Source organism: Eubalaena glacialis, chromosome X, assembly GCF_028564815.1.
Source record: "Eubalaena glacialis isolate mEubGla1 chromosome X, mEubGla1.1.hap2.+ XY, whole genome shotgun sequence".
Taxonomy (NCBI): domain Eukaryota; kingdom Metazoa; phylum Chordata; class Mammalia; order Artiodactyla; family Balaenidae; genus Eubalaena; species Eubalaena glacialis.
This window is the reverse complement of record NC_083736.1, coordinates 108,952,108-109,024,196: the sequence shown is the minus strand read 5'-3', so window position 1 is coordinate 109,024,196 and position 72,089 is coordinate 108,952,108. Positions and strand designations below refer to the sequence as shown.

At 43.3% G+C, this 72,089-nt stretch overlaps 1 protein-coding gene across 1 annotated transcript; it reads left to right on the top strand.

Annotated features, from left to right (window-relative positions):
• The first annotated feature begins 17,458 nt into the window (after positions 1-17,458).
• On the top strand, positions 17,459-46,469 carry KIAA1210 (KIAA1210 ortholog). The gene is made up of 12 exons (XM_061178210.1): positions 17,459-17,486; positions 23,585-23,753; positions 30,298-30,424; positions 30,740-30,841; positions 34,192-34,347; positions 37,138-37,201; positions 37,393-37,497; positions 39,267-40,229; positions 40,455-42,005; positions 43,129-43,292; positions 44,740-44,839; positions 46,303-46,469. The coding sequence occupies exons 1-12, from the start codon at positions 17,459-17,461 to the stop codon at positions 46,467-46,469; spliced, it is 3,696 nt and encodes a 1,231-aa protein (XP_061034193.1).
• The last annotated feature ends 25,620 nt before the right edge of the window (positions 46,470-72,089 follow it).

The following is a 72,089-nucleotide window of genomic DNA, read 5'->3' as shown; positions in this document are numbered from 1 at the left end:
GACGGTTTCAGGGCTATCTCCCCTCCCACCTGCAATCTGTTCTCCTGAACCCGAGGCCGACCTGCATCCGGGGAGCTATGATGAACCTGAAGCCTGGCTCCGTTTGACCTTCCAGCTGGGGCAGGCAAATATGAACTAGCAGAAAGCACCAGAAATGTGCACGTAGCTGCAGCCCCTCAGCCCGCCAGCTCAGACCCAACCTCCACTCCTTACTGTTATTAAGAGTGTTTAATGTGGTCATTAGAGATCCCTGTGGCACTTTGCATCCTTCTCTCCTTCCCTTCTTCCGTTTTTTTTTTTTTTTGCTTCTTCTAGTTTTAGAAGAAAAGCTATTAACTCCAGCTCCCCTGGCAAGGGGCCCAGACTGGCTATTGCATTTTGCTAACCTGCATTCACCCTGTGGCATCTGTCTGAGGCACTGTCCATTCATGAGAGTGATAAGGGAGCCATGGGGTGGCAGGTGCCTACCCAGGAGGCGCCGCCCTAGGCCCCCAGCCTCACCCTCTGCTGGGGAGGTGGGGAGAAAGCCGGCTCTCTGGAAAGTTCTTGAATAAACTACTTGCCGTATTTACCGGTTTACCAAAACTTTGTCTCCTTTGACTATAACATCATTAAAATATTTAACTCTTTGTGAAAATTCATTTAGGAGGGAATGATTATAAAAGCTTTCAGAGATTTCTCTGAAGATGCAGTTGACAAATTCCATTTGGTCTTTAGCAGCTTTCTAAGGAGTGTTCCATTTGTTGTAAGGAGCTTTAGCTTCCTTGGGAATGTACGAAAAATGTGGAAAAGTATATTATTTCATCAGTAACCAAAATTTCAGCATTTTGTATGGGAATGTTTACACTAGTTTCTTTTGAATCCCTTGAAAGCCCATATTCTGTTGGGCCAACTTTAGCATTTTGGGGATTCTTTCACCCGTTTCTCAAATAGCACAATATTTTGTTATTTCTGGAAATTGGTAGCCAAAATGCAGTATGTGATGTGATTGCTCCTGTGGTTTCCTCATTGATTTTCTACGCTGACATTCCTTTATCTTTTTAAACCAATTCATTTCTTATCCTTCCTTGGCAATTTCATAGTTATGGTTAATGGAGAGCAAATTGGAGGAACTAATCGTACAGTACATTGCAGTGATCCCTTCTTGGCATCTTCACGCTCATCCTGCTGCGTTAAATGGTCTTACTCTTTCATGAAATCTTCAATAGCTTTTAAGCCCACTCATTTACTGCAAATTACTGTATAGACTGCGATTCACTAGAAAAAAATGAGTGTCAGTGAAATGGCTTGTCTTCAAGAGGCTAAGGTAAGGTAATGATAAGATTTGCCATTTGATTCTTCAAATACATACGCTAACCTTAACCCAGAGGTTCTTAGCAGAGGTGTGGGGAGCAATTTGACTCCCCCAGGGGATGGTTGGCAATATCTGAAGACTTGTCCAGTCATCAAGACTAGGGGGAAGGTGTGCTACTCGCATCTAGTGGGTAGAGGCCAGGGATGCAGCTCAGCGTCCCGCAATGCACAGGACCGCCCTCACAACAAAGAATTCTCCAGCCCCAAATGTCAATAGTGTCAGGATTGAGAAACCCTGCCTTCAGTGAATAACATTTTACCAAAGTAGAAGTCTGGGGAGGCCCGCCCTTAAGTGTTTAGAGCAGCACTCTCCAGTAGAAGTTTCTGTGGTGATGGAAATGTCCTCTATCTGTGCTGTCCAATGCAATAGCCACTAGCCACGTGTGGCTATTGAGCAAATGCGGTGCAGCCAATGTGACCGAGGAACTGAGATTTTAATTTTATTTCACTTTAATGAGTTTAAAGTTAAATAACCCCACGTGGCTAGTGGCTTCCATATTGGACTCAACTTTAGAGGCGCTGTAGTCTAGTGGAGCGTGGTTCAGGGATCAGACAGTCCTGGGCTTGGGTCCCCTGTCTACCACTTCCTAGCTTTGTGGCCTTGTGTATGTTCCTCTAAGCCTTCTGAGCCCCAGTTTCCTCAGCTGTAAAATGGGGGTAATAATGGGACCTAGTCCTCGAAGGATTATGGTATCCACTGAGAAACAATGCATGAGAAATGAAGCATGTAGTGCAGTGCCCAGCACAGTAAGAGTTTGAGAGATGTTAGTAATTATTGCCAGAGATTTATGATTAATATAGTAATTGTCATCATGTAAATAGGGCTTCTGCAGGGCTTACAAATGGGTCCTCCCCTGGCGTATTATTTAAAGGTCACTTCAGAAGCAGAGCCCTAACACTCAGCTCTCACAGCATTACCATAGATGTGTCCCCATGCCTTTTTGGGGCCTTGGTTTTCTTATCTGTAAAATGGGAATAATAAAAATAACAATGTCGCTTCCCTGTTTATGTCACAGAATTGTCTGGACGGTCAAATGGATGTGGAAGTTCTTTGAAGAGCACAAGGCCGTCTATAAGTATAAGGTTATGTTATAAGTTTGCTCACAAGTGTGCTTTTGTTTACATTCGGTGCAAAAGTTCTGCCTTGGTAGAACCGTCTTAAGTTCGGAATGGGAGCGCCTGAATCGGGGAGGTTGTATTGGAGAGCAGCAGAAGTCAGGAGCTCTTCACAATGTCAGGCCCTCCTCAGTCTGACACCCAGCCAGTAATGTGGCGGGAGAGCCCAGGTACCACTTTAAGGATACGTGGAAGTTTGGCGTTTGGGGTTGGGAAACCAGAGCAGTGTATGGACCAGCCTGGCCCCCAGGCTGCTAATGAAGGAGCAAGGCATCTGGCCCAAAAGGAGAGAAGAGGGCACCTCACAGCAGCTTACGGTGTGCTATTGAAGGCCACGCTGCCCCAGGGCTCAGCCACCCGGCATAGTGTCTGGCCTGAGAGATACACACGTACAATTGCTGAACGTATTTGGCACCATACAGAGAAATGAGCATGGGGCTTTGGAGTCAGACATGGGCTTGAATCCTCACAATGCTACTTACTAGCTGTGTGGCCATGGGTGACTGCCAGAGCCTTCCTGGGCCTCAGTTGTCTCATCTGTAAAATGGAGAGAATGACTCCTACCTCACAGGGTTGTCACAAGGATTCAATCAGGTAACTGACAGGCACATAGGTTGCCCTTAGTAAATGTGAGTTCCCTTGCCGCCTAATGTTGATAAAAAAAGAGCAAAACTTTGAACCAACTAATGAGTCATAATCCCGTCTTTGTTCTTCTGAGAGGGAAAAGGAAAATGAGAGTTTTCTGCTGGTGGCCTGGGAGAACTGTTTAGATCTTTCTTGAGAAGAGGAAGGAGGGAAAGGATTCTCCTTGCTGTGCTACTACCTTGTCTGGAAGAGCAGTCTGAACTGTTTAGGGACGGACTAGGATGAAGGCTAAAGCACAGGGCTCTGAGTTAGTCACGATACAGTGTAAATGAGGAGCCTGAACAGCCTCGCCTGGGCTCAGGAGTTCCCCTGAGAGAAGTCACCATACTCTGTGTGCCCAGAGAGAGGCTTTCTGGGGACAGTGGGTTTTCCAGGCATTTGGAATTTAAACTCAAGCCATATCTGTGGCCGCTTGACCCAGTGACAGCTAACGAGCAAAGGACACAAGCTGGATGCAGTTGGCTTTGTCTTCACACAGCCCCAGGCCCCAGACCCCAGTGCACAGAGCCATTTGACAACACTGCTGGTCTCCAGAGGGCTGGCTGCTGGAGAGAGTGTGGATAACACAGGGAGTCTCATCCCCTGCTTTTGGGAAACCAATGAAGACATAGGGGGACATAGGTCATTAACACCAGGGGAAGGACAGCCTTCCCATGGAGAAGGGAGGGTAACAATGATAGTAGCTACCACGTATTGAGAGCTTACTATGTGCTACGCCTCATGCCAAGAGCTTTATGTGAGTTAGTTCACCAAACTGTCTGTGAGAGCGGGCCCTTCTCTTTTTTGAGCACTATTCTGATTTCTTCTCAGCACATAGTAGGTGCTCAACAAACAGTTATTAAGTGAATGAGTCCTCACAGTTAGCCTATGCTGAAGGTACTCTTAGCCCCACTAGACAGATGAGGAAATTTCATTTCTGAACAGTTCAATGATTTGCCCAAGATCACAGGCTAGTCATTGACAAGAGCCAGGATTCACACCTAGATTTGCCCCACTCCGTAGCCTAATCCTTTTGCAACTACATCATGCTTCCTCCTCAGAAGGTCAAGGTGCCATATTTCTCTTTCTGTGACAAAGGAACTACTGGATCAGAAACTACTGGATCAGAGACTCAAGAACCCTGCACAAAAAGACATGATACTGTGACATCCATACCTCATTCATCCCACCTACTCCCTCCATCCCCCCAGTTCTGTCCCCAGACAGGTTCATTTTGTGGATAAAGAAACTGAGGTATGAAAAAATTATATGACTTGTCCAAGGTCACAGAGCTTGTCGGGATCTTTATTAGTTTGATGTTCTAACCCTCAAAGAACTCAGAGCCTGATAGGGAGGGGAAGGGTGTTATCTACTGGGGCCAAGGCTAAATGGGAAAAAATAAACAAAGGGCCCCATATTGTTAAAGCAACTTGCTTGAATTTTTTAAAAAGTTGAAACATAAAACAGTGTACACATCTTATTTGAACATTTGGAACTATATTCCTTGTTATGAATACAACACATTATAACAATACAATTCAGTTATCTACTATAGCATATACAGTAGATGTTCAAAATGAGGAATGGAAACAAGAAAAAAGAAAAAGAAGAGATACAGACATGGGAAAGTCTAGATAAGAAAAAGAAGAGATACAGACATGGGAAAGTCTAGATATGGATAGGAAAAAAGCAACAAATGGTAGGCACTGTGTTTCAGAAAAGATTCTGCTAAAGACTGATAAAGTCATGTTACATTTTCACATCAACAAGGTCATTATGCCTATCCCGGGGGCCTCATGACCCAGGGACCAGCCCATCCTGTAAGCTGTGGGTCATGGTTACTTCCCCTTCCTTATTGCATCCAGATCTCCCCTTTCCATAAGCCCAACTGTTCTGGAAGAATGGAGAGGAAAGTAAGTCAGAGGGAGACTCTTCTGAGCCCCATGGAGGTTAGGGAACAGAAAGGGTCTGGGGAACCCAGGCATATCTGCCTGTTCACATTTTGAGCAGAGCCCAGTAGGTAAGGCAGGAAAAGTCTACTCTCCTGGGTTTGCGTAAAATGTATGAACAGAGGTTTCCGGACTAGTTCACTATTCATTTGTGATACTTGGAGGGGGTCTTTAGAAGCCCTTTAAGGGAATGAGATGGAAAAAAAATCCCCACTAAACCTTCATCTTCAGTCTTTGAAGGACATAATTTTACTTTTACTTGTGAAGAGTGTTTGTTCCTTCTGTGCCTGTGGTTTCCGAAGCCAAATGTCAATGATCTGAAGACCTTATTTCATGTAGAAATGGCCTATGTTTGCTTATTCAGAATTGAAGGAAACTCTGAGATGAGATATTAATTCTCTGATAGGGATGAACTCCTGATTTGAAAAAAAAAAAACTTTTTAAAATTTCTTTCAAAGGTGAAGAAAAAATGAATGGTGAATTTTAAATCAAATCTCCTGTGACCCTGTGCATTTTTTTTAAATGGGAAAAATAGCTTAGGTTTCTAAACAAGGTAAAAATAGGAGCGTTTTCTGAAAATATCAACAGGCTTCTGAAGGCTGGTCCCCTGATGGCCAACTCAAGCAAGGCTTATAGGGGGCCTCTTCAAAATCTGGCTTCTCTAGGGATGAACTGGGAACTTTGATTGATTGTCTCAATGAATCATAGGATCCTGGAATGCCTGGGCTAACAGGACCCCTAGATCCAAGTCCAGCCCAATCCCTTACTTCTTAGGTGAGGAAACTGCAGCCCAGAGAGAGGACTCAGTGTGCCCGAGGCCTCACAGCTAATTCATAGCAGGGCTGGGGTGTCAACTCTCCATCAGCTGCTCTAGGACTCATTGGAGGTTCAAGTCTTAGAGACGTTCATTAGAAAAACAAAATGCCTTCCTTTGCGGCCACAGTTCTCTCTAGATGTCATTTGAGTTGCTTTTTCTTCACCACCACATCCATTTCTTATGGTTCCCATTTCAGCTTTTCTGTTCCAGCCAGGCCCAGTAGCCAACATGATTTATAGCAGGGTCTCCTTAAAGTGGGGTGTTTGAACTCTGTACCTCAGTATCACCCGGGAACTTACGGAACATGCAGATCTCTGGGCCCCGCCCCAATGGAAGAATCAGAATCCCTGGGGGTGAGGTCCCCGGAATCAGTGATTGTCACGCAGGCTGGTGACTTACAGCCTTCCTCCTCAAACCCATTTCTCGCACCATTGTCCATATCTGTACTAGTAGTTTTAAAAACCCTGCTATTTCTTTTCTTTTTTAAAATTGAAATATAGTTGATTTACAAAGTTGTGTTAGTTTCAGGTGTACAGCAGAGTGATTCAGATATATATAGATATATTCTTTTTCAGATTCTTTTTTTAAAATTTTTATTTATTTATTTTTGGCCACGCCTCGCAGCTTGTGGGATCTTAGCTCCCTGACCAGGGATCGAACCCATGCCCCCTGCATTGGAAGCACGGAGTCTTAACCACTGGACCGCCAGGGAGGTCCCTCAGATTCTTTTCGATTGTAGGTTTTTACAAGATACTGAATATAGTTCCCTGTGCTATACAACAGGTCCTTGTTGTTTATCTATTTTATACATAATAGTGTGTTTCTGTTAATCCCTATCTCCTAATTTATCCCTCCCCCCCCACCCCCACTATTTCTTGAGCACTTACTTTGTACCAGGTGCTGTGCTATTTTTCATGCATTATCTCATGTATTCCTCAGATGCTGGCTGCGTGCTTCCCTCTCACTCTCAAGTGGACCACAGAGCAGTGTCCAGCCTGGGAAGGGGCCGGCCACCTCGCACCGCCACGTAAGCACCGCCCCCCGGGCACTGCTCCCAGGGTGGATTTTTTTGTCCCCAGGCCATTCTGACTAGGGATTCTTACACCTTAAAGTTGAAGAAAGCCTGGTAGCTTTCTTCCTTCCTGGGTCTCACTGCCACTTTTCTTTTCCTATGAGGTGGTTACCCGGGTGGGAAGAGCCTTGCACACATCACTGACTTCTTCCCTGCCGGGAGTGACGGCAGCCGAATGAGGGAATGAGTGTGAGGATGCCCTGAGTGCTGTGCATGGGGATCCCCTCTGCTTCTGCGGCCTGCAGTGAACACAGGAGGGAACCAGGAATCTCCTTTCTGCCCTTGGCAATCTGGGCCTTTCTCTCCTCCCCTACCAGCTGCCATCTAGCCTGGCCCAGCTGTGGGCCCTCTTTTAGGGGGTCCCTCTTTCTCCACCCTCTTGGTGTCCTGTCTAGCCCCAGGCCCTGGGACACTCCATCTTCCAGTCCGCTGCTATCTGGTGTCCCTTGTCCTGGAATCTCCTTCCTGTGGCTTGTCAGTATTTCTCCAGAAGCTTCTGGCTTCTCTTGCAGGCACTGGACCAAAGAGGCATGAGAGTCAGGTGTGAGAGCAGACTTGACCTCGGGCAAAAGGGGTGTAGGTGAGCCAGATACCACCCAAGCCTCAGTGCCCCAAGCACGTCGTTCCGGGCCAGAGTCCTCAGGCTCTTCCTGGTCACTCAGCGTTTGTGGCTGTCACCTGCCCTTTCTGCCCTCATCCCCAGCTCACCTATGCTGGCACTCAGTGCTTCCGGCCGCAAGCTGTCAAACTTTTCTGCCTAGCAAATGGCCCTTCTGAAGGTGGGCTTCTCCTCCCAGGCCTTTCATTATGACTCCAGCCTACACCGAGAGGTCCCTTCCAGTCCCTTTCGCTTTAAATGGAGCCACCAACACAAGTGCCCCCCAGAACCTCCTGTGGCTGTGCTGCCTCCCATCCCCCAATCCTCCCATCTGAGGCTCCCCTTCACTCTCACCCTCCCTCTTCCTTGACCTCATTTACAGCTAGATCTCAGCGTTCTAGCCCTGCTTTGCTACACCCTGCCCAGCTCGGCTTGGTGATATGTTTTGGACACACTTCTCCAGCTTAACCTTGGCTCTCTGCCTCATTTCTGCCTCCCGGTCCCCTGTACCACACGCATGCGTGCAACACACACTCTGGCTTCCTGTGCCACGACTCTTGGGCCCTGCAGACCCCTCCTATATGGAGTCAGTACCCAAGAGTTTAGCCTTTGAGGCCTCATCTTAAAATGAATACTTGTCCTAAAATATCATAAGAGAACACATGACAAGTTTCTCTCACCTCCTCATTTTACAAATGCAGGAACCGGACTTCCCCAGTGGTCCAGTGGTTAAGACTTCGCACTAGCAGTACAGGGGGCGTGGGTTCGATCCCTGGTCGGGGAACTAAGATCCCACAAGCCACACAGTGTGGCCAAAAAGCAACAGCAACAACAACAACAACAAAAGAACACAAATGCAGGAACTGAGGCCCAGCGAGGAGCTATGTCTGGGGCAAGGCCACAAGGATAATCTGTAGGAAGGGCACAATCAGGACCCAGGCCTTCCGATTCCCAATCAAGCACTGCTCTCAATTTTTCATGTGTATTTTTTTCTTTGTCATCAGGGAGTGGGTTGTTTTAGCATAGCATTTAATGGGCTCTGGAGTCAAACTACCTCAGTTTAAATCCTGCCCTCACCATGTACTTGCGTGTGACCCCGGGCAGTTACTTAGCCTTTCGGTTTCCTCATCTACCAAGTGGGGGAGGAGTGAGAATAAATAGTACCTACCGCACAGGATTGCTCTGAGGATTAAATGAGACGGTGTATGCAAAACACTTCAGTGTCTGCACGTATTAAATGCCCAGTAAATGTTAACTGTTTTATTTTGTCATTGTCTCCATGGCCCCTAAAACAGGACTGAGTATATAGTAGGTCTGCATGAAGATTTTGGGGTGCAAAGAGAGAGGCCCTGGGAAATAACATTCTGACTTTGCTGTCTGGTTCTAATGGTGGGTTCTAACTCTAATGGTCCTAATTCTAATGGTGGGTATTTTAGGCCATGGAGAAAGGGGGAGATCTGGGGACCAGAGAACCTTTGGAAAACTCTCCCTGCAGCCCCAGATAAACAGCTGCTTCTTTGCCCTGTGGCAGGGCTGTCTGTGGGGTTAAGGGCTAAGGAAATCTGAGGATTTAAAGACCCCTAAATATGACCTTGACTGAGATTGGCCAGGGCTCTCAGATTCTTGGAGGCATGTTTATTTCCATGGGCCTGGGCCCCTTGGCGACAGTGGCACACCCTTCCTTCTGCCCGTTCCCTCCCTGGGGTGATGCAGTTCAGTCTGAGACCTCTCTCTATTTCAGCCCGGAACCGGGAGACCAAAGGCTATTCATCATAACCATGAGGTGACTGCCTCTCCAGCCCACTCCCTGTGGGCTAAAGGACCTTAGATAAAACCCCAAAGGTACAAGTTGGCTTCACGAAAGTCACAGATAGTTCAGCTTGGGCTGGGGGCACATTTTTTTTTTTTTTGCATCATAAGGAATTATTATTATTATTATTTTTTACACACACACTGTATTTTATTTTTACAAGAGATAAATAGACTGACACCAAGCATTGTAAATGGATGACCACAACAAAAGCAACAATGATTGCAATTACCAAACATGAAACACACTCAAACTATGTCATAATATTGACATTCAGTCCAGTAATCCTCCACTGTAACAGCTCCTTTTCTTTGCAGTGAAAATTGATGTGTATATTTTTTGCCTCTGAGTCCTTGTGGGATTTTTTTTTTAATTCAAACAGAAAGGGGGGCACATTCTTGTGGCTGAGTTCTCTTCCTCCTTTATCTCCCCTGTGTCTCCCGCCAGAATCTAACCAGCCACGTAGAAGTCACAGCCTGCCTCAGCACCACCAACCTCTTTTCTTCTTCTTTTGCCTTTTTTCCCTCCTTGGAGATTTTTCCCCCACCCCCAACTGATGGCTTGTTGACTGCTGGGAGCAGTGATAACAGCAGCCACAACAAATACAGGATAAAATAAAAAGCCTCAGACATACTCTGCTTGGGATGGACTTGAGAGCTGGCGGAGAGTTTGGGTCTAGAGCTCTTGGCATCCAACATGCACTTAAAGCTGTGACATCTATCCTCAGGGCCCCTCAACTCAATTCTGGCTCTTCCTTGAGTCTCTCAGGGTCCCCATGCTTCTCGCGCCCCTTGCTGGTACCCCACTTCAGCCTGGCCACCCAAGGGGCCCATGCTACAGACCTATCCCCTCTTTATATTGTGTGATCTCTCATCACAATATATGTGTCCAGTGAGCCATTTTTAGCAGGACTCTCTATTGTTAAAATGACCAACAAATCTTTGGCAAAGATATTAGGGGCTGATAATGACCTGGCGAGTTATCCTGCTTTCAAGTCCTGGAATGGGCTAATACATGAGATTCTTTGGGGTAGGAGTGAGTGGTCATTTGATACTTACCAGATTTTGCCAAGTAAGGAGGGAGCAGAGTGTAGGGGTCAAATCATGGGCTCTGAAATCCTCCAGAACTGGATTTGAGTCCTAGCTCTATTACTTGTATGGCCTTGTCCAGATTACCTAATTTCAGTGAGACTCGGTTTCCTCATCTGGGAAATGGGGCTGAAAATAATAAAAACGAAATAACAAAGCCTACCTCATAGGGCTCTCGTGAGATTCAATGAGATAATGCATGGAAAACCATTTTCACAGTGCCAGGCTGGCACAGGGTTAGGACTCAGCAATTTCATTCATTGTAGGAATTGTGTAATATGAATTGCCCCTGACTGTGAAAGAGCAGAGCTTCAATTAGAGGCTATGTGGATTGACAAGACAGAATAGAACTCCCCATCAACAAGGCTCTGAGGCCGCTAAGGAGACGGCAGAAAGAACCTTTGAGGTCAAGTTCTCTGCATTACTAACCCCCGCCCCCAGCAGAAGATCTAAGGGGTTAGGGGTGGCATGAGTTGGGTCTTTCTGCGCTTCTCCTGGTTTACTCTAGGGGTGAGGTACAATGAGGAGGAAGGGAAGGCAGAAATGGAGGCAAAACCAGAGCCCTTTTATTTTTATTTTTTTTAACATCTTTATTGGAGTATAATTGCTTTACAATGGTGTGTTAGTTTCTGCTTTATAACAAAGTGAATCAGCTATACATATGCATATATCCCCATATCTCTTCCCTCTTGCGTCTCCCTCCCACCCTCCCTATCCCACCCCTCTTGGTGGTCACAAAGCACCGAGCTGATCTCCCTGTGCTATGCGGCTGCTTCCCACCAGCTATCTATTTTACATTTGGTACTATATATAAGTCGATGCCACTCTCTCACTTTGTCCCAGCTTACCCTTCCCCCTCCCTGTGTCCTCAAGTCCATTCTCTACGTCTGCGTCTTTATTCCTGTCCTGCCCCTAGGTTCTTCAGAACCATTTCTTTTTTTTTTTAGATTCCATATATATGTGTTAGCATACGGTATTTTTCTCTTTCTGACTTACTTCACTCTGTATGACAGACTTTAGGTCCATCCGCCTTACTACCAATAACTCAATTTTGTTTCTTTTTATGGCTGAGTAATATTCCATTGCATATATGTGCCGCATCTTCTTTATCCATTCATCTGTCGATGGACACGTAGGTTGCTTCCATGTCCTGGCTATTGTAAATAGAGCTGCAATGAACATTGTGGTACATGACACTTTTAGAATTATGGTTTTCTCAGGATATATGCCCAGTAGTGGGATTGCTGTGTCGTACAGTAGCTCTATTTTTAGTTTTTAAGGAACCTCCACAGTGTTCTCAAGGGGAGGGAATTTACAGGGCATACAAACCAGGGAGGCAACAACCTTGGGGGCCATCTGCCTACCACAGACTCTATGAAAAACATTTCATCCTATCAGATTTTTTAAAAAATTAGGCCAGCTGCTTCTCATTAGCATTCCCCACTCTGGGAAGGCAGAAAATCTGTCAAGCAAAGTCTTCTGAATCCTTGAATCTGAACCAGGCTGTGGTTAAAAAATTTCAACAACCTTGGAAGACAGGCCTTTTTCCTGTTTTTCTCTCTTTTTTTTCCCCCTAGAGCCCTTGTTCAGCCCTTCAGTCAGTTTGAGAAGGAAAAGGCAGTTCTGGGGCTTAAGCCCCTGAGGTTGGCCTAGAGAGAGCAAGCAAGCATTTAAATAATGACTGATAATGCAACTTTATATCTCTGCTGGGCCAGACTTCCTGATGACCATTATTACAGGACTTTATGCTCTTTGGAAGTGGTTCTGGAGGCCCCTCATCCTTTACTGGATAAAAACGTACATTATTTCCTCTTTCCTTACACGGCTTGCCAGCTTTTTCATGGGACTTCATGCAGAAGGGTCTTTTGCTGCAAGTGTGTCTTAGGTTGTCCCTGTATGTTTAAAAAAGGGGGTCATTTCCCCACTGATGCCTATTCGTCACTGCATCCCTCCCCCAACTCCTGCATTCATCCATCCATAAAAACACACAGGGAGCACCTTCCACGTGCCTGGTGTCGTGCTAGGTGCTGGGGATCTCCAGATACGTGAAATGGGGTCCCTGTCTTCAAGGGGATATCAGCTATGACAGGGGCACGTACAAGGGGCGAGAGCGTGAGGCAAGGGTGGTAACCTTTGAGCTGGATTTTGAAGAATGTGTAGGATTTCAAGGATGTGGAGCTGAGGGAGGCGAGGTTCCGGACTAAGGGAACAGCCTGTGCAGAGCACAGAGAATGCAAAAGAACATGGTGTATTTAGGGAATGACTGGTGATTCTGGGAGACCAAACCATGAGGGTGCGCGTGTGGTTGGACTGCTGGTGAAGGGAGGGGGGCAGGGAGCACCCGATCGCTGAGAACTTTGTGAAGAACTTGGCTTTTGTCCTGCAGGCAGCGGGAAGTCTGTGAACTAGTCTAAGCTCATGGTCAGATTGGTATTTTAGAGAGAGCGTTGTGACTTTTTTTTTGAGATACCACTGAGGTGACATTTTGCTAAATATCATAAATAAAAATAGAGACCAGCCTGGAGGCAGCGCCAAGGCCGCTATTAAAGAGCCCTGGTATAATTAAGGAACCAGTTCACTTTAAACTTATATTAGCCATAATGAGACACATGAAAGAAATACAGTCTTTGGTCCTCTGTGAGGAGATACTGGGGAAGCAGAGCTCTGGTTAATAAGTCAGCCTGGGGTAGATGGAAAGAAGCTTTGCCAGTGGTGGTGTCTGTTCCTGAAGCCTCCTCTAGGAGGATCTGGGCCTCGCCCAGCTGAGTGGGGCTCCACACACAGGAGTCTCGTGGCCGGGACACCCGGGAGTAGGCTCTCTGTGACAAGGACGAGAGGGGCTCACCTTGCTGGGAGGGAAGGCAGGTCCTGCTCAGCTGGCAAATAAGGAGCTTCCCCCCCACGACAGGTCTTCCTTTGCGTCCTGTAGCATGCCTCGACTTCTAAGAAATTTCTGACCGCAAAGATGGTTCTTACGTTACTTCTCCTTCTTTCATTGAATCTATGCATTCATTGAACAAACATTTAGCAAGTGCCTGACAGATGTACCAGGTACCATTCCAGGTGCTGGGGGATCCAGTGATGAACAAAATGGACAAGGCCCCTGCCCTAATGGAATTTACATTCTAGTAGAGGAGACAGATAAGAGGCTGTAACTAAATTAATATAGAATATAATTTCAGACATCGATGAGTACTACAAAGATGTTAGTAAAGGATAATGTGATGGAGAGAGACTAGACGCCTTAACTAGGCTGATCATGGAAGTCCTCTCTGGGAGGGACCCTTTGAGCTGACTTGAATGCTATCAAAGAGGCAGCCATGCAGCTAGCTGGGGAAACAGCCCTCCGGGCAGGGGGAGCAGCAAATGCAAAGACCCTGAGATTGAAAGGGGCTGGCTGTGTTGGGGATTAGCCAGAAGGCCAGTGAGGCTGGAGCACAGGGAGAAAGTAGGAGGGTAGCAGGATGGGTGGTCCGTCGGGGGGCACGGGCATGGGGCCAGAGCACATAAAACCCAGGAGGAGTGAGTGTGAGGGGACCCAATCGGCCGATATGCACCGTTAGGTGGAGATGTTGGATAGACAGTTGGTTATAGGAATATGGAGTTCAGGGATGAGATCCAGTCTAGACGTAGAAATTTTGGAGTTCAGTGTCTAGATAGTATTCATAAGGTGTGAATGAGATCATCTAGAATATGGTAGTCCCTAGCCCCATGTGACTACTGAGCAGTTGAAACGTGGCTAAATCTGAATTGAAATGTGCTATACGTGAAAAATACAAACCAGATTTCAAAGACTTAGTATGAATAAAAGAACATACAGTATCTCATTGATATTATTTTTATAATGATTACATGTTGAAAGGATAATACTTTGGTTCTACTGAGTTAACTAAAATATATTATTAAAAGTAACTTCACCTGTTTCTTTTTGCTTTTTTGAACGTGGCTACTAGAAAATTTAAAATTACCTATGTGGCTTGCAATTGTGGTCCACGTTAACATTTCTATTTAATGGCGCTGGTCTATGAAATGACTGTAGATAAAGAAAAGGGCCAAGGGTAGAGCCCTCGGATGCTACAACATTTCAAAAACAGGGAGAGGAGAAAGATACAGCAAGGGAGGTTGAGAAGGAACAGCCAGTGAGGTAGGAGGAAAATGAAGGGAGTGTGATGTTCAGAAAGGCAAGTGATAAAATTATTCAGAAAAGAGGGAGTGTCACACGCTGCCAGGAGGTCAAGTAACAGACGGGTGGATGGAACGAGAGCAGTTTTAGTGGAGCGGTTTGGAAGCAGTTGGATTTGGAAGGCCAGCTGGAGAGAGTGCAGAAGAATAAAAGTGAAGACATAAAGGTAGTAAGTATAGATAACCTTTCAGAGTTTGGCTTTAAAGAGAGGCAGAGAAATGGGTGGTAACAGGAAGAGGATTTCGAATCACGGGGAGGTTTATATGTTTTGTTGTGGTTGTTGGTTGGTTGGTTTGGAAGAGGAGATAGCCCAGCCAATGGTTCTACTGTCCTCAGGGCCTGCAGTCCTGCATACAAGGTGAGTATGCCAGAAAGAATTTGAGACAGTTTAAATTCAAAAGTTAGTTAGATCCAATGATTCTATTAGCGCTCCAGGGATGCAGATGCCGCAATGATGCCCTCTTTCTTTGTTCTCCCTTTGTCTTTCATATTTTTCTCTTTGGTTATCATTCCCCTTTCTTCTTCTGCCCCTGACAGTGGTGGGTCAGGGGCAATGTTAGCCTGCTGTGACCTGGCATTTTGGAAAATGGGCTCCTTTTCCACGGGCTTCTCTAAAGCTCAGAGGTAGTTTATTTCCCCAGTGTCTAAGAAGCCTTTCTTAGTGGCAGGGGCTGGGGTGCTGCCATGTTTATTAAGATGGCCCAGGGACTCACCAGTGATGTGAATTGTTCCTGGCCCAAGGAATTCTCCTGTCCTCCCGCTGAATTTCTGAGGGCCTTCTGAATTCCCCTACCCCTTTGCTCTGTCCAGATCTCCAGATGGAACTTGTGTATGTGTGTGTATATGTGTGTGTGGTAATTAGTGAGCATTGTGTGGGCCTGGGGTTGTCATCTTCAGGTAGAATTATGATATTGGCTCATAGAGTTTGAGTGACTTGAATAAAGTGTCACTACCTTTCAGCCAAAGCCCACCTGCAACACACCTGCTGTTAAACAAGCTAGGTTTATTACTCATTGCAGCGAGAAAGAACACACACTGTGGGGAACCATAGGACTTCTCAGTGAGAGGGTCTCAAGCCATCTTGACACCAGGACCCTGCTGGCTCTCCCTGTGGTTTGGAAGCTTTTGCTTTCCAAGGCCTCAGTCACTCTCAGTGGGTGACCTCTCAAATTCACCTTAACCTCAGAGCCTGTGGTCACCCCTCTCTAGCTCCAGAGAAGTATCAGGGGCTTAACGGCTAGAGGGCAGCACGTGATGGGCCTGGAGCCCATCCATGAAACAGCAATGGCAGCTTGACTGTTTCTGGGAGCAGGACAGATCTAGTGTAGGGAGGGGGGCTCCAGAATCTACTTAATCCAACTTGATGGTACTTGAGTCAGTCACGTCCAGACCCCAAGGCGAGCTATGATGAGCGCAGTCTCTGCTGGCCTCTCCGCAGCGCTCTTGCTCCTTTCTCTGGGCTTGCTCATCAGATCCCCCTCCCCTCCACCCACAGACTCCCATCAGAAATGTCAGCATTGATTTATAAAGGTTTGATTATCAACTGACATGCTTCCCTGGCTAGAAGGCTAGACTGAAAGTGCACAGTAGGCTCTCAGTTGATTATCTGCACTAATGGAAAGGAGCCCAGGGACAGATAATTCTCCCGTGATATAGAATCAGAGTCATGGGAGGATTATCCTTTTGATGGTCACTTTGGTTGTTTCCCACTTTGGGCTGCTTAAAACAATGCTGTGATAAACATTCTTGCATATATATTTTTGTGTACAAGTGTGAGTATAGCTACACGGTGAAGTTCTAGTGGTGATGCTACTGGATCAAAAGGTATGTGTATTTTAACTTTTGATACTGTGAAATTGTTCTTCAGAGAGCAATTTACGCTTCATAATGTATGAGCGTGTCCATTTTTCTCATCCTTGTCAGCATGGAATATCATCAAAATTAAAACTTTTGGACAATCTGATAGGTAAACATGTTAACTTGATACTTTGATTTACATTTCTTTAATTATGAGTAGGACTGAGCTTTTCTTTATGTATTTCTTTTTCTATAAACTTCCTGTGGTATCCTTTGCCCCATTTTATATCCAGTTGCTGGTCATTTATTGATTTACATGCACTCTTGACAAATTAAGAAAATTGGCACCTTTATCTATATTTGTTGTAAGTATTGCTTCCTCGTTTGTTATTCTTTTGTAGACTCTTTACTCGTTTTGGCCAAAAGTTTAAAATTTTTATGTAGTCAAATATCTCAATTTTTTTCTTTATGGCTTATCAATACAATTTTGTCTGCCTGGGCATACCCATGAATAGTAACAGGCCTCCAAATGTAATGGGCCCCAACACAAAGCAATAGATCAGGTTTTGTACATTTGTCTTTTATATTTTGGTAACAGCTTTATTGAGCTACAATTCACATATTATACAATTCACCCATTTAAAGTGTACAATTCAATGCTTTTTAATATATTCACAGAGTTGTGCAACCATCACCACAATTAATTTTAGAACATTGTCATCAGCAAGGAGACCCTGTCCTCTATCACTCAAAAACTCACCCTTGTCCCTCTAGCCCTAAGCAAGGCACTTTCTGTGTCTATGTGTCTGCCTATCCTGGACATTTCATATATGTGGAATCATTGTCTTTTTTAAGGAAGAATAATTCTCTCTAATGGCAATTCCCTTTGCATATCTTTTCTTGCATAGTTTAAGAATCTAACTGGAGGATAAGGAGTAGGGTAAAATGATTGTATTATATCCTAGATGGTAAATGATTTTTTGTTTTTTGCTCTAAATTTTATTTTAGTGATTGAACTATAGCTGAATCACTAAGTGAAATTTCTGGCAGTATGGAAGTTCTGGAGGCCAGTGATGAGGGTAAGTAACCCAATAAAATCTTGATAACTAGAACTAGATATGTTTAATGTGTTTAACCCCTAGAAAAAAGAATCAAGTCACAAGAAAACAAGTTCATATCAAATTTCTAATGACACTAGACTCAGTCCATATTTAGTTTTCCATCTTCTAATCTCTTCTCTTTCATCTCAAACTCTGATAGTCAAAATAGTTTTGTCTAGGCCCTGCAATCTTCTTTGGGGATGGTTAGCAGGTTCCATTTACTGAGGCAGGAGAAGTATTTCTGCTTAATCAGAGAAAAAAAAGAATCAGAGCAGGCCAGGACCTGAGAGACTCAACTGAGGTTTTGCTGTAGATAATAATCCAGACTTAACCAACAGATAAATTTGTAATTTGAGGAGTAAAGGGGGATAGTAACAAAGAAGCCACCATAGCCTTCTGTTAAATGGGAATCAATTTACAAAAATTTCTTTTGCAAAACCTATCCATTGCATAAATTATGGTGCCACCTGTGAATGATAGGAGACCATGAGTGGGGTAATAGAGAGACAAAGGTCACTAAACAATGATAAGCTTTATTGACACTTAAAAAAGGTGGGGGGAAGGGGAGGAACCATAAGACATAAGATGAGCCATTGAATTTAAAGGCAGTACTGAATTTAACAGTTCACTGGGTTGTTCTTCAATGTTTGCTGAGTTTTCTTAGTGTGGTGCAGAAGACTTGGTCTGGAAGGACAGAGAGAGGGGAACCTTCTTGTGGCTTCCCGGAGGCCTGACTTCACTAATGATGTGAGTTGGGGAATCTGAACATGGTGCACGGATCTTTGAGGGCAGGGCTTGGCTCTTCATCTCTGTGTCACCATTGTTCAGTATTGGGTCTCAGAAAAAGTGATTAGACACTCAAAAGTTTGTAATGAATGAATGAATAAATAAATGAATGATAGGCCTCCTCACCAAGGCAACCCCAACTGCCAAATGAACTGATCTGTCTTTTTGGATATGAGCTAGACAGGTGCCTAGAAAAAAAGGTGTCAATGCGCTGCATCTTGATAAAGAGTGGAGGTAAGGAAATGCCCTTTCTCTGTTCCCAAGATGTTTTTCTTACAGAGACCAAGCATTTGGGTACATGTTTAGTATTAGTCATTGCCAGCCAGAGAATAAGGTGCTGCTGGGAGGTTGAAGGGAAGAAAGGCTGGTTAGAGGAGTCTTCTTTCCAAGCAGCAACACAAGAGAACAAGGTCACCATTATGCGCGATGCATTTTGAAAGCTCAAGTTCAACCCAGAAGGGCTGCCTGTGTGCATGGTAAATAAGCAAATATACAACCCAAAGCAATGATCTCTTCATTGGATTTAAGTGTGTTCTTGTCTGGGGGAAGGGGAGAGGACTGCTTCCATGGGCTGTTTTCTGGTATGTGATGCACTGCAGGCCCTTGGTGGATGAGGATGTTGAAAGCTACTGCCTGTTTGGGAATATGTAGTCCTTGGGCTTGGACAGGGAAGTCAATGGCTTTGTTACAGGAGAAGTCCAAACAGCTGTCAGCTCACTGAGCACCACTGCTGTGCCTTGTGGTGGCATAAGTTACCCAGTGTATAGGTGACCTCCATAGACATTGCTGGATACAAATGTGGGTTTTGACCCAAACCTGCTGTCTAGGACTATCTACCCTTTACACTTTCAGCAACTTTGGAAACCAGCCTACACAGGGCTCAGCTGCTGGCAATTTTTTTTTCAAAATAAATTTATTTATTTATTTATCTATCTATTTATTTTTGGCTGCGTTGGGTCTTCATTGCTGCGCACGGTCTTTCTCTAGTTGCGGTGAGCGGGGGGGCTACTCTTCGTTGCGGTGCGAGGGCTTCTCATTGCGGTGGCTTCTCTTGTTGCGGAGCACGGGCTCTAGGCGCACGGGCTTCAGTAGTTGTGGCACGAGGGCTTCTGTAGTTGTGGCTCGCGGGCTCCAGAGCGCAGGCTCAGTAGTTGTGGTGCACGGGTTTAGTTGCTCCATGGCATGTGGGATCTTCCCGGACTAGGGCTCGAACCCATGTCCCCTGCATTGGCAGGCGGACTCTCAACCACTGCGCCACCAGGGAAGCCCCAGCTGCTGGCAATTTAAAGGCACCCCTTTGCAAAAGAAAGTTTGAAAGGCCAATTTACACCAGTCAATATATGGCAAGTGTCTCGGATTCCATTAGGGTTTCAAAAGTAACATAGCACGTGGACAGTTCGCAGCTTTGTATCTCACTCCCAGGGTCTCCATACACGGGGTCTGATGCTGTTGGGGATGGAGAGCTCTCCTAAGCCAGAGCAGGCTGAAGACTTGGACTCTTGCAGCTGAACTGGATGTCTGGCAATGGGTTGCTTAGTAAGGCTATGTCCAGTTTTCAAGTCACTGCCCCAGATCCATGGGCAGCCCGCCCACCTCTTGGTGTCTCGCCAACTCCCTACCAACAAAGCTATACCACCACTATACCCAGAGCTACCCCCGAGGGAGGAAAGGAAACATTCTTTGCCTCCTAGTGGCCAGGGTTGAAAGAAACATGCATTGCTTAAGGTATTTTAAATCCTCGTGGGAAAATAAGTTGTTTCTGCCGAGCAAAAATGGAAGACTAGGGAAACATTGGAATATATGCATACTTAATTTTTAACACCTTTTACAGTTCTATAGTCACTAGTCGTTTGGTTAGTTTAGGAACATAAAAATGTGTTAACGCATAACTTGGTTTGCTCATACAATGACTATGTTTGGTACATTCAGTTTTACAGCCTGAAAAGTTTATTAGAAGTGTTTTTATTCAGTTATTAAGTGTTTGTAGATTGTGTCACAGATTGAGCTACCACCTACTGATTCTGTCCCCTCTGTCTTTGCTGGTTTGTGAGAAGCAGGTTTGCAACTCCAAATCGTCTAGCTTTGCCCTCCTCCCTTCCATTTTGGGATTTCAAAGCAAGAAGGGCGATAATCATTATGTTTCCAAACACTCTGCGCAGAAAGTTGTTCTCATTTCAGAAGGCCAGAAGAGGATCCACCTGTCAAGAATCAATAAGTCTCATTCCTTCTGTTTGAACAATGGCAGTGCCTGCAAAGCCTCCTTCCCGTTTGTGAGGGGACACTGCCCAGTTCATCCTCACTGGGCAGGAGTTATTTAGTGGTGTGTTGGAGCTACCTTACACTGGCTTGGGAGGCTGTGCACATCTCTCCCTAAATGTCATGTTAGTAGCTTGAAATTGACCATGATGGGAGGATTTACACCACAGAAGTAGGCAAATATTACAAGTAAGGGCATTTCCCCCAGAGGTCCAGTTGGTAAATACATCCCAGCAAAAAACTGATTATAGTAATTAGTATAGTATAGTAATCAGGATTTTACATAAAAATCTCACTATTTCATGGATTTTAGAAACCCTTTGGGGGTGGGAAGATTAAGAAAGAAAGCCGGAGAGCAAAATAGAGATTACTTTAGAGCCAGCCTACTCCATCCTGTATACTTTTCAGCACTTTCACGTTGAATCCTCACAGTGGTTCTATGAGGTCAAATATCATTTTAAATAATTTATTAGCATAGAAATTAGTTTAATTTTTTTCCTTAAAAAATGGAAGAAGGAAGCTTGGGAAAACATGTTTCCTATTGTACCTTTGCTCTTTATTCTGTCTATCTCAAGGTAGAATTGCCAAGTTTATCCTAACCATGACCCTATCTATATAGGTACATCCTAGTAGATGAGAAATTCCTCAAATCATTCAAAACTGAAGTTACTTAAGCAACGATTACCAAGCACACAGCCCTACCATCTTCTTGTATTGCCCCAACCCGTGCTGGCTTCTGCTTCTAATCATGTATATTTTAGAGTTCACTATTGAGTTATAGATATGGGGTTCTTCCCCTTATCGCTAGATAGATAGAGTAGATGGATAGAATTGATAGATCAATTCTACAGATAGAATTGAATCTGGTCTTAATAGACAATTATTGATTCCCTAATTTTAGCTCACATTTATTAGCATTTACTACATGCCAGATCCTATGCCAAGCTCTTTGCCACATTATTTATAATTTATGTCAACCCCAATAAGGGCCAGTGTATAAATTATAGGATGCTTAAGGATGGCTCTGCTCAGTGATCTCAATTTAAGGGAAGTGACAAGCTGTGTTGGTATTCTGCACCCCTCAGTGGACTCAGGTGTCTCTCGAGTGTCACTGCGTGCTTTGCACTGTGCTAGTTGCTAAAGAGGGCCCGCCTACAGCCTAGATGTGAGGGACAGTAGCTAAGACGTAGAACTGTATCTTATTCCTTTCTCACTGATACCCAAAACATAGTAAGTGCTTGACCTTAATAAACGTTCATTGAATAGGTGAATGAATGAATGAATGCGCAGACTAGAGAACATTCAGATGCAAAACTTGTGGTGCCGACAGTCAAGTTTTAGGTGTACAGAGAGGAGCGTGAATTGTAGTGATGGTGGGAAACTGGACTTAAGGCAGTCCTTGAAGTTTAGAAACCTTTCGAATAGGCAGGCCTAGGATTAATCAGTACACAAACTGGCCATAGCATTCAGCGCTAGAAGGAGCCCTACTTCAGCATTTCCCAAAGTGTGTTTTGCCAGACGTTCTGCATACATGCATGGGAGAGACAACACCGTTACCCCGTTTCTTGGCGCTTCACCATACACACAGGCATGCTGAAGTTTCAGAAGAGTCTTGTTGCAAAGCACACCCTTAAACTCTGTTTAATCAGCATTTCCCAGATTGACGAGACTGCAGACCCCCTTTTCATGCAACAGACCTATGAGTATCCCTCTGAACATACTCTGGGAGATGCTGATTAGCGTGATCCCCTCATTTTCCAGCTGAGCCCCAGAGAGGTTGAGTGACTTACCCGAGGTCACAGAGCTAATCGATAGCAGAGCCAAGCCCAGGATTCCAGAGTTTTCTGACTCTTGGGTGGTGCTTTGCATCACACCACTAAGTCTTTCTAATGGCAGCCTTGTCGGCAATTCCCTTGGCTGGGCCCTTCACTGCCACTGCAGCATTGCTGTGCTGACAAGAGGCCTTCCAGAGACCAGGCTGTTGGAAATTGGAATGAGACACCCGAGTTGGTAAATTATTGCATGTGAAGCAGTAAGAGTTGGTTCCTTCCCTCTGAAGCATGCAGTGCAAACTCCCCTGCCTTTTCCCCTCTTCTGCTGAGCCCCGATAAAGATATATGTGCTTATTAGGAAGCTCAAGAAATCCCAAACAGAGCCTGAGGAGCATTTAAAGCTCACATTCCTCACTGCTGCCCTGATTTTTTTATTATGATAGAGCAAACTTTCAATTATCTGCATGTGCAGAGGGCATCAGCACTGTAGATAATCTGAACCAATCAGTAATAATTGAAGAACATACACAATGCACATAATACACACACACACACACACACACACACACACACACATACACACTCACACACATCCTCCCTTGCAAAACTCTTTGGTAGGTGATTTTGTCATGTCTTTTGCACAGGGAGCTTCTTTGCCCAGCAGCCCTTTCTTCCCCATTCCCAGCCCTCTCCCTTGCTCATAAATCCCTTCCTTGAGGACGTCTTCCCTGACTGCACCAACCCCACTGCACTCACTCCTTGGGTCTGCATCCTTTCAGCGCACAGGTTGGGCAATACCAGCTCCCGCAGGGATTTCCAAGGGTCCTGAAGAGTTTGTCACATGTGGAAGCTTCGCTCCCCAACTGGATCACCATGACTCCAGTGACCGGGGTACCAAGTGCTTATGTTGGCTCAAGAATTGCTGCATATGAATGAACTTCTTAGGACCAGGAAAGAGGTGTGTGTTAATAGTTGAAATTGAGTGGCAAGTGAACGCACGGTGAGTTGAGCCAGAATAGAGGCTGCCCAGAGGCCACAAGCTGGGATCTGAGCTTCTGCTTTCACCAGAAACTCAGATACTTTGTTAGTGAGTTACTAAGAAGAGAACAAACCAGGTGAAAGGTGCTGTGGCCACTGGGGCCGAGGGCCGAGACCTGGAGGGCCTCTGGGATCTTAGTGCTCATTCCTGCAACGAGGGCCGTTTCCTCTCCTGTCTTCCCTTCCACCATCACACTCTGCCTCACTTTCAATTCTAACTTCCAGGAAAGGAGAAATCCAAATTTAAAGGCTTCAAGAGATTTTTTGGCAAGAAGAAGAAAAAAGAGCCTGAAGATGCCCAGGGAAAGAGGAGGCTCAAACCAAGCTTGTCCAGTGACAGTATTAACATCTCTTCTGTGAAGCCAGTTTGGGAAGGTCAACAAACCAAGCCTGGGTAAGCTCAGGTGGGGCGGGGGGTGGGGGCGGGGCAAGGGGCAGGTAGCTAGATCCAGGTCCCCCTTTGGCAGCCAAATCTCCAATGGGCCTTTGGTCCCAGGGACTCTTGGCCTCCCTGCCTGTGGGAGCTGGGTCTGGAGGCCTTTCCCTGTGCGCGTATGTATGTGTGTATATATATATATATATATATATATATATATATATATATATATATATATGTTTGCTGTCTGGGCTGCACAGCTCAGTGGGTTGGATGGAGCGTGACAAATGCATACCCCCTCCCCCAAGAGTGCTGCGTGAGAGGGAGCGGGTAGATCAGGGCAACCTGCGCTGTCACAGCTACAGTGACATGTAGGGGCCTACCATTAGTTAGGAGCTGGAGGACTCTCTTTCATAAGGTCAGGATGGCCTCCGTCGTTTAGGAAGCTTGATCTGGTTTGCTTGCCCAGCCCTCAGACTCCAGATCTCGTAATGCGTGATTAAAGTCTTAGATAGTGAAGCCATCTAGCTGGGTTGGGGCCTAAGGGTGAAATCACTGTGTTAATGTAAAAACAAAAAAGCAAGCAAGCAAAGAACCCAAATTCATTTCTCCCTCCATCCCAGGAGACTGGGGGAAATGCTGTAACTGGTCACAGAAGGTATGGGGAAGACTGTTTCTCAGCCACCATTGCCACTCCTATTCAAATTTTCATCTTTGAAGCCTCAACTTCCACATCTTTTTGTGGAAAATCTGGACACCCAGTACCTGCAGCTGTTCCTGGATCAGTTGGATTCCTGTCTATGGAGTTCCACTTGGGTCTGTTCCCCTGGCCTTAAACTCCAGACTTACCTGGACTCCCTACAGAGCTCACGTGTACTGCTACCCATTCCCTCAAGGCTTTACTTGGAGGTAATGGGACAGTTAGCAAACATGTTATACTGCCCACTAACAGCACGTAGGTCTCCTTAAAAAGGACCTTAATGAGTGCATTGAACGTGAGGTATTTCAGATAGCTTTACTAGCAAGGGAGATGGTTTTGCAAAGGGGCTTGCCTCGTACCTCACAAATCATACCATTATAGACCATTGCATTAGAGATCTAAGGAAAACCATGACTAGCCCTACAAAAAAACCAGAGGGTGAGGTGGGAGAGGGAAGTTTGGGTTTATTCTGCTTTGTCTCTACAAATTGGCAAGGGCTGTCTCTACTGAAGTTCTACCTTGCCCCTTTTTACTTGCGCCTCTGCCTTCAAAATGGTCCACTTAGTCTGATGTATTCTCCAGACTAAGAAGGTGTGTGCATGCGCACCTCTGGGGCGGGGTGGGGGATGGGAGGAAGGGAGAGTGAGGGGAAGGGAGGAAGGGAGGAAGGGAGAGTGAGAGGGAGTGAGTATAAGTGCATGAACTAGTTCATACATGAGGAAGCGTGTTTTTCTAAGGACCTGAGATTGGTCTTTTTTTTTTTTTTTTTTTTTTTGCAAGGAGCGTAAATTAATTAAGAATATACCTTAGGAGGCCTGAAGTTCACCCCTGACCCGAACCTCTTGCTTAATTGCTAGGGGAGAAACCCTGGAGAATATCACTTGGGAGTTAGGGAGATCAGCTTTTTTCATCCATTGAAGTGATCAATCATAACAAAACTTGTGGCCAGCCCTCTCCTGTGCTGTACAATAGGTCCAGTATCTATTTCCAAGAGTGTTTTAAGCTGTATCTGATAGAACGGACAAATCCCATTCCTCTATTTGATTTTTTCGTGGGTGCTGGTGTACTACACTTTATTGCCTTTAATTAAGGCCAAGATTTTATTTGGATTTTGGATGTGTTTTCTTTTCTTTGCCTCCAGGGAGTGGGCAGGAGGTTTGGTTTCCGACAAACCTGACCACAGCTGGTGCTAATGTAATCCTTTGATCAGGGAGGGCTTGACACTAGAGAGCCAGTTCAATGGTTATACTCTGGCTGATGCACGGCATGGAAAGGCCAGAGTTTCTAAGCCCACTTATGGCCGAAGATTTCCTTGCAGTTTTTCTGCACAAAGCAGGGGAGGTGGGGTAGTCACAGATCCTACACTGGTCTCGAGCCTGATTTGAGCCAGCAGGTCTTGGAGAAGCAGTGAATGGAAGTGTGTATGTGTGCATAATGAGCGAACGTGTAGAGGTGCTCTCCCAGTGCTGCATCAGAAACAACTCCATTGTGTTTCTCTAGAGTCACGTTAATTTTCTGCTATTTTCATAAAGCAGAGAATCTTACCTTCACCACCAGGGTCACCTGGGTAGGAGAGTTTTAGGGAAAATGTGGGTAGGACTTTACTTCAAAGTGGCAGACATCTGCCTCCTCTCCTCCCCTGCTGGCCCACAAGCCACCTTAGCGTGGGTGCCATTTTAATCCCCAGAGCACCACATTGTCCTCGGAGTGTGTCACAATCAAATATCCCACGTGCTCATCCCTCAGCCAGGCAGGCTCACAATGACAAGGTGGGTGCTAGCCCTACACTGCCTGAGCTGCTACTCTAGTTACCATTTACAGATTCTTTTTTAAAATGCCAACCTACATGTATAATTTGGTAATAAAGATAATAAATGGAAAAAAAGTATTTGAAGTATTAAAAATTACTTTAATTTAAAAACATTTTCATCCCTTCCTAAAAAACCCCTGTACCCATTAGCAGTCCATCTCCATTCCTGCCTAACCCCAGTCCAATCATAGGTGGCCACTTATCTACTTTCTGCCTCTATAAATTTGCTTATTCTGGATATTTCATATATATGGAATCATACAATGTATGGTCTTTTGTGACTGGCTTGATTCCCTTAGCATGTCTTCAAGAGTCATCCATGTTGTAACATGTATCAGTACTTTATTCCTTTAAAAATTGAATTGTATTCCACTGCATGGATATATTACACTTTATGCACTCATCAATTGACAGATATTGGGTTATTTCCACCTTTTGGCTATTATGAAGCATGCTGCTATGGAGATTTGTGTATAAGTTTTTGGATAGATACATTTTTATTTCTCTTGGGTATATACCTAGGAGTGAGGTTGCTGGGTCACATGGTAATTTAATGTTTAATTTTTCAAGGAACCACCAGACTGTTTTCCAAAGTGTCTGAATTCTTTTACATTCCCACCAGCAGTGTATGGGGTTTCCAATTTCTCTACAACCTTGCCAATACTTGTTATCTTAGTTTTGTTTCTAGCCATTCTAGTGGGTATGAAGTGGCATTTCATTATAGTTTGAATTTGTATTTCCCTGCTGACTAATGATGTTGAGCATCTTTTCATGGGTTTGTTAGCTATTTGTATGCCTTCTTTGGAGGAATGTTTATTGAGATCTTTTGTCCATTTTTAATTAGGTTATCTATATTTTTATTTTTTATTTTTTGAATGAAAGATTCTTTAAATTCTATTGTGCTTTACAATTTTCAAAAGTTTCACACACATGATTTCATATAATCCCGTAGTAACCCTTTTCCCCCCTTACCCCTATATTGCCCTTCCACCTTCCCTCTTCCCACTGGTAACCACTAGTTTGTTTTCTATATCTGTGAGTCTCCTTCTTTTTTGTTTTATTCTTAGTTTGTTGTAGTTTTTAGATTCCACATATAAGTGCTATCATACAGTACTTGTCTTTTTCTGTCTGACTTATTTCACTTAGCATAATCTCCTCCAAGTCCATTATGTTGCTGCAAATGGCAAAATTTCATTCTTTTTTATTTTTATTATTGAATTGTAAGAGTTTCTTATATATTCTAGATACAAGTCCCTTATCAGGTATACAGTTTTTCTCCCATTATGTGGGTTGTCTTTTGAAGTACAAAAGGTTGTAATTTTGATGAAATCTATTTATCTGTTTTTTTTCCTTTTGTTGCTTAAGTTTTTGGTGTCATGTCTAAGAATCCATTGCCAAATCCAGGTCATGAAGATATACCCCTATGATTTCTTCTAAGAGTTCTGGCTCTTATATTTCGGTCTTTGACCCATTTGGAGTTAATTTTTATATATGGTATGAAATAAGGGTCTAACTTCATTCTCTTGCATGTGGCTATCCAGTTGTCCCAGCACCATTTATTAAAAAAACTATGCTTTCCCAATTGAATGGTCTTGGCACCCTTCTTGCAAATCAGTTAACCATAGATTAATGGGTTCATTTCTGGACTCTCCATTCTATTTCATTGATCTATATGTCTATCATGCCAGTACTACACTGTCTTGATTACTGTAGCTTTGTAGTAAGTTTAAAATTGGCAAGTGTGAGTCCTCCAACTTTATGCATCGTTTTCAAGATTGTTTTGGCTATTTGTGGTCCCTAGCACTTCGCTTTGAATTTTAAGATCAGCTTGTCCATTACTGCAAAAAAAAATTTAAGGCAGCTGAAATTTCTAAAGAGATTGCATTAAATCTGTAGATCAATTTGTGGAGTATTGCCCTCTTGACAAGATTGTCTTCCAATTTGTGAACATAGGTTGTCTTTCCATTTATTTAGGTCTTCTTTAATTTCTTTCATCAGTGTTTTATAGTTTTCAGAGTATAAGTTTTACACAGCTTTTGTTAAATTTATTCCTATTTTATTCTTTTTTATAAAAAATTTTAAATTGAAGTATAGTTGACATACAATATTATGTTAGTTTCAGGTGTGCAACATACTGAGTTGATCAAAAACATTATGAAATGATCACCATGATAAGTTTAGTAGCCATCTGTCACCACACAAAATTATTACAGTATTATTGACTATATTCCTTATGTTGTATAGTACATCCCCGTGACATTTATTTTATACCTGGGAGTTTGTATCTCTTAATCCCCTTCACCTATTTAGCCCAGCCCCCCACCTCCCCTCCTCTCTGGCAACCACCAGTTTGCTGTCTGTATCTATAAGTCTGTTTCTGTTTTGTCTTGTTTTTTGTTTTGTTTTTTAGATTCCACATGTAAGTGAGATCATATGGTATTTGTCTTTCTCTGTCTGATTTATTTCACTTAGCATAATAATCTCTAGGTCCATCCATATTTTATTCTTTTTGGTGGTATTGTAAATGGAAGTGTTTTCTAAATTTCACTTTTGGATTGTTCATTGCAAGTATATAGAAATATAATCAATTTTTGTATATTGGTCTTGTACCCTGCAACCTTGCTGAACTCATTGATTAGTTCTAGTAGTTTTTAATGGGTTCCTTAGGAGTTTTATACACAAGATTATGTCATCCGTGATTAGAGATAATTTCACTTCTCCCTGTCCAGTATGGATGCCTTTTATTTCATTTTCTTACCTAATTTCCCTGGCTAGAACCCAGTACAATGCAGACTAGAAGTGGTGAGAGCAGACATCCTTGTCTTGTTCTTGATCCGAGGGAGGAAGCATCCAGTCTTTCATCATTATGATATTAACTGTGTGCTTCTCACAGATGTTCTCCGTCAAGGTTGAGTGTATTTTTCATGAAAAAGTGTTGGATTCTACAAATGCTTTTTCTGCATCTATTGAAGTGACCATGTACGTGGTTTCTTCTTTTTATTCTATTGATATTGTATATTACATTAATTGATTTTCATATATTAAAGTAACCTTGCATTCCTTGCAAGTCCTACTTGGTCATAGTGTATAATTCTTTTTATATGTTGCTGGATTCAGATGGCTAGTATTTTATTGAAGATTTTTGCATCTATATTCATAAGATATATTGTAGTTTTCTTTTCTTGTGATGTCTTTGGTTGAAAATTTTAAAAGGTGAAATATATTCCCACATCCCCAAAGGAGTGTTTTGTGCCTTTAGCCTTTCATTTGCTTCTAACTTTCCCCTGATTTGTCCTAATGTAATTCTTATCAACATGGTTCCATTCCCAATCAGAAGGTGTTTCCATCTGGGTTTAGCAAGCTGGAGGTGGGTAGGGTGGGTGCATAAGATGACTTTGAAAATAGGACAAATATATTGCAGAACCCTTGTGTGAAAGAGGAAAAGACCTGGTGAATGAAAGTATCCAGCATCTGGGCACATATTTGATATTTTTAATCAAAACAAAAACATTAGACACAAATTGGGTGTGAAAGATCTTTTATAACTCTCATCTTAATAATAGCAAGATTCAGGGTCTTCCCTCCCCTTCCACAGTGTTGCCACTACTGAACTGTATACTTTCAATGGTGAATTGTATGGTATGTAAGCTATATCTCAGTAAAAGTAAAGCTATTATATAAAAAAGATACGTGTTGATCATTTAAAAAAATCAAAATTATGCAGAAGTACATAGAGTATAAAATGAAAATACCCCTCCTGTTCCTAGTGCCATTCCTCAGAGGGAACCACCACTAACAATTTGGTGGATATCCTTCCAGACTTTTCTCTATGAACACAAACTACATATGTATGTAATATATGTATATGTATTAAATGGGACCATACTATTCTTTATTTTTTTCACTCTATATCTCACGGACAACTTTCTGTGTCAGCACATATGCTTCTGAGGTGTCTATGGTAAGCCATATTATAGACATATTGATACATGTGTCTTTGGTTCCTTTGGTTCCCTTGGCTGCTTTTATAAGACTTTTTCCTTCCTGTCCAGGGCCAAGAGCAGCATGGGGAACAAAGCCCTGTCCCATGACAGCATCTTCATGTTGGAGTGTGAGTCTGAAAGATCAGGAAGCAGAATATGCCCCTCTCCAGAGGTCCAGAGAGGCAGACTGCTTCAGGTAATAGTGAACTCGAGCATCAGTGCCTAATTGGACTACTCATCTTCCATTCCCGACTCCTCTCCTGTCAAAAAACAAGGAGGGAGGAATTTGGACCTGCTTCTCAGCTGATTCTACCCCACTGTTGGAAACACTGAATGAGAGAACAAATAAATACATGATGTGCTTACCTAGTGCCCGGCACACAGTGTTGGCTGGTATCACCATATTCACTTCTCTTTACACACCCCAAGAATGCTTTAAGTATTATGACAGTGACATTCCACTGTTAATGTGCAGGCATTCCAACCCCCATGTTTTTTCTTTCTTCCACAGAGATCTCATGATTTTAGAACTCTGCCTAGAGCTTGGACTGGTAGTACGCATGGGGCTGTGCCCAGAAGTGGAGTCTGGGTTGCAGGCACCAAGATCACTGAGGTAACAGGCTCCAAGATCACTGAGGTAATCGAGGAGAATTGTTCAAAGTTGGACAGATAGACCTACACTTGAATCCTTGCTCTGCTACTTATTGGCTCTGAGACTTTGGGCTGATTGCTTAACCTCTCTAAGCCTTCCTTTCCTCATCAACATTGGGTATAATATTAATATCTACCTCAAAGGGTTGCTCATGAGGATTGAATAAAGATTCAGAGAGATTAAAGAAATTGCTCAAGCTGACCCACATAGTTAGTGGTAGACCTGGAACTCTGACCCAGATGTGTTGACCTCCAAACCCATAGTCTTTCCCTTACCCCAATCTCTAAGATGTTGAGCTTCTCTGGCCCTGCCTCCACAGGAAGGAGGGTACATCTTTAGTCTCTGTAAAATGCAACACATACGTAGAACAGTCTCTTACCTCCAGTTACCCCTACCCATTGCTCAGTCAGACTCTTCTCCACTAGAGAGCTGATTATTTTGCATTTGGCAAGAGGTAACTGGGGCTTATTTCTGACATGTCTGCTTAAGACCCCCTATCTCTCGCTCTGGTTTTCATACTGTGTGTGGAAGTTCTGCTGGGTACATTAGCCATGAAGGGTGGAGAAACAAACACTGAGATGGTCACCAGTAGCGCTGATCTTGTGGTTGTAAAGCAGCCCCTAGGTCAGCAGACCGTTGGCCTCTTGCACTACAGCAGGAAAAGTCACTTCCATGAACTTTCCAGTCTTCTTCAGTTTTAAACATCAACACCAGCTTTCCCTTGTCTCCACAGCTATACTCCCTTGGCATCCAGTGGCAAAAATCCAGGTACACATGACCAAATGCCACGGGGTTATTTCTCATATTCAGAAAGGGGAAAACTGTTTCCTGGACTCCTCCTTCTCTCCCTCCTCTCAGTCCCAGAAACAAAGAGACTCTTATAGAAGAGATAGTCCATTAAAATAAAAAAAGATAAGAAAAAGATTCTAGGGGCATTTCTTCCCACAATGAAGGGGGCAGGGAAAACTACAGTAGCCCAAAGACAAGTTTTCTTAAATGTCTGGTTTGGACCCACACCTCATACTTTTGGTTTGCTCCCTTAGTCCCTCCCCTGGGAAACAGGGCTGAAGATGGAGTAGGGTGTTAACAGAAGCTGAGTCATCAACAACCAGATTGATGTTTGCGTGGGAAACTTCCCTTAAGTGCCAAGGTGACATTCCTAAATGACAGGGTGGTTGATACCATTAAGTCAAGGGTCCTGACATGCAGTGTTGCATAGAAGCTGGGGTAAATACGGACTTAGCCAATGGTTGGGTCCCTTGAAGGAGCAGGATTCTTAATGGATTAAGTGACATTCAGAGCAACTGGGAGATTGCGGGAGAGGAAATCCAGGCATACGGTTTTGTTAGAAATACCAAGACCGAGCCAATTTTTTGTTTTGATCTGATAAATGCATGCATCCCCCACTCCCCGAGAGGGGGTGTCAGCGCCCATCGACATGTATTAGCTCTAGAATTACCACAGTTATCTAAGTAGGAGAGGAGTGAACGGCCAAAGGAACCATAAGTGATTTCATGAGCCATTCGGAGTTTCACCGCCCCAGCTGTGCGTACTTAGACACACATGGATTCATCTCTGACAAACATATGCTACTGGCAAATTTTCACCTGATGTCCTATCTGAAGTGTTAGGAATGTGGGTGCCTAGATTACTCTTCAAGATGTTTCATGTTCTTTTTATTTGAGGACAAATTGACAAGAAGAGGTAATAGCAGATTATTAGCATCTTCTTTTTGTTGAATCAAACTGAATTCAGTAATTTAAGAAACTGAGACTACAAAGCAGCTTTTCTTATTGCTCACAGACCCAACTCTCCCTCTGCAGCCCTTCTTAAGGAAGCAGGCACACCACCTCTTCTGGCTGTTGCCTTTAAACTTCCTGAACTTGAGTATGGGACATCCCCTTCCTGACCCCTGTAGTTAGGAGACAGGAGTGCAGATGGGTTAAGAACATAGGCTTAAAGACAAGCAGACCTTTTCAGATGCTTGCTCTGCCACTGTGAGAGTTAGGGCCAGTCATGTAATTTCTCAGACCTGGTTTTCCCCATCGGTAATATGGAGACCACAAGAGCAAATGCTTTCAAAGAATTGTAAGGTTTGAATGAAATACATCTATGGAGAGCACTCCCTGCCTGGCAGGGAGAAAAATCTCAAATCAATAACTTAACTCTCCAGATTAAGGAACTAGAAAGGGTAAAGCAAGCTAAACCCAAAGCTAGCAAGGGGAAGGAAATAATAAAGATTAAAGCAGAGTAAAGCCTTCAGTAAAAGTTAGCTGCCATTAGTATAGTGATTATTATCACTATTGGGCTTGGGGATGGTTAATCCCCAAGGTCTCTCCTCAAGAGCCCCCAGTGGGGCCTGGTAGTAATAAGAGGGCACCTTAGACATTGGCTGGGAGTACCCCACAGGCAGAAACTCATTGTGGCCCCTTTTCTTTGGCTTTGAGAGTTTGACTGCCGTCTGTCCTGAGCAGGAGCAGAGCCTATGACAGAAGCAAGCATGTCAGCTCCATGACAACAAGGATTTTGTTCTGTTTATTGCTGTAGGCCCACTGCCTAAAATGGGTATGGTACACTGTACATGCTTAGCCAGTATTTGTTAAAGATAAAATCAGGTATTCTGATCCACATCAAGAGGACCATGTCAGGGACCAGTGCCTCAAATTCAAGTGTACCATGAACTTCAAACTGGAATCAACTAAATCAGTCTGCTGAAGCTCAAGGTAAACCCAAATGATCAATTTTATCCACTTCAGAAAACTAGTAAACCAGTTCTAACCAGGACTAGTTCTGTAGATTTTCTAAAAATCCCAGAAAATCAATCTTGACAGGCTTAAGATAAGCAACCACCACGGTCAAGATTTGATCCAGACAATTCCTGGACTGGCAGAGTGATAGAAATCAGGATTGGAGTTTGGATGCCAAGCCCAGATCATAACTCAAAGACTCACTTTCACAAGATCTGGACTTCCAAAGACAGCGCCAAGATCAAAACAAAGATCAGACTCAAACAAGATTTATAGTTGGCATCAGTAGGAGGTAACACCAGGATTCTGGTTTTGATCAAACAAGCAATTTGAAGTTTCTGTCTTTGGGGATTGGCAAAAGTGTGCAGCAACCCAGAGAGTGAACCAAGGCTATTCGTCTTTGGTTTGAGTACGTACTGGAAGGGAAGACAAGGAGGTAGGAGATTCTTTCCTTGGCTCATTGTTTTCACTTTGGGTTCTTAGCCCTTCAATCATTAAGCAACAAGTAATTTGGAGGAAGGCACACAAGTTTTAACTTTTTCCTTCTATCCTCTTCCTTGACAGATCCCACCATGGCGCCCACGCCAACCCAGCATCAGCCCACCTCTTATTCGATCTGACACAGTCTCTAAGGATTTTGAAGAAATCTCTGCTGATGATGAGTCACCGAAGAGCCCACGAAAGAAGGGTTCATCACACATGATCTTGACATTGAAGAAGGCAAGTGTTTGCTCCATCATAAGTCGCAGGTTGTGGGGGACGCTTTTATTCCTGCTGTAGCTCAATACTAGGGGGATGTCTGGGGAAGGAGCTGCCATTCTTCCTTTTGATTTGCCTGGTGGTTTACATTTTCTGTCCAATTCTACAAACCAAATAATCAGCACTGTAATTTATAAGCAATGGAAGACCGTATTTCTGAAAAAAAAGTTTGCAGATGTTTTCAGTTATTTCACAAAGAAAACAATAGAGATTTTTATGGAAGTAAAGCCTCTACAGATTCAAATGCCAGAATCTCAAAGGTTAGGGCATGTAGTATTGTTTGATAGACACATATTCGTATGAAAAGTCATTTGACACAAGAGGGCAGGTATGTGTATTTCATATGTCTAGCTTTGCCAACCAAAAAATACCCATCAACAATTGGAAAATCAGCAGATTGTGCTCATATCAACACTTCCATTCTCATACTATTGTGTGGTTAATTTGATTGGTTGTTTTTGAACTTGAGAGGGCTTTTAGAGTGAAGTAGAGTTTAGAACAATTAACCTTGGGGACTAAAAAGTATACAGAAAGGTAATTTATGATGAAGATAATTGGCCAGTCAGTGCAAAACTCTGTTTTGATGTTAAAAGATTCTATGGAGGGAAGCAGCCTTCAGTTAGATATGGCAACAAAAAAACAATTTGGTTAGGACCAAAGTTAAAGCACAGGCTTTAACATTCCTTGTTGTCATGGAACTGACATGCTTGCTTCTATCATAGGCTCTGCTCCTGCTCAGGACAGATGGCCGTCAAACTCTCAAAGCCAAATTAGGATGCTCACCGATTTATGAATTTAGCCTACGACAATAGCACTAAGTCAGACAAATTGGAACAGTCTGAATTGGTGGAAGGATTGAATTAGATAACATTTTTTATCATGGTAAAATACACATAACATAAAATTCATCATGTTTAAGTGTACAATTCAGTGGCATTAAGTACAGTCACAATGTTGTGACAACCATCACCGCTCTCCACTTCCAGAGTAGCTTTGGTTCCTGCATAAGGAAGCCCCAGGCCCACTAAGCAGTCACTCACCATTCCTCCTCCCTCTCAGCCCCTGGTAACTACTAATCTGCTTTCTGTCTCTGGATTTGCCTATTCTGGATACGTCATGTAAATGTAATCATACAACATGTGGCCTTTTGTGTCTGGCTTCTTTCACTTAGCATAATGTTTTAGAGGTTCATCCATGTCGTAGCACAGATCAGTACTTCAGTCATTTTTATGGCTGAATAATACTCCATTGTATGGATGTCCCATGTTTAGTTTAGCTGTTCATCCATTGATGAACATTTGGGTCCTATCCACCATTGGCTATTGCTGCTGTGAACATTCATACACAAGTCTTTGTTTGAACGCCTGTTTTTAATTCATTTAGGTATATACCTAGAAGTGGAACTGCTGGGTCATATGGTAATTCTATACTTAACTTTTTGAGGACCCACCAAATTGTTTTCCCCAGCAACTACACCACTTTACATTCCCACCAACTATATATGAGGGTTCCAATATCTCTACATCCTGGCTAACACTTGTTATTTTCCTTTTTTTATATACAGTGTTTCTAGTGGGTGTGAAGTATCTCACTGCGGTTTTGATTTGCATTTCCCTAGTGACTAATGACGTGAAGCATCATTTCATATGCTTATTGGCCATTTGTATTATCTTCTTAGGAGAAATGTCTATTCAAGTCTTTTGCCCATTTTTAAATTGGGTTGTTTGTTTTTTTGTTGTTGAGTTGTAAAAGTTTTTTTATATATTCTGGATACTACACCCTTATCAGATATACGATTTGCAAAAAATTTCTCCCGTTCTGTGAGTTGTTTTTTAACTTTATCAAGAGAACGAAATTGGACAAAATTTTAAAATTTTTGTTGAATTCCAATTTATTGATTTTTTTTCTTTTGGTACTTGTGCTTTTGGTGTCATATTTAAGAAACCATTGCCAAATCTAAGATCATGAAGATTTACCCTATGTTTTCTTCTAAGAGTTTTAGCTCTTATATTTAGACCTTTGATCCAGTTTGAGTTTATTTTTACATATTGTGTGAGATACGGGTCTAACTTCATTCTTTCGCACGTGGCTATCCAGTTGTCCCAGCACCATTTGTTGAAAAGACTATTCTTTCCTCCATTGAATGGTCTTGTCACCCTTCTGCAAATCACTTAACCGAAGATGAATGGGTTTATTTCTGGACTCTCAATTCTATTCCATTGATCTATGTGTCTATGCTTATGCCAGTACTACACTGTCCTGATTACTGTAGCTTTGTAGTAAGGTTTGAAATCAAGACGTGTGAGTCCTCCAATTCTATTCTTCCTTTTCAAGATCGTTTAGGCTATTCGAGATCCCTTGAAATTCTGTATGAATTTTACAATCAGTTTTTCCATATCTTCAAAAAGACACATTGGGATTTTGATAAGGATGGCACTGAATTTGTAGATCACTTTGGGGATTATCACCATCTTAACATTAGGTTTTCCAATCCATGAACATGAGATGTCTTTTCATTTTTTTAATTCTTTAATTTCTTTCAGCAATATTTTGTAGTTCACAGTGTGCAAGTCTTGAACCCCTTGGTTAAATTTATTTCCAATTAGTTCATTCTTTTTGATGCTATTGTAAATGGAAGTGTTTTCTTAATTACCTTTTTTGGTTGAGTATGATTGTTGTCAGGCCCAGCAACCCCGTTTTCAGATTTATGGCCTTGCAGTGTGGGTCAGTGATTTCTGGGGTGTTTTCTAGAGTTCCCTGCAGCATAGCACTCAGAGATCAGAAACTTCAAATCTAGATGAACCACTTCCAATAGGTAAAATGATCACCAGGTGATGGACGCCATTGGAAATAATTTCCATTGTGAATTGTATTATTATGCTCCCAACAGAGCCATTTGGATAGTAAGGACTTTTTTCCTGATGCTTTTTTCTTCGGCAACCGTGCAGGGGTGGGTTCAGAGCACTTAAGTCTGATTCAAGCTCTTTCTTTCCCTCTTTTAGGCAAAACCAAAGCAGGAGAAGCCAAGCCTTCCACTGGCTTCTGAAGAAGAGAAAAGCACAACCGAACCGAAGGAAGCTGACCAAAAGAAGGCGAAAAAAGACAGTACAGGTTGGCACATCTTCACCCTCACCCAGAAACATGTCCTCAAGCTTAATGGCATGGTGCTACGCGACAGGAACCCAGGCCTGCTGTTGCTGGTCCTCAGAGAGCTTTCAGTTTAAGATGCATACTAATGTGGTCCAAGTTTATCCATCTAAACTGCCCAATTAATACAGTTGCCACTTGTGTGAGATTTAGGTAAAGGGTCCTACCTGGATTCCTATTGTACCTAAATGAATTTCCAACCAGAGAGGTGTTTTATGTTTGTTTGTAAGTTTGTTTAATTCTAAGTCTAATGTACATGCTGAGTTCCTCAGTGAGCCCAGATATCTGAGGGCAGCCAGTGATTTCCCCTTCAGCATTCCCCCTCAGCAACAGAACCAGACAATAATAACAGAACTGGCGAAAAAAAACCCTGGTTTTTTAAAGTTGCTTTTCTCTTCCAGTAGAGAGAAAAGGTCTTGTGTTAACAGTGAGACCAGTTCCCATATCCATGGGCAAAGAGGGCTTGGGCAGCTGCAGACAGATGTCCTTGGCAGCCAACACCCATCAAATCCCCAAACAACAAATACCACTGGAGTGAAAATCTCTCTCTCTCTCTGTGTGTGTGTGTGTGTGTGTGTGTGTGTGTGTGTGTGTGTGTGTGGATGTTAGCTCCAGCTGATGGCAATCTAATTTCAAGCAATACTTGCTAAACCAAAATTCCTGTTCCACAAATTAAGTCAAACAGCTATTTCATATTTTTGCCACAAAGGATTTCACATGTGGGTTCAAAGGCAGGATATCCCTAAATACGTTTTCCCATGAAAAGTAACAAAACCACAAAACTCTTCTGCATAACAACAACAAAACAAGAAAGAAATTAAATGAGTAATTTCTTTTGCTTTCTTTTTATCCTCTTTTCATATTTATTTTTAATAGCTGTCACTTTTACACACAGAGGATAATACTTATTCAGTGTCCATGAGGGCAGATACTTTGGTCTTCCATGTCATGGGAGTGGTTTGAAGTACAGCACCCCATGCTCAGCACTATATGCTGGATGTGAAACCGCTAGATGGAGCTAGGGACCAGTGGATGATGAGGGAGGGAGGGGAGGCCCCCGAGGCCCCTCCCACCTGGGGATTAAAATAAGTTCCTTAGTAAAAGTAGTAGAGAGGAGAGGAGCAGTCTGTAGAACTGCTGCCTTGTGCTTGACCTGAAGCCTGTGGACCGATGCAATTGTTAAGGCTTTCCGAGAATGGCTTTGCATGTATATTACATCAGATTATTTTAATAAAGAGAGTTGAAAGCAGAAGAAATGGGGGGCCATAATCCTACCTTCCAGATAACCCCTGTTGACACCTTTCTAAAAAATAAAGCAATACCTGCATATTATATAAAAATTAAGTAAAATTAAGTAGAAAATATAAATACTAGATAGGAAGTAAAATTTCCCTTCACCCTGCCCCAGTCAGTTTCCTAAAAGGTAATCGTTGTTACAAGTTCAAAAATTGCCTTTTGCTGTGTCTCACATCTAATGGTGGAACAGAGTATTGATATAATGGTGACGTGCCAACCTTGGAATCAGTTCATAAAACAGGATTTCACTTTGATTTAAAAATTTCCCACCACAGAAGGCTAATAGTGACCAAGTTGTTCTCTGTCTTCTGAATAGCTACTTCTCCATGCTAGGGAATTCAATAGCAAATAGGTACCCATTGGGCCAGGGAGGAGTATTCTTATTTTACAAAATCAAAAGTATACATCTTTCCTTTCCTTACTTCTATTTGGTACAGGTGCCTCAGGCTGGGAACAGAGAAACAAAACTGGGATTTATGAACAGAAGACAACAGATCAGGCTGCAAACAGAGATGCTGCTGAGAGTCAGGGCTACCCATTTCCAGCAGCATACAGAAGACAATGTGGAAGAAGAGGCTCAAGTACTTCAGAAGCAAGTGAGCATGGATCCAAAGGAAGAAGCTTTAAACCATCCAGTCGAGCACTTGGCCTAGGTAATGGAGCTGGGTCCCCACCTGCCGGTAAGACTGCCAGGGATTTCCTTTCCTGGCACCTGACCTTGGAAAAGCAAGTCATGGAGCAGCCCCCAACGGCACGAACAGAAAGCGCTACTCCTCAGGAGCTGCTTTCAGATAAAGATGACATGGGAAGGAGAAATGCCGGTACAGATTTTGAAGCCAGAAAAGCATCAGCATCACAACCCATACCTGAAGACATGGAAGCGTCCATGGTTAGTGGTCTGTCACCATCCCATGAAGATGGGGCTTCTGGAGCCAAGAAGACAGAAGCCGGAGCTGCTCTTTTACCCGTGGTAGGAAGCCCTTCTACAACCCAAGATATTTTCTCAGTGACACTGGAGGATCAGGGGTTTCTGGATCCTTCTCATAGCCAGTCAGAAGAGGAAGAAGCGTCCAGCTTTGATTTGAAAAGTGTCCAATTTAAAATGAAGTCAGATCAAGATACCTACAAAGAAAAGTCTCCTGGAAACGTTCTCCAGGGCTTTACAGCAAGCATTTCAGATACCGTGAGAGCTTTGGTAGAGGGAGGTATTTCTGCAGAGAGGCTGCCTCCCAGAAGCCTTTCCCCGTCCTCGGGGAAGCTGAAAGCTGAAGCCGTTGCCTCAGATTCAGAGAGCACTTCAGAGGCGGGCAGTCGTCCGGAGCAGCAGCTGGCTCCTGGATATTTTTTCCAGCCTTCGAAGAAGCACAAGAATGAACAAGAAGTCTTCCCAGAATCAGAAAGTTCAGCTGTGGAAGTGAGCGGTCCTGAGCAGCGGCAGGCTCCTTGGCAGTGGGCTCCTAGATATTCTTCCCAGTCCTTGGGGAAGCCAGAAGTGGAAGCCGTCTCTTCGTGTTACGAGAGTGCTTCCAAAGAGGGGAGTGGCTCTGGGCAGCAGCCGGCTCCCAGGCACTCTCTCCAGCCTTTGAGGAAGTCCAAAGATGGCCAAGAAGTCTTTGCAGAATCAGGTTTTGTCGTGCAGATGAGCAGTTCCGATGAGCAGCTGGCTCCCAGATGCGCTTCCCAGGCTTTGGGGGAGCCTGAAGATGAAGTCTCCACAGGGTCAAATAGTTACGTCGAAAAGTACAGTAGTGCTGAGGATTGGAGCAGCTGTGAGGAAAATCAGCCTCCCAGACCCCCTTCGCAGGCCTTGGGGAGGCCCAAAGACCAAAAAGAAGTCTCCTGGGCTTCAAAGAACGTACCTGGAGTGTGGGGTGCTTCTGTGCAGCAGACGCCGACCAGGCACCCTTTCCAGTCCTGGGTGGGCCCTACATCCGAGCAACAAGCAGGTCCGGAGAGCGCTGCTGCGGAGTGGGGCATTTCCATGGAGCCGCGGCCTCCCAGAGTGACTTCTCAGGCCCCGATGAGACCAGTAGTCAAACAACCAATCTCTGCAGGTCCAGAGAGTGTCGACATTGAAGGGGGTGCTTCTACCAAGCTGCTGCCTTCCGAACATTCCCAGTCCACTGTGAGACCTAAACTCCAGCAAATGTCAAGTTTTGAGGGTGCTGCTGTTGAGGTGGGCATTTCTGGGAGGTCACTGCCTCCCAAATATCCTGCCCAGTCGGTTAAAAAGTTTAAAGTTGAGGAAATGTCCTCACGTCTAGAGAGCATGGCAGTTGAAGAAGGCATATCTAAGGAATCGCTGCTTTCCAATCATCTTTTCCAGTTGTTCATGAAGTTTATGGTCCAGCAAGTCTTTTCAGAGAGCCCTTCTACCGAGGAGGGAATCTATGAGGATCCTCTGTCTTCAAATCAACCTTCCAAATCTTTGTCGAGGCCTAAAGTCGAGCACCAAGTTTTCTCAGGCTACGAGGGTACCGATATTGAGGGAGGCATTTTTTTGAAGCAGCTGCCTACGAAAAGCCCTTTACCGTGCTTGGGGAGGCCTGAAGGCCTGCAAGAAGTCTTCTCACGTTCAGAGAGCACTCCTGTAAAGTGGAGTAGTTCTAAAGAGCAGCTGCCTGGCAGACACCCTGGCCAAGCCGAAGATGAGGCTGAATTTCAGCCACAGGCTTTCTCAGCAGGCCCGGTGAGTGCACCTGCGGAGTGGAGCGGCTCGGAGGAGCACCTGCGTCCCAGACACCCTTTTCAGGCTCCTGCAGTCCCTGCACATCAGCAACAGGCGTATTCAAGTCCCATGAGTGCTGCTGCTGAGGGAACCACTTTGGAGAGCGATCCTAGCTGCTGGTCCCTATGGAGAGACCCAGCTTCTCCAAACAAAACCAAGAAACACAGCCAAGGCTCCGAAGACCTCATTAAGAACATCCTGATTCCTGCTACCAAACCTGTGAAGTTCACCGATGCTCCTGTCTGGCAAACGTCCACTTCTGGGGGCACTTACTCTGAGGAGGAAGTTCTTGAGAGTGATGATCAAGATAACAGCCATTCAAATTCATCCACCAATTGGGCTGACATTGAAAACGTTTTTGGGGTCCGACTGAGAAAAACCTCTTCCTCACAGAAGTATAAGGGTGAGAAAAAAGACTTTACCAAGCTTCCTTCTGTTTCCCAAAGGGGTCCCCTCTGGACATTTGTCCACACTCTGTAATGGACACATAACCATCTCCCCATCCCCCTTTCCCCATACACCTTACATGTAGATGGGAGTTTATGCTTTTCTCAAAATACCTTTACATGGATTATGCTCCCCTCAACACCATGTAGATTTTAAAAGCCAGCTCATTAACAGAGCACTATGTTCAGACCCTCAGCTTGAAATCTTAATTTATTGTAAATGTTTGTACTTCCACAGCTTCTTAACTCACCTGAAATGTCTAAGAATCCAGGGCTAGGTGATTTTTTGAGCATTTATCGCTCTCAAAGCCTTTGTACCTTCAGACTCATCATCACACAGTCTTGTCCATGCCTATAACCGTATCCATTTAACCACACACTTGCATTAGAGACCACGAAGTAACAAATGCAATAAGATTTTCCTTGGAGTTAGAGAAATGACATCAGTGACCTAAGTGTCTGGCCTCCTAGGAATTTTCCCAGCTCACCTGGCACCCATTGTCCTACCCTGAAATGGGGATAGGAAGAGGGATGGACAACGGAGGCAAAGGGACCAGTAAGAGGATGGTTTGCAAACTTTGAAGTACAGCTTCTTATCTACTCAAGGAACTCCTGCCTTGCCAAGTTGTGGGGAGGGCACAAAAGAAGGGGGCCCTTCTCTATATGTTATCTTTTTATTTTCATTTGGCAGTTAACAAGGATCCCCATTTGGGACATTATTGTGGGTAGGTCCCAGCCAGTCTCAAGACCCTGCCTGCCTCACTTTATTTATTTTTTAAATAAATTTCTTTATTTTATTTATTTATTTTTGGCTGTGTTGGGGGTTCTTCGTTGCGGTGCGCGGGCTTCTCACTGCAGTGGCTTCTCTTGTTGTGGAGCATGGGCTCTAGGCGCGTGGGCTTCAGTAGTTGTGGCACACGGGCTCAGTAGTTGTGGCTCGCGAGCTCTGGAGCACAGGCTTGGTAGTTGTGGCGCACGGGCTTAGTTGCTCCGCGGCATGTGGGATCTTCCCAGACCAGGGCTCAGACCGGTGTCCCCTGCATTGGCAGGCGGATTCTCAACCACTGCGCCACCAGGGAAGCCCCTGCCTCACTTTAGTTCTAACTTCTTTCATTCCTTTCTCAGGAAAAGCTCCTGGTCGACAGTCAGATCATGCCACCTCAGAGCCAACTTGGATAACCATGATAAAGCAGAGGCAGGGGAGTTTCCAGGCCAACATTCCTGTGAAAGAGCCAAAAACCAAGAATAGAGCTGGAGCCAAGGCTGAGACTAAGGAACCTAGATATGGGGTAAGACCTGGAGCAGCCCACAAAACACTCCAAAAGGGTGCTGGAGCAACTGATTAAGCTTACATTGGGAACTTTCCCAGACATGCAGCTCCCCAGCTCCTTGGATGTATTAATCAAGGCAAGGGAACTCTTTGGGGGAAAAGACTTGCTTTGTACTCATAGAAATGTGCTCCACTTTATGTTCTTAAAGGATTTGTGAAAAGTAATGAATACGAGAAGATTCTGTAAATCAAATCCTGTCCTAAATATTCTAGAGCAGGATTCCATGAAATTGGTTGAGAAATAAGTAGTTATTAAAAATCCCCAAAGGTCACCACTGGGGTGAGAGTTGAGTAACTATTCTTACAGATATTTTAGGCCTATAAATATGTATATGTATTTAAGAAAATATAAATGGAATTAAACTATACATATTATTTTTCACTTACTTTATTTCTGGGCACCTTTCCATATCAGTACATAATGATTTAACTTTATGTAAGTAAAGGTAATGTTTGGTGTTTGGGTTTCCACATATTGATTTGGTTTGGTCTGGCACCTCCCTGTAGGTTAAAAGAGAAGTTATGTGATGAACTAGGCTAATGGTACCACATGTGGATCAGGCATGCTGGGATGATGTCTTGCTTCCAATGTCCCATTTTCAATGTCTTTGGAAGTTTTAGAATGAGAACCCCTCTTGTCAAAACTACATAAAACTGACTCAAGAAAGCTCAATGAAATTTACATATCGAGATGTCTAAGTTCCTATACTTTTAGGTGCTTACTGAATTTGTTGTGGGATCATGTGAAAATCTGTTTAACTCTTTGCTTTAAAGATCTTTTCATTTCATTATTAGTATTTTTAAGGGAGCAGGATCATACAGGGGGCAAAGTCCACCTTGGTTAAAGCTTTGTCAGAGGGAAATACACTAGGGTATATAAACTAATTAATTTAGACCAGTTGTGGAGAGGTTAATTTGAAAAGCTTAAACTGTACAATTCTGAAAAGACCTATTGTTATATCACTTTGTAATGCAAGGAGCGCATGTCAGATGTAAATAGGTTTTGTTACGTAGAAATCTACGGAACGTCAGTTAACTGATAAGATTTGTTTGTGACCACCTCATTTCTGTTAGCTTTCTGTTAAGTGCTGGCAAAGTCCTAGAGAAAAGGTTGTTGTCAAGTTACATAATTCTCATGTTAACCTGTTTACACTGTTTGTATGATTAGACAGCCTTTTCTCCCAGCTCAGAAAGGTGATAAAGTTGAACCAGCTTAGATTTTGTGAACCCAAATTCTGAACCAAGGTGCTTTCTGTGCTATTTCTTTCCTTATCTCTCTCTTTCCTTTTGATTAATGTTGAACTTATAATACCCAGGACAGGACTTGCACCTTGTGATCTGAATAAGTAATTTGCTGTTTTCATGTCAGGACTTACAAGCTTTCTGTTTTCATTTTTGTATTAAAGAGAACTGGCCTTGCAGATGAAAACCAACCAAGGAGGGTTTTCACTTCTGTCAACAGACGGGAGAAGATGGCACCGAAGCCACCGAAGTCTACCAAAGCAGGTAAAAAACACACCCCAATCCCCCACTCCCAAAATAGCCCTGGCAGAAGTTGTAAAACTTTTGCAATTTCAGACAATACATGTCTCTTCCCCCAAATCAGCTTATGATTCTCTCATGGGTCTTCCATTAGATACAGATATTAGCTTGTTTTAGGAAAATCCAATTATTATGACTACTATAAGTGAGTCCAATGTGTAATTTTCAGAGGGTCTCCCAGTCTTTTACCCCATGGAGGAAGCTGTATGGGAACAAAATTGTGGTCGCTCACTAGGACTTTCCTGTGGCTGGTAGTCAAGAGGAAAGAACCAAGCCACTTTCTAGTCCATAGCAAAACGGCATTTTCTCACCTTCTACATGCCCAGTGAAACTGTGGAAAATAATCCACTATAAATGCCCAACGGTATTGAATTGCTTTTTAACTATTTAAAAGGCTTGTTTCAGCCCCTCTGTATTCTGAGCAGAGGTATGAGAGGTGGGGAAATGTTGAAAGCTGAAAAAAAACACTGTGCTGTGATAGAATAGAATGGGGTCTCATCAGTAGAGTCATGTGCCAGAGGGATTTTTTTTTTTCAGAAGGAGCAGGGGGAGGGGAGGATAGATTTATATTGAGTCATCTTTGTTCTCTGCCTTAGTCCGCCTCATGAAGAAATTAAACTAGGAATTTAGGAACCCACCATCTGGCCATGATATAGCAGCACTTGACCTGCTTATAGCTGTGAATAGTCTCATGGGCACAGTAATCCTATCAAGTGGTTCTCAACTCTCACTGTGCATTAGGATCACCTGATGTGCTTTTTAAAAATTATAGATGGCCCTGGATCCATTGCTAGAGATTCTAATTCAATTAGTTCAGGAAATAGCATGTGCATTTGTATTTTTAAAAAGAGCCCTAGGTGGTTCTAATGTGTGGCCAGGGTTGAGAACCACTGGTTGAGTCTAAGCCACTAAGTCAATCAACCGTAAAGCAGGATGAGGGAAGGAGTAGAATCGGGGAATAGTGAAGTAGGCTGCTAGGTAGGGGTAGTTGATATAATGTTATTTAGCATAGACTTTTACTGGGTGTATCTATTGAGTCATCAACAATCATTTCATACAACATAATGGATTGGCAAAACAAAAACAATATTACCTAATATGAAATTTTAAAGGCTGAACAGATACCATACAACATGTTTCCTCTCTGGTCTCAATTCAAAAGTGTAAGACAATCCAATAATAACCACCCAAAGATTGGCAGTTATTGCTGTAGGTATTTTCTCTCAGGCCTTCCCATGTCAGGCCCCTGTGGCTCTGGCCATATTGATGTTACCCTTTTCACATACCACCCTATGGCATTGCCCATGCACTGACTTTTAGAAGCCAGAGGAAACCTGAAAGGAGGAAAATTTTTACTGCATCCCATAAACATACCTCAGTATCTCTGGGGCTTCTTACTGCTTGTGTGTTATTTGCTATGGTTCCAGTGGGATTCGAAGATGAGAAGATATTTCAAGTACCTTCTATGGAAAAAGAAACCAGAAGGTCTTCAACTCTCCCAGCCATGCTACAACAGCCGGCTGAGCCAGTCTGGTTCTCCCTGGCCAAGAAGAAAGCCAAAGCATGGAGCCATGTAACAAAACTCATGCAATAAATAGCTCCTGGGTGGAGTATCAGCATTTTAAATGATAATTGCCAGTAGCTGTATTAATGCCACGTAGTGGATTATTTACTGTAACCATTTTTATTAAGCATAAGAGCCTTAAAAGGGGAATTAAAGCTAATAATTATTTGAATGACACAGATGCCATGAATGCCTAACCTTCAGTACAGTCACTGCCAGCATCTGAAAACCCAGCATTTCCTCTATAAAAACTGTGTAAAATGTTTGCACTGTTGTCGAACTGAGAAAACTTTAACTTTGAACAATGTGCTTTAGAAGGGAGAAAGCATTTTGTTGGAGCAACTAAGAGGTGGTCATTTCCCTTGATCAAATAAATTCATTCTAATGGAAAGGTCCAGATGATTTGGTCCAGGGATTGGCTTTTAGGTTTTATGAGCCTAGTTAAATGCTTCAGTTCTTTGGTTGCTGCTCCAAACTTTGCAAAGCCCCCTAAGAAGAGGTGGTAGAAGTGAAAATTCTGGGTCTCCAAGAAAAGTTTTGCACAGCCAGTCCCCCAATCAGCCCACTGCCCTTTGAAACACCTTCTTTGTATCCCTGAGGGCTCCCAACACCTGCGACTTATACAGACCTCTCTTTGCACGTGCCCCATGTCCACCTGTCACAAGTCTGGCGGCAGTGAGCGCCTTCCTATGGGGCGTAACGTTCCTTGGGGACTATCATATCCCTCTGGACGGTTAGCCGGTCAGTGCCTGACCTTTGGCCCCAGTGCCGCTGTGACCCTCTCTAGTTGCTTAGAAGTGTACTGCACTTCATACATGTCCTATTTTTAAAGCACTTAAGACCCTGTTGAAATTCAAAATTCTGCAAATTCCAAAAGCTGTGCTTTCAATGGAGCAGATGGGAAGCCTTCCACAAGGAAGTCTGGGGCCACTAGAGAGCTGTCTTATGCCCTGGCTCCAGCCTTAAGGTGGAAACCTCCGAGTAGCCCAGTTTCTTGTCCGTTTCCCTCAGCAGTCTCCGTTTCAGAAGATTTTAACCTAAGACAAGACTGCACCCTCAAAGCCACAGAACAACTGACTTTCTGCTAACGGGAAGCCTGAAGTGATTGAAGCAGCCTTTCCCTGCCCTTATTCCTAGAGGCACACACACCTCAACAGTCACTAGGCTGGACAGCCCCCACCTCCCCAGTGAACCAGCCACCCCAAGTCCTTCCCCTCTATTCCAACCCCAAACACACTAAACACTAATGGAGAGCTCCCTTTGGATGCCTGGACAGTACCTAGCTCATTTTCTCAGGAAACCCAGAAGTGTCTTAGTATACCTTTCACCGTGTCTGCCTCTGTCACCTTGGGGCTACTTTGCTTAAACAGAAATGCAGACCTAGACGTAACTGTGCCATTAAATCCCAAGTAGGGTGCTGCCTCATGCAAAAAACAAATTCAGAGAGGCTGTGAGGTGCCAGAGCTAATTTAAACCCTTGGTGCTTGGTTTTCCTGATGATGGTATAACGTGATATTGTACAATCATGTGCTGGTTTTGCGTTTTCTCTGTAAAACATCTATTTTTCCTCATACTATATCTTTGCCTTTTTGATAATGCTAGGTTTTTGATTGATTGATTGGGTTTGATTTCCTTTGTATTCCCATAGTGAACAGTTCATTAAGGTAGATGCCCTTTACCCAGGCAATCCTGGTAGATTAACTGTTATACCTCCCTTCCCCCTTTTCTCAGGGTGGACCACTATTAGGTTATTCTCACTCTAAGAACTCTCCATTAACAATTTCCTTTTCACAGTTAGCAACAAAAATCTGTTTTCAGTAAAGAGGTTAAGTCTTTTTTTAATGCCTAGAGGCACATTCTGACAAGTTTTCAGCTTCTTTTAGCATTCTTGATTTCTGCTATATGCAAAGCAAATAAATTCAATAAAGCCTGTTCTGTAGTCTGTCTCCGTCTGTCACACGGGGAGGGAAATTGAATAGGTTATTGACAACTTAGACCCAAGGGTTGCCAGAAAACCGAATTGATCTTAAGAGGTTGTGCGGAGCATAAAGGACCCCTACGCAGGTATGCCTGACCAAGCTGATGGCCTCCAGGTGGGTGTTTGTATGGGGGAGAGGTGGTATTGAAGAGGCGGTTTTCACATGTGTAAATACCTGGGGAGCAAAGAGACGGGTGGGAGAGAACATGCAGATGGGGATGAGTAGAGGGGACAAGATGGTGGTTGTACTCCAGCCTGGCCCCGGGACTAGGTCTGAGTCCTACTGCAAGATGGGCTACTGGAACAAGCCATTATCAAAAGGAAGGGGCCCCGCTATGCTCAGGTAACAGTGGAACACAGAATGAGCAAGGGGAAGGGGTGATAGAGTGAATATTTAACCTGGCCCTCCTGTAACATTTGTCATATTTGCAGGGTTCAGAAAAAGAGTTCAGTTAGGTATCCACATGTCTAAAAATATTTGAAATGTTTAAATCAACTAATAAGCCATTAAATAAAATAAGTTGTATCTCCTTCCATGACAAATGTACCTTCATAATGACCTGAAAGGCCAGGTTGGGATTTAGAATTCTCAGGCTCCTCTAAGCTGTGCTCCAATGGTGTGGGAAGAGCTGCCCCCTCCCCTCCCCCTGCCCATACCCTGGCTCCTAGGCCAGGCCCCACCCCCTGTTCTGGGCATACAACCCCCCTTGGGCCTGGGAGCACATACCCTGGCAGTGCAGTCAGCCCTCCCCAGGACAGCTCTAAGAGGAGCACACAGGCCCTGGAAGCAGGCTTGGGACTGTTCAGGGGTGCCTGGAGCATGGGCTAGCAGGGACACACCCCCTGTTTCCATGGGCTGGGCTCCTGGCCCTATAGGGACGGGTGTGGTTGGAAGAAGGCCAAAGTGGGACCTCTAAAGCATAGAGCTCAAGACAGAGATATCTCTTGCCTGGGCCTAGAAGCAATACTATATTAACAACTAGCACGGCATAAACACTAACAGATCAGAACCAGTTTGAAGCCCCTCAAATCACCCTATATGGAAAACTGTCTATTGGCTTGCCCTTTCATTTTGAGTAATGATGACAAGGGGCCTGTGCCTCTGTCTCACCATGTGGTTCTAGCCATAAGGAATACATGATAATACATTTTAAAATATCAACACTGGTGACAAAAAAAAAAAAGGATTGTGGAAGTGTTAAGTTTACTTTAACAGGCATTAGTGGAGCACCTACTAAGTGGACAACTCAGTGCCTAGGACTTTGGGAAAGAAAGATAAAAGCTTTTAAGGCCCCAGCCATTCAGAAGTTCACAGTCCTGGGGGTGGTGGGGTGGGGGCAGTAGATACACATATATATAAATAATGCACAAATACTTGGACATGAATGTTCATAGCAGCGCTATTCACAATAGCCAAAAGGTGGAAACAACGCAAATGTCCATCAACAGACGAATGGATAAACAACTTGCGGTATATACATACAACAGAAATATTATTCAGCCATAAAAATGAAGTACTGATACACGTTACAATGTGATGAGCCTTGAAAACGTTATGCTAAGTGAAAGAAGCCAGACACAAAAGTTCACATACTGTATGATTTCGTTTACAGGAAATGTCCAGAATAGGTGAATTCATTGAGATGGAAAGCAGATTGGTGGTTGCCAGAGAATTGGGGGCTGGGGAAATGGGGAGTGACTGCTTAATGGGTACAGGGTTTTGGGAGTGATGGAGATGTTTGGAACTAAAGATGTGGTGGCTGCACAGAATTGTGAATGTCATTTAATTGTTCACTTTTAAATGGTTGCTTTTAAGTGAACTCATCACCTCAAATAAAAAAATAATGCTAATATGTTAGAATATGAGATGTGCTACCACAGAATATGAGAGAAGGTATCAATGCTACCAAGAGAGCACTGAGGAAGCCTTAACTAAATGCAGAAATGAGGCTGTCTAGTCTCAACCCCCCAGTTCCTTCCCTATCTCTGATCCTCTGATCAAATATGACTTAACCTTTTTTCCCTCTTAAACAGAGTCTAGGTATTAAGCTTATTCTCTCCCTTTCCTCTTTTTATTTTTCTCATTTTTAATTATGAAATATTTCAGACCTACACAGAGGTATAGAGAATAATACTATCAACATCTACGTACCCACCACCCAGCTTAAGAAATGTAACATTACAAATACAGTTGAAGCCCCCTGTGGAGCCCTTCCCAATAGGATCCCTCTCCTTTTCTTTCCCCAAGGGGTGACCACCATCCTAAATGTGTTTATCTTTCCACTGCATGCCTTTCTGTATGCTACATTTGCATACATCTTTCACATGCATTGCCTGTTACTCTCTATATGTATCCACAATCAATATATGGTGATTGAATGTTTTCTTAGACTTCCTATACACAGTATCAGGTTTGCGTCCTTTTGGAACCAGCTTGCTAGCTATTTATTTATTTATTTATTTATAACATCTTTATTGGCGTATAATTGCCTTACAATGGTGTGTTAGTTTCTGCTGTATCACAAAGTGAATCAGCTATACATAAACATATATCTCCATATCTCCTCCCTCTTGAATCTCCCTCCCACCCTCCCTATCCCACCCCTCTAGGTGGACGCAAAGCACCAAGCTGATCTCCCTGTGCTAGGCAGCTGCTTCCCACAAGCTATCTATTTTACATTTGGTAGTGCATATTATGTCCATGCCACTCTCTCACTTCGTCCCAGCTAACCCTTCCCACTCCCCGTGTCCTCAAGTCCATTTTCTACGTCTGCCTCTTTATTCCTGTCCTGCCCCTAGGTTCTTCAGAACCTTTTTTTTTTTTTTTAGATTCCATATATATGTGTTAGAATATGGTATTTGTTTTTCTCTTTCTGACTTACTTCACTCTGTATGACAGTCTCTAGATCCATCCACCTCACTACAAATAACTCAATTTCGTTTCTTTTTATGGCTGAGTAATATTCCATTGTATATATGTGCCACATCTTCTTTATCCATTCATCTGTCGATGGACACTTAGGTTGCTTCCATGTCCTGGCTATTGTAAACACAGCTGCAGTGAACATTGTGGTACATGACTCTTTTTGAATTATGGTTTTCTCGGGGTATATGCCCAGTAGTGGCATTGCTGGGTCATATGGTAGTTTTATTTTTCGTTTTTGAAAGAACCTCCATACTGTTCTCCATAGTGGCTGCATCAATTTACATTCCCACCAGCAGTGCAAGAGGGTTCCCTTTTCTCCACACCCTCTCCAGCATTTATTGTTTGTAGATTTTTTGATGATGGCCATTCTGACTGGTGTGACGTGATACCTCATTGTAGTTTTGATTTGCACTTCTCTAATGATTAGTGATGTTGAGCATCCTTTCATGTGTTTGTTGGCAATCTGTATATCTTCTTTGGAGAAATGTCTATTTAGGTCTTCTGCCCATTTTTGGATTGGGTTGTTTGTTTTTTTGATATGGAGCTGTATGAGCTGCCTGTATATTTTGGAGATTAATCCTTTGTCAGTTGCTTCTTTTGCAAATATTTTCTCCCATTCTGAGGGTTGTCTTTCCGTCTTGTTTATGGTTTCCTTTGCTGTGCAAAAGCTTTTAAGTTTCATTAGGTCCCATTTGTTTATTTTTGTTTTTATTTCCATTTCTCTAGGAGGTGGGTCAGAAAGGATCTTGCTGTGATGTATGTCTTAGAGTGTTCTGCCTATGTTTTCCTCTAAGAGTTTTATAGTGTCTGGCCTTACATTTAGGTCTTTAATCCATTTTGAGTTTATTTTTGTGTATGGTGTTAGGGAGCATTCTAATTTCATTCTTTTATATGTAGCTGTCCAGTTTTCCCAGCACCACTTATTGAAGAGGCTGTCTTTTCTCCATTGTATATTCTTGCCTCCTTTATCAAAGATAAGGTGACCATATATATGTGTGGGGGTTTATCTCTGGACTTTCTATCCTGTGGAACCAGCTTTTCCCCTTATGCATTTTTCTGCTGCCATCACCCATTCTTAACCTCTCTGTGTCTCAGCCCCTGTGAGTTCTAATCTCCTCCCCAGTCCAGCCCCTGCCATCCTGTTTAGTTTACCTAAAACAGTCCCAAGGCAGTGAACGAAGGCTGGTCCCACCACAGGTGGGTCTCAGCTTCTCCCCGTGTGGCTCTAAACCAGTGCTTCTCAAACCTTAGCTGCATCAGAGTCCCCTGGAGGGCTTGTTACAATACTGGCTGCTGGGCCCCACTCCCGGAGTTTCTGATTTGCAGGTCTTGGGTGGAGCCTAAGAATTCCTGGGTGATGCTGATAATGCTGTTTTAAGGACCAAACTTTGAGAACCAGTTTTCCAAATCAGTGTCTGAGCTCAGGCTCTGCAGCACCATCTGGCCTCCAGGCAAGCTGGGCCATCCATCAGGTTTCCTTCAGAAGCTCACAGCAGTACTATGAAATACACATATAACACAAGTCATGTGTAATTTTAAATGTTCTAGTAGCCACATTAAAAAAGTAAAAAGAAACCGGAGAAAGTAATTTTAATGTTATATTTGTTTAACACTATATTATCATTTCAATGTGTAGTTATTAATGAGACTTTACAGTATTTTTTACACTTACAGCACATCTCAACTCAGACTAGCCACATTCTGAATGCTCAGCGGCCACACGTGGCTAGTGACTAACGTAGTAAACAGCACAACTCTAAAGGCTCGACCTCCATCTCTGTCTTCACAAAAATTGTTTTAAACTTGAAATTTTAATTTATTTTGGGCTGCAATAAAAGAATTTAAAACAGGCTTACCAAATGGTAGAAAGTGATGCCTTTCAATGAAGGTAAAGTGGGTTAAAGAAAGGTAAAAGAGATTTGAGTCAGGATTATTTATGTAAATAAAATCTGCCTGCATTTCAGTTTATTAATTTAAAACAAATTTATTTTTAACTAGAAAAAATGCTGTCAAATATATCTGTAAAAGACAAAAGTCAAATGTTATTGGATATCACTTTTGGGGTGATGAATTTTGGAATGGAATCATTGTTATTAACATTCCCATGGGCTTCTGAAAAATGAAAAACCTAAAAATCGTGAACAACAGATCCTTTCTTCTTTCTTCATTTTCTTTTCATTCCTCCCAACTGCAGGATAAAATGAGAGAAAATTAACAATTATACAGCACTAACCAGCACCAGAGACTTTCTAAATCTAAGAAAATGGTCAGCCCTTTGTGTATGTGCTGCATTTGAGGGCTCTATCTAAACAAGTAGAGAAGAACAACACGTTTTCCTCTTGTAACCTGCATCTTGGATACAGGGTGCTTGTACAACCGATGGCTTCAATCATGTGATCATACCAACCTTGTCTCCCTCTTGCCCAACACCATAAATGCTTTTTTCCCCCTTGAGAGGCGATTCTGGGATTTAAATCACTCTCTCCACCTTAAAAGCCTATGCTCATTCCACAAATGGTACTCCCTTACCCTCCCAGACCTTCAGTTTCTATTATCTACCATATGAGAAAGAGGCTATTACCATGAAATACACAGCTGTGAAAATGCAGAAAAAATGTTAATCATTTAAATATACTCAAAGACAAGATATACCTTAAGACTTCATTACCAATTCAGTGATAAACGAGAGTCATCCTGTGACTAAATTGCTTTTCTTTTGACTGTCACATAAAATACAAAAATCTACAACTGAACAAATGTTTAGGTATTAATCACTAAATGTGGTCCTACCTGAAATTCTGAACATTTTGCTATTTGTAAGTAGTCACATTCTAAAAGTCATCATCTCTTAGTACAGGAGACTGCACTTCTGTGGCCAAGTAATGAAGGCCCCACTAGTGCACACAGCCCAGCTACTTTTGCTGCTGCTTCTAGTAACTGTTTTCTAAACAAAGATTGGTCTTAGGCATTGATACGTTTACAACTTGTTAGTAGTCTTACAGGTAGAGGACAAAAGACCTCACAAGAACAAATGAGTAGCCATGAAGTATATTTCAGTATATAATGCATTTTATATTACTAGGTGCATGAATGTTCTATTAACATTCTAAGTAGGCAAATTTGAACTGTTAAACTAATTTTAAACACATTTTTTTCTTAATTCACTGGGAGAATTAAAACACGAAAACAAAATTGGTAAGTGCCTGGGAACCGTTGGGTTATTTTCAAAGCTATACACAGCTACCTGGACTTTCTGGGTCTGTCCTGCTGGGTTCAGATCCTTTTCAGGTTCTTGTTTTTTGTTAAACTTCTCTCTTTCCCCCTCACTTTCAGCACCCTGGGCCTCTTCATTGGCGTTCTCATCCCGATATTTAGTTGTTCCTTTAGTGAATAATAATACAGACTTTGGGACGAGACATTCACAGAAAAAAAAATCCCAATCCAAAAGGAATAGCAACCAACATCCAGTACTCTACCCTCAGGAGACGCAGAAGGATAGGAGCAACTAAGAAAACAGTAGCTGGGCACCTTCCTTCTGGCTGCTGTCACACTTCCATGGCCCTCACTTTGCTCCTGCTTGATCATTTTCACAGTGACATTATTTCTCTTTTTCCAGTAAATCTGTCACCCTGTGCTGCTGATTACTTCTGGCCCTTTAGGGAATGGATCAGAATCGTCGGGGTCTGATGCATTCTGTATGTTTTGGTCAGAACTTTGTTGCAAAAACATGTTTTGCCTCGATGACAAAAATCTGTGGTGAAGCTCATTGGTTCCTCACCCCCCTGGATATTTCACCGTGACCAAGTGCTCCCGTATCAGTTCATAATGTATTGGGATCAACTTTCTAAGAATCTTGACATTTTTAAAAGCCAGGATCCAAAAGCCGTTTGCTTGTTCTTTTCTCTTCCATCTCCTCCCAAGCTCCCTCCCGAACACCTGCCTCCACTGACCTTCACCGATAAATGGCACCGATCATCTCAGATCTCTTACCAGGGGTTGGTAGAGGGCAGCTTATTCCCCCCCCCACCCCGAAACTGGAGAGGTCGTTATGGAGTTGGGCTTCTACTGGGCCCCTCTGGCCTTCAGCTCCTGGAGGCCCCGACTCCCGGCTTCACCTCCCGAGGCCCCCCTCTGAGCCTGGGTCCCTCGGGATCCCGGGTCTCCCGACCGACCCCCCGGCCAGCCGCTCACCCTCAGGGGCGATGGCCTCCTCCGCCTCCTCAGGCTCCGGCGCTGCAGCCTCCTCCGCCTCCTCGGGTTCCTGGGCCGCGGGCCCCTGCCCCCGCCCGTCGGGCGCCCGGAGTTGGGGGAGCCAGGCCAGGCCGTGGCGCGATCTCGGCGGGGGCAGGACGACGATGTGGTCGTTGTACTGGACGCGGCGCAGCAGTGAGTACACCAGCCCCAGGAACATGAAGCGGAAGCCCGTCATGGGGAACTGGTGCGCTTCTACCACGAGGTCCAGGCCCCCTGCCTCCTCCTCCTCCTCCTCCGCCGGCCCGATGTCCGAGTCCTCCTCGGCGCCCCCGCCTTCCAGGGCCGCCTCCCCAGAGCCTCCCCAGGCCCCCGCGACTCCAGCTGCCCCGGCCCCCGGCGCCGCGTCGCCCCCGCGAGGCTCCGAGTCGCGGTGCACCCGGTCGCCGGCTCTGGCCGCCTCGGCCTGGTCCCCAGCTGCGCCCGCGGGGCCCTCTGGGCCTCCCGGGGCCGGGTCTCCATCTCCCGTGGCCGACATGGCACCGGGCAGTTACCTCAACCAGGCGGGCGTCGATTGCTGTGGCGGGGACGACGACCGCGCAGGCAGTGGCCGCTGAGGTGGCTGCCCTGAGGGGAGGCTGAGGGCTGTGGCTGCCGGACGGGGAGGCCGCTGACGGGACAACAGAGGAGGCCCCACGACAGGGAGGGCAGGGGGCCGACGCCGGGAGCGGCCCACCGAGGCTGGGCCTCAGATAGCAGTGGGCCAGGCCGTGTGGGAAAGATTCCTCTAGGCCGCAGGCGGGGGGCGGGGCCAGAAAAGTAGACAGTGGGCCGTGCCCCCTCGTCACGAGCTCCAAGCTTATTTGCTGACAAGCGAGGATTGACGTGCCCTGCGCCCAGCGAACGACCAAGGCCCTTCGGTTGTAGGATTGCTCAGTCGCCTCCCTGTTCTTTGACGCCTCAGGTTTTACCCTAAGTTCAGGTTCACAAGGCTCCTGTCCTTTTAATTTTATGATTGTCCAAAAAACCATAGTGGTCCAATATATTGACAACCTGGGTTTGAGGAAACTTCTGTAAAGGGAAGAGAGTTAACATTTTGGGTTTGGAGGTGCTCAGGCGTAAAATCGAGATTATTATGTAGGTACTTACATAACAGAAGAGGAAACAAATATCCACAAATATTTTACTGTTGAAACTAAAAAATATTAATAATCGCATACAATTTTTTAATAATATAGGTCTATTAATGAGAAGAATGGAATTCTTTTGGGAGGATAACATTTTGCTTAATTGACAGAGTTAGTGTTCTCTATTATCAAAATAGCATATGTTCATCTGTTGTTCTGTAATGAAGTTTTATGCAGTTCACCTTTGCAAATGTCTTTTCACACAGATATTGGCAAATATTGATATCAGTCCATGAGATAGGTACTTCTAAATACTGGTATCAATCCACAAGCATATGATTTTAATTTAGCATATTCATCTCTTGGAAGGGAATTGTAGAGTTCTATTAGGTTCTTCTTTTGATCTTTGCCTTTTAGCATGTCATTACGTTGCAGAATAATCCCTTCCAGTTGAAGTTTATGTGGAAGCTCCTCAACTGTTAAGTGGGTCTGAAATATGGAAATTTCCTTTGTACTTGCATAGAGGTCTGAAAAAAAGCTGCTGGAACTATAGTCTGAGCTTGAATACATATCTACTGTAAAATTGTATGGGAATAGAGATTTGCTTCTTAGTTTAACTTTAGAAAGCATGTGAAGAGTATAAAGCAGCCTGACATTACTTTGATTCAAATAATGTTAGTTGTCATTGAAATGACTTTACCATGATAGAAGTTTTGTATATGAGCACTGTTTGCCTTGTAATTTTAGGTTTAGTTCATTAAGAAATATTATCAAACCTACAACAAAAGCTAATTTCCAAAGCCATTCAGTGTTCAATAATAACAATTGAGGGAGATGTTCTCAATCAAAAATAATTCAGTCTCCACCTTGAGCTCAAAAAATCACATACACACAGACACACACACAGTGGTAGGGAAATTCAGGATATTCAGCTTCTATTTCTGACAAAAGTTCACAGAACCGTGAAGGTTAAGTTAATGAGAGTGAATGATGGTCCCCTTTGACACTATCAGTTTAATGACACATGAGAGATTCAAATATTGTCTGCAATGTAACTGCTGATAAATAATATAATGAATAACTCTGAGATAAAGACCTTATGTTTTCACAAGTTTTGTATATTTGTTCACTAACTCTTTTTCTTCTCCACACGTATTTTTTAACACCATCGGTTGTAACACATCTTAGCAGATTCCACTTCAGGTTATACTAAGTGTTTTTTCAACTTCTTCAAAAATATTTGACCCAGAGTAGTTCCATGCAGACTGTTCATAGCTACTAATTCGTCAGTCATTTTAAACTCAGCAGTCACCCACCTCAGTCCTAGTCTGCTCAATACTGTTACTGCCAAATTCCTAGGATGACAAGTATGAAATTTTTGACATGTTTTGTTAGTGCAAGTACTACCAGGAAAATCTCAGGCAGGTCTTGGAATTCAAATCTCTCCCAAAGTAAATAAAAATGCTAATTGACTATCTGACTATATCTCTCAAATGTGTTAAAGAAGTCCCATAGCTCTGCCACTTGGCACCCCAAAGACGAGCTCATTAGGAAGCTGCCAATGAAAAACAGCTATGAAATGGCCAAGATTACTGTGACTAATGATTTCAGAGCTGAGTCCTAATTCACACATAAAGAACAGTAGTACCGGTATAGGATATGATGCTAAAACAGTGCTTCTGTCCATACAATGAAAGGTGATCTTTCATTTGGAGTTCAAGGTACCTTCAAGTCCCTTATTGCTCACCCCAATTTAACAAAAAGCAGCTACATAGCTTAACACCATCAGAGTCAAGTCTCTGTGACACTCAATATGAAGTAGACACAGCAGCTAAATCAAAGACATTCAAGGAATTCAGACAAACCATTGTCAAAATACTTGGTAATAAATGTCCACTGGTAGAAAAGCATGAGGGGTATGTGGGCCTTTGTATAGTGGTTTCTGCAATTTCTCTTTGTGATATTTTACTCTTGATAAGTCTAGCTGGCAAAGATAAGTATTTTATTCATGAATGAGCACACTGCTTCACCACTTCCAGTTCATCAGAAAGTTTCTCTACCTCTTATGATCAGAGACAAGAAAGCTGGCAATAGTTCTATGGACTTGTTAGGAAAAATCCAGTCCAATGCAGTCTGCCCTTCATAAAACCCATATATGAAGAGAGTCCCAGATAAACAATGTAAAAACAACAATTCAGCGTTGACTCCTTAAATAAACAGCAACACCCTAGCAATATTAATACCATCTGTTGACCCATGAAGTTATAGGACATACACTACAGATCCTAGCTATTCAATCATTCACCAGGCAAGTATTGAGTACCCACCTATATACCCAGGGTTGTGTTAGAGAGGCCTCACTCACAGATGCCTAAGTCTCATGACTTGCTCTAGTTCATGGTCTAGAGGCAGACAGTTGGACAATGATGACACAAGTGTCAAGTGCTAAAACAGGGATGAACACAAAGTACTATGGGAGTATGGGAGAGAGAATGATTAACTGGGACAGGGGAAGGAAGGAAGTGGGTTGGTGCCTGGGAAGGTACTCAAGGGGAGGCATTTCACCTGGACCTAGAAGGGTCACTGGGAGTTTACCTAGCAATGAAGGATGGCAGGGAAAGGGGAAGGAGGTCTCTGCATGGAAAGGAAACAGCCTGCATAGTAGCAGAGATGTGTGTGCATGTGTACCTGTCCAGGGAATGAAATGGCTCCAGCATGGGCAGCGTGGCAGATGGGCCTGGAAAGCAGATTGAGGCCGTAATTATTACTACTAATAATTATTACTACTAAAATTATTACTAAGAAAGTCTTCTACCTCCTATATAAGCACATATTCCTGTTTGTGCCACCAATCCTTTCCTCTCTTGCCTAGCTCAGTGCCCTCCCATCCTTTTCACCTCCTACCCAAACCTATCAGTTTTATTCATTAAATCATGCATTTACACATCTACCAAATTTATTGGGTAACTTCCAATGTACCAATGCCACTCGCCATTGGAACTGTCATTTGTGTCTGTTCTTGTTTGACACATGAAACTCAAAGATGGCAGAACTGTCCACGGTCCCCATCTTACTGTCTCCCCCACCATCATTCCTGGGCCCTTCTTGGAGGGGTTGGCTGAGACCTCTGGAAGCTGGGCCCTCCCAGCTGCACACAGTGCTGGTGTCTCGATATATTTGCCAAGATTCTATTGATATTTATACTCAATCATATCCTCTCCAGTTGTCTCCTCTACTTCTCAGCAGGGCTGAAACACAACATGATGACTGCTGTCAATCATGAAGTCTCTGGTAACAAAGTGTGCACCTAGAGCCTCTTCTTTGTGCAGGGAGGTGGGACTGGGCACTGGGCTTGCCATGGAGAAAGCTATTGTCATGGAGCAAGCTGTTGCCAATGAAAAACTATAGCTATGAAATGACAGGAGTGAAGAGGACCCTGGAGGAGATGGTGCTTTTGCAGCGGCAGCAAGCTATCTCCCTAGGAAGTTGGAGTTGGGTCCAAGTCCCTGGGAGTGAGAACTAATTGGCACCAGCAAACAAAGAAGAAAAGAAAATGCTGAGCGAGTGTGCCTTCAGTAAGTACCTAAAGCAAAACTGAGGGAGCGTCTCCTCCCAGCTCTGATATTGGGACTCTCTTCATGGCAAGTACGTGGCCCAGAAGTCCATGGGTCAGTCTCCAGGGCCTCAGTCATCTGCCTGAGCCTGCCCAGGGGTGCAGACCCATCCAGGACGTCCCACTCCCTATCACTGGTGTTCAGTTGCTGCCTGCCCTCCATCTCCAGCCATCCACCCATAACTCCTGATCTTCTCCAAGTCAGGAAGTTGGCACAATCCAGGATTTCAGATTTCCTTAAGGAAACGTGCTCTCTTTCCCCACCCTATCCCTTGTTAGTCAACAGAAGTGGCCACGTCTTTTCCCTTTGCAGATCCATCATCAGGGTCAGGGGGGACGGGGGAAGGACCCAAGGCCACAACAGCTGGAAGAGGTTTTCACTTCCTGCCGGGCATGGCAGGGCACACTCCCTGAAGACCAGTCCAGAGCGCTCCTTTACAGCCCGGCCCCCAACTCGCCGCCTCCGGGAAGCCTTCTCTTCTGCATCTGCTGCCCCTGCCCCCCCCACAGGCTCTCCTGGTTGCACTGAGATGTGTGGACATTGTTTGGCTCCCCTAGAAAAGCACAGGCCCTTTAGGGGGACGGTCCAGATCTTCTTCAAGTTTGTGACCCCCATGGTGTCTGCACAGGTAGGTGTTTGTTGACTGAATCACGAGGGCTTTGGAATCGCTCTTCTCACCATCAGTGCTGCTTCTCTTCTCCCTGCCCAGGGCCTGTCTACAGAGGGCCTTCCCATCCTCTTCCTGTCTCTTTGGCTCCTCTGCAGGGCCTCCCGGGAGGTTTCCGCTCCCACGGCCGCGTGTGATGCTTGTGGTGCTGTGATGGCGGATACAAGGAGGGACTGCGCCCCCAGGTGAGGCCCCGCCCCCCCCCCACACACAGGGAGTGACTTGTCCTGTCCCTGGCCTCCGAGACTGCCGTGTCACAGCCAGACCGGGCTGTGGGTGCTCACCGAAGAGAAGCACCCACACAGGGGTGCCATCTGCCTACAGGAGCCAAAAGCCCTGGGGTGAAGAGCACAGGGTCCTCAGGCCCAGCACCTCCTGCTGTTCGTGGAAGCCACGGGAGGGGCAGGGGACCGGCAGGAGTGCCGGGGTCTCAGGACTTGATCTTGCTTGCACATCCCAAGGGGGTCACTGCACAGGCCTGTGACCCGGAGCCCAGCCCCTGGGAGTGGGGTGGAGTGTCAGGGCTCCATCCCTCCTGTTGAGCAGGAGCTGCAGCCCTGCCGGATCCTGGGCCTGGCTGAGTTGGCACCGACAAAGGCCCCTTTTCACTCACAGGCTCCCCTAGCTTGTGGGGTTTACATTTTTTCCTCAAGGCTCAGCTGTCCTCCCCAATATGAAGCTCATTCATCATTCTTGGTGACTTTAACATCCACTTGGATCACCCATCCCACACCCTAGACTTTCACTTCCATTACTTCTTTTTTATGAGTGTGTGGTGAAGGCAAGTACAGCATTTATTGCAAGGTACCAAGAAAAGAAGAGCAAGGGTTGGCTAATGCTCAAAAGACCTGAACTCCCTGATGGCTTTCAGGGAAGGGGTTTTAAATGCAAGGTGAGGGAGAGGGTCACTGGGAATGTGATCAGCTCGTGCACAGTTCTCTGATTGGTGGGTGGTGAGGTAACAAGGTGAGGCCACAGCGGTTAACATACCAATCTTCAGGCCCCAGCCCGTCTGGGGACTCTGTGCTCACTGCTCAGCACCCTCCATCTGGGTGGGGTCTGGTTTCTGCAAAACAACTCCAAAATGCATCAGCTGCTTCTTGGTCTCTGAGGTGTGTTCTTTAATTTGTAATTCTACAATTCTGCTGATCTTTGAGAGTGTCCTGGAGAGGCAGGAAACAACCACAGTTCACCCTGGGAACACAGACACTGGTGACAGCCATTCCCGGGAGCTCCCTCCACTGTGTGGACACCAGTGCCAGCAAGCACCATCGTGGAATCCGCCCTCTAGCTCATCAGCGCCAAGATCCCATGACTGCTTTTTTTTTTTTTATTGGAGTATAGTTGCTTTACAATGTTGTGTTAGTTTCTACTGTACAGCGAAGTGAATCAGCTATACGTATACATATATCCCCTCTTTATTGGATTTCCTTCCCATTTAGGTCACCACAGAGCACTGAGTAGAGTTGCCTGTGCTATACAGTATGTTCTCATTAGTTACCTATTTTATACATAATAGTGTATATATGTCAATCCCAATCTCCCAGTTCATCCCACCCCCGTATGGTGTCCATACGTTTGTTCTCTGCATATGTGTCTCTATTTCTGCTTTGCAAATAAGATCATCTGTACCATTTTTCTAGATTCCAGATATATGCATTAATATACGATACTTGCTTTTCTCTTTCTGACTTACTTTACTCTGTATGACAGTCTCTAGGTCCATCCATGTCTCTGCAAATGACGCAATTTCATTCCTTTTTATGGCTGAGTAATATTCCATTGTATGTATGTGCCACATCTTCTTTATCCATTCCTCTGTTGATGGACACTTAGGTTGCTTCCATGCCCTAGCTATTGTAAATACTGCTGCAATGAATATTGGGATACATGTGTCTTTTTGAATTATGGTTTTCTCTGGGTATATGCCCAGTAGTGGGATTGCTGGGTCATATGGTAGCCATGACTGCTTTAGCTGGTCTTTTCTACAACTTTACATCAGATACTCACCTCTGTGATATGATTCTACACTAGCCTTTTTCATCACCAGAAACTGCTCCATTTTGAAAATTTCTACTCTAGTGCTACAGTTCTTCAATCCCTTCAGATTACTTCTCCAATTCATTGATTCCACCACATTTTTACTCTTCATCTGCCCACCGTTTTCTCCATTTGCCTCCTTACCCAGTGTAGAGTCCATCCATTAACATTATTATAATCACTCTGTGGTAGGGAGAATGATGATCCACCCCCCCCCCCCACCAAGGATGTCCACAACCTAATCCCTGAAATCCTGTGAATATTTTAGGTTATATGGCAAAGGGAAATTAAAGTTAAAATGGAATTAGGGTTGCTTATCAGCTGACCTTAGGATAAGGAGATTATCCTGGTTTATGCCGACAAGCCCAGAGCAATCACAAGAGTCCCTAAAAGTGGAAGAGGGCATTAGAAGAGAAAACTGGAGAGATGGCAGCATGAGAAAGACTCAGCCCAACGTTGCTTGCTTTTAAGATGGAGGAGGGGGCTATAAGCAAACGAATGCAGGGAGCCTCTAGAAGCTAGAAAAGGTTCTCCCCCAGAGTCTCCTGAAGGAATGCAGATCTGCTGACACCTTGAGTTTAGCCCTGTAAAACACATTTTGGACTTCTGACTTTCAAAACTGTAGGATAATAAACCTGTATTGTTTTAAGCCACTAAGTTTGTGGTAATTTGTTACAGAAGCAATAGGAAACCAATACACACTCCCTTGTTAAAGTCAGTCCACTTCCTTTCTCCTCTTAGCTGCCTATCATATCCACTAGGCAAAACCCCAAGCCTACTTGAACCACATGGTTCTTTGTCTATATTGAAGCAGCTGAAAATATTAAAAATTGCCTGACTGGTTTGGCCACAAATTTGTGATCACAAGCACACTCAAGACTGCCTGGAAACCTCACTACACTTCCTCTCCATCTCAAATCCTTGACAACTTCACCATTCAACACCCAAGGCTCTCTGTTCTTAGCTTCCTCATTTCCAATGATTTGTCATCTACTCCCAGTGCCACGCCAGGGTCCCAGACCTTTCTTAATGAAAATCGACATTACTTCCAAAAATCTCAACTTCAAGCATCCCACACTCTTATTTTTCCAGTCTGGTCCTCTTGTTCTTATTATGAGCCTCAATGACCACCATATGGTCAAAGTCATGGATCACTTTTCTAATTCTTATCTTTCTTGATCCTTCAGCCACAGCTGTCCACACAATTCTTCTTGAAATAGTAGCCTTTCAGCACTTCTGTGGCACAAGTCTCCTGGGGTATTTTTTCCCACTTTGGTCACTATCTACCTGATTCCCTCAAACTGGAGTTTCTCTGGGTTCTGTTCTGAGACTTACCTCTCTGCATTTTCTTTCCCGAAGTGATTTGATCCTTTTTCATGGCCTGAAAAATAGCCCAAATGATGATAATTTCCAAATTGATATATCTGACCCAAATTTCTCCTCTGAGCTACAGTGTCATAACAAACTCTACTTGACAGCTCCACTTGACAATCTTACACATATATCTTTAACCTGAAATGGCTAAAATGGAATTCTTTTTTAAAAATTGAGGTATAATTGACACATAACATTATATTAGTTTCAGGTGTACAACATAATGATTTGTATATATTGTGAAATGATCACCACAATAAGTGTAGTTAACATTAATCACCATACATAGTTACAGATTTTTTTTCTTGTGATGAGAACTTTTAAGATATCTCTTAGCAACTGTCACATATGCAATACAGTATTATTAACCATAGTCGCCGTACTGTACATTACATCCCCGTGACTTATTTATTTTATAACTGGAAGTTTGCACCTTTTAACCTGTTTCACTCATTTCACCCACCTACCATTCCCCTGCCTCTGGCAGCCACCAATCTCTTCTCTGTATCTATGAGCTTGTTTTATTTTAAATTTGGATTCTACATATCAGTGAGATCGTATGGTATTTGTCTTTCTCAGTCTGACTTATTTCACTTAGCATAGTGCCCTCAGGGTCCATTAATGTTGTTGCAAATGGCAAGATTTCATTTTTATGGTTGAGTAATATTCCATTACATGTATATACCACTCTTCTTTTTTTTTTTTTTTTTTTTTAATTTGGCTGCACCAGGTCTTAGTTGTGGCAGGCAGGCTCCTTAGTTGTGGCATGAGAACTCTTAGTTGTAGCATGCATGTGGGATCTAGTTCTCTGACCAGGGATTGAACCCAGGCCCCCTGCCTTGGGAGCATGGAGTCTTATCCACTGCGCCACCAGGGAAGTCCCAATACCACATCTTCTTTATCCGTTCATCCATCAATGGACATTTAGTTTGTTTCCGTATCTTGGCTATTGTAACAAAATGGAATTCTTGGTTTGTTCCTTCTCCCAATTTGTTCTTCCTCCTGTCTTCTCCATCCTAGGAAACAGCACTTCTTCCCACCCAGTGGCTCTAGTCAAAATCCTGCTATCCTTCATTAATTCCTTTACACAACTTACCTCCAAAATATCTCTTAAATCTGTCCGTTTCTCACCTCTTCAACTGCTACTGTCCTAATCCAAACCATCACCATCTCTGATCTGACTACTCAATAACCTCCTAATCCCTGGAACTCTATGAGTATGTTAGGTTGCATGGCAAAGGGGAATTAAGGTGGCAGGTGGAATTTGGGGTGCTAATACTGGAGGGGTCTTGCCCCTCCAGTAGATCCTCTGCACAGCAACCAGATAGATTTTCTTAAAATATAACTCAGATTCTTTCACTCCTTCTACTTAAAAACCTTCACTGCTTCTCATGGATTAAATAACATACAAACTCCTTATTCTACCTTATAAGAACCTGTGTGATCTGGCCTCTGCCTGCCACTGGTCTCATAGCTTCTAGAACACGTGAAGTTCTTTCCTGCACATGCAGTTCCATCTGCTTGAAGTTAGCCATGGGAAGAGTTGAAGCTGGGTCCTTACTCCCCACTCCCATCTAAGACTGTGCGTGTTGTTCTCTACACAAGGGTATCCAGCTGAGGTGTAGAGTGAGCTGAAACCTAGCCCACAATCTACTGTCCAAGCCATACGCCATGGTGTGGGACTGTAACTCCCTAGAGAAAGTGCTTTATCTCTTGACCTCAAAGTGACAGTGAGCACTTAGCACAAGTCAGCAGGGCTATGTGTGTTCAGAGAAGAGTTAATTTTTCTTTTGGAACAAAGGCACTCTATGGGCTGGCAGAAGCCCTGCTTCAACTCTTCCTGTAGTTGACTTCTTTTTTGTTAACTGAAGTATAGTTGATTTACAATATTATATTAGTTTCAGGTGCACAACAAAGTGATTCAATATTTTTATAGATTATACTCCATTTAAATTTATTACACAATAATGGCTATATTTTCCTGTGCTGTACAATATATCCTTGTCTCTTATTTATTTTATACATAGTATTTTGTATCTCTTAATCCCCTACCCCTATCTTGCCCGTCCCCACTTCCCTCACTATTTTGTTTTCTATATCTGAGTCTGTTTTTGTTTTGTTATATACATTTGTTTATTTTCAGATTCTACATATAAGCAATAACAGAGTATTTATCTTTCTCTGTCTGATTTATTTCACTAAGCATAATACTCTCTAGGTCCACCTATGTTATTGCAAATGGCAGGATTTCATTCCTTTTTATGGCTGAGTAATATTCCATTGTATATATATACCACATCTTCTTTATCCTTGCATCTGTTATTGGGTACTTAGGTTGCTTCCATATCTTGGCTATTGTAAATAAGGCTGCTATGAACATTGGGGTGCATGTATCTTTTCAAATTAGAGTTTTCCTCTTTTCCGGGTACACACCCAGGAGTGGGATTACTGGATCATATAGTAGCTCTATTTTCAGATTTTTGAGAAACCCCCATACTGTTTTCCACAGTGGCTGTACCAATTTACATTCCCACCAACAGTGTACGAGGGTTCCCTTTTCTCCACATGCTTGCCAACATTTGTTATCTGTGTTCTTTTGGTGATGGCCATTCTGACAGGTGTGAGGTGATATCACATTGTGGTTTTGATTGTCATTTCTCTAATAATTAGTGATGTTGAGCATCTTTTCATGTGCCTGCTAGCCATCTGTATGTCTTCTTTGGAAAAATGTCCATTCAGGTCTTCTGCCTATTTTTTGTTGTTTTTTTAATTGAAATATAGTTGATTTACAGTATTTTGTTAGTTTCAGGTGTACAGCAAGATGAATAATTTATATATATGTATATATTTTCCATTATGGGTTATTACAAGGTATTGAATATAGTTCCCTGTGCTATACATTAAATCCTTGTTCCCTATGTATTTTATGTATAGTAGTTTGTATCTGTTATTCCCATATTCCTAATTTATCCCTTCCCTCCTTTCCCCTTTGGTAACCGTAAGTTTGTTTTCTATGTCTGTGAGTCTGTTTCTGTTTTGTATACAGATTCATTTGTATTATGTTTTATATTCCACATATAAGCGATATAATATCTGTCTATGACTTACTTCACTTGGTATGATATTCTCTAGGTCCATCCATGTTGCTGCAAAAGTTCTGCCCATTTTTAAAATCAGATTGTTTGCTTTTTTGATATTAAGTTGTATGAGCTGTTTATATATTTTGGATGTTAACCCCTTATCAGTCATATCATTTGCAAATATTTTCTCCTATGCAGTAAGTTGTCTCTTCATTTTGTCGATGGTTTCCTTTGCTTTGGAAAAGCTTTTAAGTTTAATTAGGTCCCATTGGTTTATTTTTGCTTTTGTTTCCTTTGCCTTACGAGACAGATTCAAAAAAATATTGCTATGATTTATGTCAAAGAGAGTTCTGCCTATGTTATCTTTTAGGAGTTTTATGGTTTCAGGTCTTGCATCCTAGGTCCAATGTGTCCAAATGTGGTGTGAAGAAATGTTCTAATTTCATTTTTTTACATGTAGCTGTCCAGTTTTCCCAGAATCACTTGTTGAAGAGACTGTTTTTTCTCCACTGTGTATTCTTGTCTCCTTTGTTGTAGACTATTGACCATAAGTGTGTGGGTTTATTTCTGGGCTCTCTATCCTGTTCCATTGATCTATGTGTCTGTTTTTGTGCCAGTACCATGCTGTTTTGATTACTGTAACTCTTTAGTATAGTCTGAAGTCAGGGAGCATGATACCTCTAGCTTTGTTCTTTTTTCTCAAGATTGCTTTGGCTATTCAGGGTATAACTGACTTCTTATTCTCCAAGTCTCAGTTCAATGTCACCTCCTCAAAGAAGTCTTCTCTCACCTCAGTCATTTTCCATCTCAATACCATGTCCATTTCCTTCATAGAACTTATCACCATCTGTAAGTACAGATTTGCTTATCTTCCTCACTGTAAGCTCCATGAGACAGAGTCCTTGTTTGTCTTGTGCAGTGCCGTATTCCCAGCACCTAATACACAATCCCTTACTGAGAAATGGCAATTGATGAGAAAGAGTGAAACTCCTGGGGAGAGAATGTAAAAAACAAAGCGATGGCCTAGATTAGCACCTTGCCCAGGTTAGCACCTTGCCCAGGTGCCACCTGCCATCCTGATTGGCACCAGAAAAAGTCTCTGTGTCATAGGGGAAAATGCACGTTTGGCCAGTCATTCTCAAATACAGCAGCACATTAGAATCCCCTGAGGATTAAAAGATAATAACATGGCCAGTCCTCCCTGCCACGTCGAGGTACTGATGCAGTCTGGGTGGCTCTGGCAGACATTCTCAGTGCACTACCTCAAGACTGCCACCGGATGGAGCGGTGGGACTGTGTTTTGGAGTAGAGATTGGGCTTTGCTATAGGTAGAGAGAAGACAAATTACAAGTTTTTGTGGGTTTTTGTTTCGGGTGTTTGTTTGTTGGCAACTCTTACCTCAGATCTTATTCCAGGAGGCTTGGCTAGGCAATGCCTCCAGGAAAGTTGTAGTCCTGGATTCTTTTCCTTGTCCTTCCAGGTTCACAATAAAAAAAAACCTACTTAAACCTTCCCTCACCTCTCCTAACCCACCCCCACAAAGCTCCACCACTATTCTCTCACTTTGGCCCTCCACTTTCCTTTTTTTCCCCCAGCTTTATTGAGATACAGTTGACACGTAACATTGCATAGATTTAAGGTGTTCAACATGATGATTTGACACATGTATATGCTGTGAAATGATTACTACAATAAAGTTAGTTAACACCTTCATCACATCACGTAACTACCACTTTCTCTCAGAACATTTAAGATCTATTCTCTTAGCAACCTTCAAGTATATAATACAATATTGTTAACAATAGTCACCATGGCTTACCTTAGATAGCCAGAACTTACCCATCTTATAATGGAAAGTTTGTAGGCTTTGACCAACATCTCCCCATTTCCCCCAGTCCCCAGTCCCTGGCAACCACCATTCTACTCTCTGTTTCTATGAGTTTGGCTTTTTTAGATTCTACATATAAGTGAGATCATACAGTATTTGTCTTTCACTATCTGACTTATTTCACTTAGCATAATGCCCTCAAGGTCCATTCATATTGTCATAAATGCAAGGATTTCCTTCTTTTTATGGCTAAATAATATTCGTGTGTGCGTGTGTGTGTGTGTGTGTGTATCACATTTTCTTTGTCCATTCATCTGTCAATGGACACTTAGGTGGTTTTCATGTCTTGGTTATTTTGAATAATGCTGCAGTGAACATGAGGGTGTAGAAATCTCTTCCAAATAGTGATTTCACTTTCTTCAAATATATATCCAGAGGTAGGATTGCTGAATCATATAGCAGTTCTATTTTTAATTTTTTGAGGAATCTCCATACAGTCTTCCATAGTAGCCATATCAATTTACAATCCCACCAACAGTGCAAGAGGGTTCCTTACTCCACATCCTCAAATAACACTTGTTATTTGTTGTCTTTTTGATGATCCCATTCTAACATGTGTGAGGTGATATCTCATTGTGTTTTTGACTTGCATTTCCCTGATTCTGAGTGATGTTGAGCATCTTTTCATGTACCTGTTAGCAATTTGGATGAGCTCCCTAGAAAAAAATGTCTACTCAGGTCCATTGCCCATTTTTCAATTGGATTATTTGGTTTTTTGCTATTGAGTTGTATGAGTTCCTTATATATTTTGGATATTAGCTCCTTATCAGATATATGGTTTTCAAATATTTTCTCCCATTCTGTAGTCTGAAATGCCCATTCATTTTTTATTGTTTCTTTTGCTGCACAGAAGCACTAAAAAGTTTGACATCATCCTACTTGTTGATTTTGGCTTTTGTTGCTTGTGCTTTTGGTGTTTTATCCAAAAAATCATTGCGAAGACCAATGTGAAGGAGATTTTGCCTTATGTTTTCTTCTTGGAGTTTTACAGTTTCAGGTCTTACATTTAACCCTTTAATCCATTTTGAGTTAATTTTTGTGAGTTGTGTAAGATAGGGATCTACTTTTATTCTTTTGCATGTGGATATCCAGTTTTCCCAACACCTTTTATTGAAGAGACCATCCTTTCCCCATTGAGTATTGTTGGCTCCCTTGTCAAATATTAGTTGACCGTATATGGGTTGGTTTATTTCTAGGCTCTATTTCTATTCCATTGACCTATGTGTCTGTTTTATGCCAGTGCCATGTTATTTTGATTACTATAGCTTTGTAATATAGTTTGAGATCAGGATGTGTGATGCCTCCTACTTGGTTCTTCTTTCTCAGGGTTGCTTTGGTTATTTGAGGTCTTCTGTGGTTCCATATGATTGGATTGTTTGTTCTATTTCTGTGAAAAATGCCATTGGAATTTTAATAGGGATTGCATTGAATCTGTAGCTCTACTTTTCTTTCTTTTCTTTTTTACCTTTTTATCTTGTCTTCCTCTTTTCTTTTTGGGAACCGCTCTGTGCTGTGGTTTCCTTACCTGTAAAATGAGGATAAGGGTAGCATTGTTGTGAAAGTCTAAGGAGATACCACATGCCAAATTGCATTGATCTATCTTCATAAACCCTCACAATGCTATCCTAATCCACATAGTAGTGGTAGCTCTTCTGTTTAAGCCAACAGTTTTATTAATGTCGATTTTCAAGAACATGTATTGATATTATGTAGAGTGAGTTATACCTGAGAAGTATTTGGGGAGAAAATCTCCACACACCGCTACCCTGCCTTTTGCTATCCATCATTAACCAGCCTATTAGTGAACTGGATGGAGAAGGGGCAGGGGAGGTAGCAGAAGAGCTAATAAGAGGTGTTTTGTTTTCACCTGAAAAATGGAGATAATAATAGTGCTTTATAGACTTGTTGTATTAAATGAGTTAACACATGTAAAAACTTAGAACAGAGCCTGGGACATAAAAAACATGAATTCTCAGCATATGATCCCTGCCCTCAAGTAGCTTAGGGTTCATTTGGAGAGATAAGACTCATGCAGTAAAAGGCAATTAACAGTGCATGTTACCTCTTATCACTACATACATAGATTGCATGTAGTGTTAGGCCCTAAAAGTGCCAGTAAAGTAGAGAAAACTATAAAAGCACCAAGATCAGAGCAGCAAGAAAGTCCTTTGGAGTGGAGTGATCAGAAATGGCTTCATGGAAGATGTAGGACTTGGGGTAGGCCCCAGAAATATGCCAGGGGATGAGTAGATGGAGCTAGAGCAATGCAGTGGGGGCAAAAGAATGTGGGCTTAGACACAGAAATGCCTGTGCGGCGGAGGGGGAGGTCAGGCCTCTTTGAAATGCATTTAAGGAAGCCCCCTTGCACATGGCCTACTGGTAAAGCACCAAACTAAAAAGAGAAAAGCATTTCCTAACATCCAGGAGCTAGCCTGGTACTATCGGCTAGCCTTGGTGTTGCTAGGTGCTGGCCTGGCACTAGTAACAACACCAAACTAGAGCTTGGTGTTCTGTTGAACCCAAACAATTTCACAGGACATCAATATCGGACAAGGAAGCTCTGCGACTATGATGGATAGTCACAGACAAAATATGAACATTGTCCAAACCACAGAAATGACCGAATATTTCTCCTTCCTGCCTAATATGAGTGACCACTGCTTCTTTACCAATTACAGTGTCAGCCTCACTCTAGTCTGCCCCCAACTCCAGATAAAATTTATTGAGATACTCAATCACAGAACTGCTCTGCTTTCTGACAGCAC

Bases quoted from the DNA above. Each gene is read 5' to 3' on its own strand.
- KIAA1210 (XM_061178210.1), top strand. From the start codon at position 17,459: ATGGAAGTTCTGGAGGCCAGTGATGAGG. The intron at 23,754-30,297 runs GTAAGCTCAGGT...CTTCCTGTCCAG, and splicing joins GGTCAACAAACCAAGCCTGG to GGCCAAGAGCAGCATGGGGA. The intron at 43,293-44,739 runs GTAAGACCTGGA...TTTGTATTAAAG, and splicing joins CTAAGGAACCTAGATATGGG to AGAACTGGCCTTGCAGATGA.